General features: G+C 52.2%; 2 protein-coding genes across 4 annotated transcripts in view; both read left to right on the top strand.

The window, feature by feature from the left end:
* CHFR (checkpoint with forkhead and ring finger domains) overlaps positions 1–15408 on the top strand; it is a 20939-nt gene extending 5531 nt beyond the window's left edge. Inside the window, exons 3-16 of one of the 3 annotated variants that reach the window (XM_065889907.1) lie at positions 457–566; positions 1452–1511; positions 1674–1856; positions 2234–2401; positions 4748–4901; positions 5697–6014; positions 8371–8513; positions 9559–9675; positions 10222–10305; positions 10749–10819; positions 11762–11849; positions 13577–13684; positions 14135–14207; positions 15366–15408. In XM_065889907.1, the coding sequence (XP_065745979.1) occupies positions 457–566; positions 1452–1511; positions 1674–1856; positions 2234–2401; positions 4748–4901; positions 5697–6014; positions 8371–8513; positions 9559–9675; positions 10222–10305; positions 10749–10819; positions 11762–11849; positions 13577–13684; positions 14135–14207; positions 15366–15408 (1720 nt within the window). Of the gene's footprint in view, positions 1–456; positions 580–1451; positions 1512–1637; positions 1857–2233; positions 2402–4747; positions 4902–5696; positions 6015–8370; positions 8514–9558; positions 9676–10221; positions 10306–10748; positions 10820–11761; positions 11850–13576; positions 13685–14134; positions 14208–15365 lie in introns of all 3 variants that reach the window. The other 2 variants (XM_065889906.1, XM_065889908.1) reach the window with 2 other exon arrangements.
* Positions 15409–29213: 13805 nt separating this feature from the next.
* Positions 29214–65017, top strand: GOLGA3 (golgin A3). The gene is made up of 23 exons (XM_065889547.1): positions 29214–29346; positions 31463–31585; positions 34388–34500; positions 38752–39410; positions 40074–40185; positions 42032–42338; positions 44559–44761; positions 47301–47438; positions 48945–49106; positions 49376–49744; positions 50506–50583; positions 51333–51596; positions 52570–52664; positions 53337–53553; positions 55991–56134; positions 56787–56984; positions 57863–57979; positions 59865–60004; positions 60756–60888; positions 61111–61233; positions 62578–62742; positions 64123–64286; positions 64801–65017. Exons 1-23 carry the CDS (start codon positions 29214–29216, stop codon positions 65015–65017), a joined length of 4374 nt encoding a protein of 1457 aa, XP_065745619.1.
* The last annotated feature ends 3894 nt before the right edge of the window (positions 65018–68911 follow it).

Genomic DNA, 68911 nt, shown 5'->3' with positions numbered 1-68911 from the left:
GTAGCCCTGCGTCGATTTGCTTTTGCCCAGAGCCCATGTCGTAGGAGGGTCAGTGCTCCTGTGAGGAGTGAACTGAGCTGGGCCGCGGCTGCCGGAGCAGGGGTAGGCCTGTCGACAGAGCGTGGTGCAGAAGAGAGAGAGAAGAAGAGAGAAGCTGGGAATCAGAGCACGTGCTGCTGGTGGGCGTCCAGGGCTCCACCAGGAGGAGAACGTGGGGCTGGCACAGCGGAGGCGTTAAAACACTTGACACACCATTGGGCTGTGAGTGGGGGGCAACAGGCAAGGTTCTTCTCAAGAGAATTGTAAGGTGGCACGAGTATTTACATCATTCCTATGAGTGTTCTGTCATTTGCAAAGTGGTAGTATTGAACTGCTTTCCTACTGGCTGTAGAAAAGGAAAATTTTAACTCCAAGTTGTTTTAAGTAGGATAAATTGGATTTTTCTTGTCCCTACAGCACCAACGGAACAGTAATTAACAAGCTGAAGGTTGTTAAGAAGCAGACTTGCCCTTTACAGACCGGGGACGTCATCTACTTGGTGTACAGGAAGAATGAGCCAGAACACAGTAAGGGAGGGGGGTTCCTGGGCTGGACTCACGGGTGGTGCAGCAGGGGACCCTGCCACAGCGGGGAAGCATTGTGGGAAGAGGCTGTTGAAGCAGGTATTTCCTGAAGGAATGTTAGTACTAGCTGCGTCCCCTTTTTCGTTCATGTACATTCTTGGTGTGGGTAGTGTCTGTTGAAGAATGGGAGTGTTGACCTCGTGGGCTGAGCCCCAGCCATTCTTCACAAATGCCACTGTGGCCATGAGCCACGGTCTCGATATGGTAGCCGGGGAGACGGGTTGCGGGGGGGGCGGTGAGGAGGGCACCTGAGTGAGGAGAATAAGGCCTAGAATGGGGGCTGGAGGCCACGGACAGCTCTGCTTTGGGAGGCTTTACGGGAGACAGCAAAGGTTAGACGGGATATTCCGTGAGGGCTTTTCCAGCTCTGAGCATCTGCGCCTGTGTTGGCGGGAGAAGAATGATGCAGGACAGGGAGAGTTAGGGGAGTCCTTCGAAGGTTACCCCGGAAATAGGAAGAAGAGGGCGGGTATCCCCTAGACTGTCCTCAGCAGTCAAAGCCAGCCCCCGGCCACAGGGAAGGATCTTGTGTCCGGTCCTGGTGGTTTGAAATGACAAGACACAGGCTCACTTCTCCTCATCGCTTTGCTTGCCTTAGTCTGCCTCCTGACAGCGGATGGTTTTCTGAGGCTTATTTTAAGTTTGGTTCAGATGTTTTGGATCACTTGCTTTAAAATCCCTTAAACCGGCGGATGTGGTTACTAGCTGATAAGTCGAACTAGTCAACAAGGGCAAAGTGACCGTGAGGTGATGGGAGGGAGCAGAAGAGAAAGATGAGCTCTCCTGACGTGTGGCAAACGCCACTCCGGTTCGGTTAATTTCCTTCAGACGTGGCATACCTCTACGAATCCTTCCATGAAAAGCAAGGCGTAACGCAAGACTCCTTCGGTAAGTGAGATTTTCGCAAAGGAGCGGGTGCGTGCGTTGACTCTTCATCCGCTGGAATGTATTTCTGACGCAGCAGCTCCCCCTGCGCCCCGACTGTGTTATGCTCCTGCTTCTTTGTGCTTACAGAAGCTAATAAAGAAAACGTGTTCCACGTGACCAAAGATACCTCAGGTGCAGGGCGAGGCGACGACCCCCAGGATCCCCAGGTCCTGCCATCGCCACCCGCCACTCAGGTGTGCTTTGAGGAACCACAGCCATCAACGTCCACATCGGACCTCTTCCCCACGGCCTCTACCTCTTCCATGGAGCCCACCTCTGCAGGGCTAGGGCCTCCCTCCAGCTCCGGTGAGATGGGGATCTCAGGGTGGTAGCTGCGTTGCCCTTTGTTCGCTAATCCTGCCCTGCATTGTTATGGAGACAGACAACCACTGAGGAGTTCAGAGGTGGTGTCAGGCATCAGGCTGTCAGTAGTAAGATTTCTCTAGGAGTAAATGTCTTGTTCCATCCCCAAGAGACAGGCTGAAGGCCAGGGACTACAATACTGTGGTATTCTTCACAGGTTATAATTCATATACTGTAAAAATCGCACAAAGTGAACTCTTCTGTTTGTTTTTTAACATCTTGGATTACCTGCGCCTGGTTTGAATCAGTGACGCTTTGAACTGCTGTCTCTTCTTCTGAGGCAGGTGAATCAGGATGTCTCTTGTTTGTCCCTCTCACAGGCTCGAGAGGTGCAGACGTCTCCCCAAAAGGGTGTGGTCCATCTGTGGCAAGTGATGAAGTCGCCATCTTCCCTTTGGCTCTCCCAGCAAGAGAGGGGGCGTCCTTTTCTCTGTCAGAACCCAAGGACCAGGAGGACTTGGAGCCCGTTAAGAAGAGAGTAAAAGCAGGTCAGAGTCCAGTGGTTGCGTGTAGCCTTGGCGCCCCGGCAGCACCGTCCCATCTGAGCCTGTTGGGGCCCCACCATCTGCAGAAGTCGGAGGACCCTGTCTTCAGCTGACACCTGTGGTACCTCAGCATCTTCCAGATGGCAATCTGGGCCTTTTCTTTCCTGTCTGCACCGTCGGGATTGAACTGTGTTTACTGTCAGGATATGCTCTTGGTCTGGAGACCACAGTCTGGGGTTGCAGCTCTGTCCTGATACAGCAGCCAGTTTTTAAGAGTATATTATCTTTAAGTGATAGTTTGAACCTTCACATTAAAGGTGATTTTGAGAAAAATCTATACTTTAAAAGTAAAAGTTAAAAAGATTGTAAAAACTTCTGGGAATGTTGTTGGGAGGACAGTAGCTGTGAGGCAGGCCTGAGAGCTTCCCCTGGATTGGGGCAGTGTGACAGGAGGGAGGGCCTCGGGAAGAAACTGCATTATCTGATGTATTGAGTGGAAAATTGAGTTGATTGGCCTGGGGAGGTGTGGGATGAGTCAGCAACAGGTACATAAAAATAAGTATGAAAATGGAGCCACTTTTAACTCTATGAGAAATGAAAAATTGTATAAGGAAGAAAATTATACTGTGTGAGCAGTGAATATTTAAGCATAATAATATACTGAACCAATAATTGTGTTAGAATAATATTGGGAAGGAGACCCAGAGGGGCAGAGTCCTTCTCTGCTCTAATGATGTCAGGAGATGATGTCTAAAATCCATCAGCCTAAACGTAGCATGACAATTCAGAGACACAGAGGTCCGGACCAGAAGAAACAGAAGACACGAAAGTTGTTTCCCCAAAGGAGGGAGGGTGAAGCTGAGGACAGGCTGGGGCAGAGGGCTGCTGCTTTGGTTTTCTTTTAAATATTTGACTTTTTAAATTGTAAGTATTTTTTTAATTAAAAATAAATTTAATCTCTGATTATAAAAATAGTAAAACACACTGGCAGAAAAAAAAAAATTAAGCTCCTGGTAACATTTGAGGGTCTGTATTTTCCAGCACTTTCCTGTGTGCATATGGGTCACATTTTTTGTTTGTTTAAACAAAAATGACTTTACACACAAATGCTATTTGACACCTGGCCTTTATCTCTCACCCGTGTATCCTGAGTGTCTTTTTTATGCTGTTAACTATTGTAAAACAAAACTTAAACATACTGGATTATGAGACTTACTTTGAACCTTTGTAAAAATGCCCTTTAAAATATAGTGAGGGAATGGCCATCATCAAAAAATGTACAAACAATAAATGCTCGAGAGGGTGTGGAGAAAAGGGAACCCTCTTGCACTGTTGGTGGGAATGTAAATGGATACAGCCACTATGGAGAACAGTATGGAGGTTCCTTAAAAAACTAAAAATAGAACTACCATACGACCTAGCAATCCTTCTACTGGGCATATACCCTGAGAAAACCGTAATTCAAAAAGAGTCATGTACCACAGTGTTCACTGCGACTCTATTTACAATAGCCAGGGCATGGAAGCAACCTAAGTGTCCATCGACAGATGAATAAAGAAGATGTGGCACATATATACAATGGAATATTTCTCAGCCATAAAAAGAAACAAAATTGAGTTATTTGTAGTGAGGTGGTTGAACCTAGAGTCTGTCATACAGAGTGAAGTAAGTCAGAAAGGGAAAAATGAATACCATATGCTAACATATATATGGAATCTTAAAAAAAAAAAAGTTCTGAAGAACCTAGGGGCAGGACAGGAATAAAGATGCAGACTTAGAGAATGGACTTGAGGACACGGGGAGGGGGAAGGGTAAGCTGGAACGAAGTGAGAGAGTGGCATGGACGTATATACACTACCAAATGTAAAATAGTGGGAAGCAGCCGCATAGCACAGGGAGATCAGCTCGGTGCTTTGTGACCACCTAGAGGGGTGGGATAGGGAGGGTGGGAGGGAGAAGCAGGAGGGAGGAGATACGGGGTTATATGTATACATGTAGCGGATTCACTTTGTTATAAAGCAGAAACTAACACACCGTTGTAAAGCAATTCTACTTCAATACAGATGTTAAAAAAACAAATACAGTGAGGGGACTTCCCTGGTGGTGCAGTGGTTACAACTCCGAGCTTCCATTGCAGGGGGTGCGGGTTCGATCCCTGGTCGGGGAACTAAGATCTCACATGCCCTGCAGCGTGGCCAGTAAATAAATAAGTAAAATTTAAAGATTAAAAAAAAAAATACAGGGAGGACTGGGTCTCCTGTCCTCAGGTTAAGACATCTGTAAAACCAAGAGATGGAGTGCACTTCCTCCATGGTCATGATGTTGAGAACGTGTCCCTTTCCCTTGCAGACGGGGAGCCCGCCCTGAACCTGCCCCTGGTCACAGACCCAGGCGGAGACCCCCACAGTACCCTCGACGTCAGAGCTGTGACCGTGAAGCCAGACAAGATGGAGGAGACTCTCACGTGCATCATCTGCCAGGACCTGCTGCACGACTGTGTGAGGTGCGCGCGCAGGGCCTGCGGGGCCGCAGACGGGGCTGGCCTCTGCGTCAGGCCCGCTGATGTTACCGTAGCCGTTCTCCTTGTGCGGCTGACGAGCTGAAAGCCGGGCCTGGTGACTGACGCTGCATAGGAGCCCGCGAGACGCGTGCAGTGGCTCTGACCTCAGTGGCGCCAGGTCCACATCAGCTAGAGCAGGGGAGCTGTACCGAGTGGCCAGCATCTCGTGGTTAAGGAAACATGGTAGTTAAGGTGGAGCGAAGGTGCCAGAACAAAGATCTCTCCTTGCTTCTCTGTGGGAACTTAAGAATTTGTCTGCAGTTTGGCTTAAATGCGGGTCTTTGCCACCCACACCCAGTGTCTCCGCTCTTCCCGTCCCTGGTGGCCCTGGCCTCCAGTGGTCCCTGGTCCTCCTTGAGCACAGATTGCCGCGTGGCCCTGGTCTCTTGTAGCTGGCAAGCACACAGATGAAGCAGTTGCAGCCGAACGCCGTGTTTTTGCGCAGGGACTGCTTCTCAGGCGGGTCATGGAAGGCAGGCGGCGTGCCCCTGCGTGAGCCGAGGTGCAGCCCCGCCAGCCACAGGCCCCACCACGGCGTGGGTGGAGCGCCCCAGAGCACAGGCCTGAGGCCCTGCGGAGTCGGAAGATCGGGGGGGCGGGAGGCGGGGGGCAGTTGGCCCATTCTTCTGTTTTTACCCGAACCTCAGTCTGAGCAGGGCCACGTCCTCCTTCGGGGAAAGAGGCAGCATGACCCTGGGTCCCTGCTTCTCACACCCAGTGCCCGTCCTGTGCCCTCAGCCTGCAGCCCTGTATGCACACCTTCTGCGCTGCCTGCTACTCGGGCTGGATGGAGCGCTCTGCCCTGTGCCCCACCTGCCGCTGTCCAGTGGAGCGGATCTGTAAAAACCACATCCTCAACAACCTGGTGGAGGCATATCTGCTGCAGCACCCGGACAAGAGGCGCAGCGAGGAGGACGTGCGCAGCATGGCCACCAGGAACAGGATCACGCAGGACATGCTGCAGCCCAAGGTCAGGAGGGCCTTCTCCGACGAGGAGGGGAGCTCCGAGGACCTGCTGGAGCTGTCGGACGTGGACAGTGAGTCCTCGGATGTCAGGTGAGCCTCCTGGGGGCAGGGCGGGTGGGGCGGTTCTGACCGCTCCCCAGGACCTGCTGGTCTGGGCCGCTGCTGAGGTGCGACGCTGTGGCCCAGGTGACTGTGGTGAGGCTTGCTCACGGCCCTGCCTCCTGCAACAGCCCCTTTTTTTTGTATATGTGGAATATTTATTCTATTATTTTGTTGCTTATCTGTATATTTTTTCTAGTTTATTACGATATAACTAACATACCGCACTATGTAAGTTCAGGGTGGACAGCATAATGCTTTGGCTTAATTACTGTGAGAGGATCGCCACAGTAAGTGACACCCTTTTGTTTGCTGAGTCATCATCAAGTGCCTTGATTCACAGGCTGAGACAGACTCTGCAGAAGCGCACTCACTCTCTGTAGCTTGTCTAGTGATCATACGTCCTGCGCCGTAAGTTGCGGTATTTATCAATCTGTTAGGATATTATTGTAGAAAAGCCACAGTCACCTGGCAGAGGGTGCAATCCTAGGAGACATTTTTTTTTTTTTTTTTCGGTACGCAGGCCTCTCACTGTTGTGGCCTCTCCCATTGCGGAGCACAGGCTCCGGACGCACAGGCTCAGCGGCCATGGCTCACGGGCCCAGCCGCTCCGCGGCATGTGGGATCTTCCCGGACCGGGGCACGAACCCGTGTCCCCTGCATCGGCAGGCGGACTCTCAACCGCTGTGCCACCAGGGAAGCCCTAGGAGACCTTATTTTATCTTCTGTAGAATGTTGGGGTTTTTTTCATAAATTTATTTATTTTATTTATATTTTGGCTGCGTTGGGTCTTCGTTGCTGCACCCAGGCATTCTCTAGTTGTGGCGAGCTGGGGCTACTCTTCGTTGCAGTGTGCGGGCATCTCATTGAGGTGGCTTCTCTTGTTGTGGAGCACAGGCTCTAGGCCCACAGGTTCAGTAGTGGCTCACAGGCTCTAGAGCACAGGCTCAGTAGTTGTAGCGCACGGGCTCAGTAGTTGTGGCTTGCGGGCTCTAGAGCGCAGGCTCAGTAGTTGTGGCGCACGGGCTTAGTTGTTCCACGGCATGTGGGATCTTCCCGGACCAGGGCTCGAACCCATGTCCCCTGCATTGGCAGGCGGATTCTTAACCACTGCGCCACCAGGGAAGCCCTCTGCTGTAGAATGTTGATGTTTCCTGACTTGGAAGTCCAGGGTATGAATTTTTGTGTTGAGGCCATAAAATTTAAAAAGACAAAACCGCTCCCCCCTCCTCAGTTTATTATCTTTGTTTCTTTCCCCCAAACTTAGCACATAATGGTCAAGCAAAAAGAAAACCAAAAATCACTTTTGGTTTGTGTGAACATTTTATTACGTATTCATCTGGCCATACATATGTGTAGTCATACATACTTACCTTTTACCGTTTATTCTTTGTAATATTTTGAATTCCAAACAAAGCTGCAGTGCATGGCCTGCATTTACAGTTCAGTGCACATGTCCAGTCCATTCTTGGAGATAAGTACATGGAAGTAGGATGCTCAGGTCAGGAGTCTCACTGAGGGGACGCCTTGCTGGACTTCTGGCATCTGTCATGAAATGCCTGTCAGAGAGTCCTGGTGTTGGTGCCCCACAGGGTATGCAGAGGGACAGCAGTGATCCCTGCGACACTCAGAGTAATGGGACAAACAGGTATCTTATTCCCATTTATATGTTTTTCTTACATATGAGGCTGAATGTCTTCAGTGTTTCTGCATTTTCTAGTCAGGTCTCGCCTGTCCTTCCCATTGGTGGCAGGCTTGGGCAGTCGTCCTCTGACTGAGATGAGGGGAGAGTCTGTGCGTGCCTTTCCTGCAGATTCTGTTTTACCGTCTGCAGATTTGAAAGTTCAGCTGAAGTGCATACAGCTGGGTGAAAGCCCCTGCTGACAGCGGCACCAGCCCTGGCGTGTTCTGCTCAGATTTTAACAAAAGGAAGGGTGTGCACTGGGCGGGCATCAAACCTGTGAGAGCGCATCCTGCCCAGTGTGGGGACAGGGTGGCTTTGCCCCCAGGGATGGCTCAGTGGGGCGAGGGGCAGGGAGAAGACATCTCAGTACCCCAGGAGTGGCCGAGGGCTCTGGGAACGTGCGGGAAGGGGGGCTGGGAGGTGGCGGGGAGGAGAGCCTGCCGACTGCTGCTGTGCAGGATGTGCCCGAGTCATCCTTCCCTTTTGCACACACTGGGTGCAGCAGCTGGTGCAGAGCTGAGGTGCAGGCAGGACAAGGCCGGTGAGCGGGGATCTGGGTCTTGTCCCGTCACCGGGGCTGGGCCGTCGTTGCCACCACCCTTACACACGGCCAGAGCAGGTGTCTCCTCTTTCCTCCAAGCTCCGGGTTTTCTTCCCTTGCAGTCAGCCGTACATCGTGTGCAGACAGTGCCCCGAGTACCGCAGGCAGGCGGGGCGGCCCCTTCCCTGCCCAGGGCCCGGCAGTGAGCCAGGGGCACCACAGGCCCCTGGGGATGCACCATCGACGTCCGCCAGCATCACGACAGGTGAGACAGCCACACCTTCCATGCTGTCCCAACCATTCGGGAAGCGGGTGGCACTTCTGCTGGCTCCTCTCTGCTAGAATGGCTCGTTGCTTCTCATAACCTGTTTGGAGCTAAGAAACCAGATAGTTAACTTCATTTGTGGGCCTCGGCTCCTGGACACACCCGGGGACTCAGTCCCGATTTTAACACTTACCCCCTACCCCGCCCAGCCCACTACCTCAGGGCAGTCGGCATCCCCCGTGGTGCTCACACCAAAGCCAAAAGGACCATCACACACAGGCCCCTCCAGTGAGGGACTGGCCTCTTTCCAGCAACAGGACATGATGTTACCAGAGCCGCCCTGAGCTATCTGTTCGATGCCCGTTTCAGTGGGCAGGTTCCCAGGTGCCATCAAGAAAGGGAAGGTGGACACGTGGACTGTGGTTTGTGGTCCTGCGCTGTAGGGCCTGGCCTCTCTGCCACCGTCAGCCTGAGCCTGTCAAGAGGCCACTGACCTAAGGATTGCGACCCAGAGCCACGTTCTTAACCATCTTCCACGATGCTGTGCCATGGCTCTTGGGGGCTTCCTTGTAGGCCCCTCAGGAAGGGATGGCTGGGGCAGCATGTGGAAGGCCCCACTGGGACCGTACTGCAGTGTGCACAGGCAGAGCCTCGTGCGGTGCGTGAGTGACAGGGGGCCGGGCCACGTGGACACAGCTCCTGGTCCAGGGTCTGCCAGCAGGGACTAGAGAAGTCGCTTTACTATTCTCTGGGCTGCCCTTCCTTTATGGGAAATGGTAAAAAACCTTCATGTGATCTTTGAAATCTTGCTACAACTACTGAACCAGGAGATAACTTCGGTCAGTTTTCAATCTATTTAAACTTCTTAGTTTGAGCGGTAGACCGTCACTTGGCGGTAGGAAAATAGGCCTGAGTTCTGTCCGGGTTTTCTTGTAGGTCTGTGTCCTTGTGCATACCTTACAGCTGCCCCTCTAGGTGCGGTCTGAGCCGCTCTTGCTGCCCGTGTGCTGGTGGCACCAGCCTGAGCGTCCTATCTGTTCCACAGCCCAGGACTACGTGTGTGCCCTGCAAGGAAGCCACGCCATATGCACCTGCTGCTTCCAGCCCATGCCCGACCGGAGGGCGGAGCGCGAGCGGGACCCCCGCATCGCCCCCCAGCAGTGTGAGTGAGGGTGTGGGTGTGCGCCGTCTCCCCGGCGCCCCTCCCCACCTCGGAGCAGCTCCTGTGTGTCCTTCCAGTTCAGGTTTCAAGAGTGTCGTGGACTTCTCTGTGTGGTGTGAAGTAGGGGCGCAGCTGTTTCCACCTGTGTCATCAGGTGTCTCTGCGGGACCACGTTGAATAATCTATCTTTTCCCACCGGTTGATAACCCCGCCCCCGTCATACACTAAGTTTACACACACGGGGTGCTCTCTTTCTGGATCTTGTATCTGACGTGTGTCCCCACAGTAGTTCTCCAATATGTCATTTTATTCTATTCTATTCCATTCTATTCTGTTCACTGTGTGGCTTTCTGGACCTCAGATCCCTGACTAGGGATTGAACCCAGGTCCAAGGTGTCACTTTAAAGTCTAATGGATTAACTATATGGTGCTTTAATTTACAGTCTTTGGATCACTATGAAAATCGAGCTTGTCATTTATTTACCAGTCCCTTGAACCTTCTCCTCGCTGGATGGCGTGACCGGTGCTTGTGCTCTGTGTCCGCAGGTGCCATCTGCCTGCAGCCCTTCTGCCACCTGTACTGGGGCTGTGCCCGGACCGGCTGCCTCGGCTGCCTGGCCCCGTTCTGCGGTAATGCCGGCCCTGCCGTCGATCGCCGCCATCTTCCCCTGTTCTCTTGTGCGCTTGAGGCCAGTGCTGGGCTGGCCGTGTGCCTGAGGAGGGAGAGGCCACGTTGGTCACCATGAGTTGGTCCCTTTGCCTGGTGGTCTGCGTAGGTTTGCGAGCATCAGTGAGGGGGACGCTGAGTCATGCACGAGGACCACCCCCACTAAAAAATCGTATCTGGACTTCACGACCCCAGACCAGGGGCTGCACAGACTGGCTGTTTCTGGGGGGAGTGGAATGGAAGTCCTTTTACTTTTTCTCTGTTTGAAGTTGTATTTTGTCATGGAACTTTTTATTCTTTGTAGACTCCATAATGAAGGAAATTTGGTTATCTTAACTGTTGGGTGAACGGTGCTTTCGTAAAGTGTGTATGAAACGGATAACACTGCTTCCCTCCGTCCTGACAGAACTCAACCTGGGCGACCGGTGTCTGGACGGGGTGCTGAGCAACAACAACTACGAGTCGGACGTCCTGAAGGTACAGGCGCGGCGAGGCCAGCGGGAGGCCTTCCAGGACCCGCCAGTGACCTCATGACTCTGCACTTCTGACTAGTGCTGCCACTGTATCTGCTTATCCCTGTATTCCCCCCAAATAGGTATTCCTTCACACCCGCCACACAGGAAGCCACAGGAATTGTATCCCACAGTTCCAGCTCCTGCTCGGCCTGCGCGGAGTGGGGCAGGGCGCGGCCGGCCCTCGGGGGGAACCAGGACTGCCCCTCGCTCTCTTCCCACATTGCAGGGGGCAGCCGGCTTTTAGAACTTCAGTGCTTAACGTGCACATCAGTCCCTTGCCAGGAGCCTTGCCTTCACCTGGATCATGTGCGGCATCGGCCGCAGGGTGAATGGCAGGCACCTCAGCACGGCGGTACTCAGGCTAGATGTCCACAGGGCGCCTTCTTGTAGGTTTGCACAGAAGGAGCCAAGCAGCTCCACGTGTCTTGAGGGCAGAGCACAGATCCAGACCCTGGCTTCCTTGTCACGTGGTCATGGGCCTTTTCTGCACTGTGGCCACTCCGGCCAAGGTTAGGTGTCTCACTGCTCCTGTGCTGGGAATGTCTTTGCAGAATTTCAGAGAGAGTGTGGTACCTCTTACGCTCGAGGTTGTAAAGCTAGCCTGCCTTTTGAGACTCAGAAGAAGCACCTTGGACAAAAATCTTGTGCAGTAGTGTGTGGATGTGATACCACGTCTGTCCCAGGCCTCCTGGTCCGCGAGGCTCCCTGGGCCGTCCGGGCTGTGGTCCTGGAAGCAGGCCCCCTAACTGCACGCAGTGCTCGCCCTCTGCAAGTGCCCACCACGTTTAGGTGCTTGGCTTTACCCACCCTCCAGGGCCTTTTATGAAATGTCAATCCTTTTTGCCATTTTAGTGTTTCTTTCTCCAAGCTTGTATTTCTTCTCTTGCCCGTTTCCCTGTTACAGAATTATCTGGCCACCAGGGGTTTGACGTGGAAAAACATGTTGACTGAGAGCCTCGGGGCTCTACAGAGGGGAGCGTTCCTGCTGTCTGGTAAGCCTCGTTGTGCCTGCTCTCCCGCACCGACAGTGGTGCTTTCCAGGGCAGCTCTGCCTCTGGTGAACCAGCCACACCCGCCAGGCCACATGCTGGCAGTACTGCTTGTCGGCTTTCCCTCGCTCACACCTGCGACCTCCGCCCACCCTGGCAGACACACACAAAGGTCCTGCTACTCTTGGGTTTCTTTTTTTATGTTGGGTTTGAGTCGACATGACATATTCTGGAATCTTTTCTCGCACAGGGGAGGGAAGGGGCACAGCTGGAGAGGTGTTGGCCCTACCGCTTGTCAGCGTTGACATCCTGGGGCTGGTTGTTCCCAAACCCTTGCGGTCCTTGGTGCCTGTCCCTCAGTGCGTGGGTGACTCAGTGAAGGCTCGCCCCCTCTCCCAGGGACACCCAGTGCATTGTGAAGTGTGAATTTTTGTCACTAAGGGAGGGTGCAGAAAAATCAGCAAGTGATTTTTTTTTCCCTAAGACATGAATTATTATGAAAGACTTGAGAGGTTTGCTGGGAACCCTTCTAAGCTGTTTTTGGACACATTCTAGTGAATGTCTTGGGTTTTCTCTGCTGCGACGGCTCTGTGTGGTTGGGTCTTAAGTCCTTATGCTTTTTAATGGCTATTTTTATAAGAATGACGTGGTTCACAAAGAAAATGTAAGTGGTACAAGGAAGTCTGAAGGATAAAGTGAAAATCATTAGAAACCCACCGCCTAAAAATATACCCAGTGATAATACTTTCACGATCACCCTTCTAAGTACACGTACCCATGTGTGTGTATAATTTGTATGAATGAAATCCTATCAGATATGCTTTTAATAAGCTATTCACTCACCAATATATCTTGGACCCTTCCTATGTCACTAAAGATCTATACCGTGATTGTTAGTTAGCATCCTGATACCATCGTTCATGTAGCCAGTTCGTTAGCAAAGAATATTTCAGTTGTTTCCAGCTTTTCACTGTGTGAAACAATACTGAAGCTGCCAAGCATGCAGTCCTGTAGGTTTAACAGTTGTACCCTTAGGATAATAAACAGGGCTGCTGGAGGCACGGTTGAGGTGTGCCTGGGGCCTGAGGGCCAGCATCCCCTGAGCCCATCAGCTGCGTGTTTGCCTTCGAGGCCTTGTAAATATGAAAGAGGCAAATGGTGAGGTATCATTGTTTTATCTGCCATATTTGATTATTAATGAAATTGAAGATCTTTTTGTTTTACGGGCCATTTGCTTGTCTGTGTCCTTGGTCCATATTTATGTTAGGCTATTTGAACTTGGGAGGTATGGATTTGTGTGATATCTTTGTTAATTAAGGGTACAACACATTGTCATTTGTGCTGAAAATACGTTCTCTGCTATTGCATTAGTATTTCATTTTTGTTGTACGTGTTTCCATTGTGATGTTTAAACTGTAGGCAGTCACATTTACAAATCCTTTCCTCTGTGCCGTTCGGTTTTCATGTTGTAGTTGGAAATAGCTCAAGAGAAGAACATTCATTCCTCTTAGTACTTTTCTAGATTTTTTTGAATATTTGAATTTTTAATCCAGGTGGAATTATTTTGCCGTAAGGAAGTAAGTTGTTATCTAGGTTGGTTTTGTTCTCGTGTTCCAAATGTCCAGCCCTTTGTCTCCGGCCAGTCTGTGGATCATGCACTGGTCCCCAAGCAGTTTGCAAGGCCGCGTCTATTTTGCCGCCGTGCTTGTAAGAGGCTGTGTTCCTTCTAGATTACAGAATCACCGGGAACACCGTGCTGTGCTACTGCTGTGGCCTGCGGAGCTTCCGCGAGCTGACCTACCAGTATCGGCAGAACATCCCTGCTTCTGAGCTGCCGGGTAAGGAGACCCCTGCCCCTACCCCCACCTGGCCCACAGCTCAGTTCTCTTTGCATTGGCTCCTACTCTCCTTTGCAATAGCTAGGTAGCCTGTGTGGGCCTTTGTCTGTGTTCTTAGCGGACGTCTGTGTTGGCCAGGGACACGGGCGGGTCTCAGGGCCGTCCCTGCCTGGTGCCTGCTCAGGCTCTGGGTCTCTGAAGCAGGTTGCTAAAACAAGATGCCCAAAAAACGTCCTATGGGCAACCAGAGTCATCTCATTTCTAACCTGGGTTTTCAGTTGAACCTTTTTTTCCATTCCTGGAGAACAGTGCACGGAAACGAGCTGTGAAGTGTGACGAAGCGCTGTGCGTTTGAGCTGCAGTGTCTCTTTGGCCTTGGCTTAAATTCACTAGGCTGGGTCTGTGAGTGTGGTACGTGTGTCACACGTGTTCACTTTTTTCTCTCCCTAGTGGCCGTAACGTCCCGTCCTGATTGCTACTGGGGCCGCAACTGCCGCACTCAGGTGAAGGCCCACCACGCAATGTGAGTGCGGCACGGGGGCGGGGGCCGGGCCGGGGCTGAAGGAGTCCCCTGCAGAGAGGCAAACCCACGCTTTCCCTACAGGAAGGTGCTCTTCTTTAAGCGTTTTGGCCAAGTTGATATCGCAGCTTTTAGGGATGTGCGTGAACTAGTCAGCTCTCTACTTATAAACTAATTTAGTTGTCATGCTTTTATAAAGTCACATAGTATATATCAATAAAAAATCATCATTTAGACACTCTGCTTTTCTGTTATCTCATTTCATGAAACATTGGCATACAAACGTTCACCTCCCGCTCCACCTCTATGTGTCCAGCGCACAGGCGGCCAACCCCAGCCCGCACGTTCAAGGTTTAGCACTTTCCGAATCCGTGGCTGAGGTCACTGAGAACTCCCACCCTGAGCCACGCCGCCGTGCACCTGGGTCTACCTTTGGTGCCGTGATGGCTCGCAGGCTCTCGCTGGGAGTGTCCCATGGGGTCTTTAGAGGCTGTTCACGTTGATGTGCGCGCTGCCACGCGCGGTGGCCCATGGGAGCAGGCTCGCCTACGCTTTCAAACTGTAAGGGAAGCAATCACATAAATGAGTCCTGAGGATGGATGCTGTGTGGGGCAACTGTAACCCCAAACAGCCCCTTGAGGCTCAAGCGGAAGTACTTGAGAGAGCGCCCCTGGCTTAGAAGTCATCATGAGGGCTCCGGAAAGGCAGCTGCCTCTGAGGGAGCGATTTGGCGGAATAAAAGGCTTGCTTTGTATGCGAGCATTAACTGTGTGGAAGAGACCATTTTATTCTAAGAAAAGAGATTTCAGCAGTAACAGGCTAACCTTTCTCAGTAAACACTTGGGTCAGGGCAGCAAAGATACAGTCGTCTTCTTGGAGAGGAGGTGGCGGCGTCAGCCCCGCCAGGTCACCCGCAGTGCCTTGGGGATGCTTTGAATCTCTGGGAATTACCTAAATGTTCCACTTACATTTTAAAATTTAAAAAAGGAGAAAAGAGGCTGCGTTTGGGACTAGTTTCTTTGATGGTATGAGAGACAAGCCCTTGCAAACCCCCAAGCACAGCGTTGCTTCTCCTGTAGCTCCCCCAGGCGCAATTCAGAATTCCTTTGTTGAACGTGTCTCTGATGCCCTCTTGTGTATTTCACCGTTGTCTCCCTGCAGGAAATTCAATCACATCTGTGAACAGACCAGGTTCAAGAACTAAACATCCAGGGAGGCAGCACAATGGCTTGGGAGTATTGCCGGTCAATGACGGTGTCTCGGAAAATACTGAATACAGACGCTTTAAGAGCATTTCACAGTGCCCCTCAGGGGACGCTGGGGGTCTCTGCTTTGGGCACTCTGGTGCGACCTTTCTCTTGTGGAGTGAGACCCTCTCGGCGAGAACTCCTACCAGTGGCGCCCAGAGCCCTGGGCCAGAGCAGGAGCTGTCGGCCGTCCCCTCCTGTTGAAGACGACCACGAGGTTTGCTCTCTGTACCTCTCGCACAGCCACGGTCAAAGCAGACGTCTCTCTTCAAGAAAAGTGCCCTGGGAGAAGAAGGGGAATTTGTCAGAAATGCTGTGCTGTTTGAGGGAAGGGAACAAAGTTTCCAGCTGGGGCGCACACAGCGGCTGACCTGTGCACTTTCATAGGTTTGGTGCTCATCTCCTAATAAGACTTAAATATCGCAAACTGTAGCACAAATGATATAACTTATAATTTACAAGTTGACTAAAATGGGAGATAGTATGATATTTGAAAGAATAAGCATATGTTTCTGTTTATAAAAGAAAAATCATCAGACGTCCAGGGACCCCAGCTCCAAGGGCATGATTGGGTCACTGCCACGCCGGGCTCCTCAGCACAACTGCAGCCCTGCCAACCTGTCCCGCCTTCTTCACTCCTCCCCTGCGGCTGGGGCCGGGGTGGCCCAGGGACTGGGGTGCAGGTCGTCCCTGGTGGTGCCCCGGCCTGCCAGTAGCAGCTTCTTCCCACCGAGAGCTTCCACAAGTCCTTGCCCTTTCCGCCTGCTGTGGGTTTGCCGTGTCATCTGGAATAATACTTGAAATTTTATTGTTTAAAAAAAAAAAAGTTTTTTATCAGTTGTTGAAATCACCCGTTAACGTTTGTTTGCAAAATTGTACCTTTTTTGCTTCTTCTCAGGAATACGATTTTCAACTTTGTGTTGCTCTTGATATGGACTCTGAGAAGCAGCGCTCCATGGAAGAAGGCCTCCTTCCTGCGTTCTAATAAACAAGCCGTGTCTGTTTCTCTCCCCGGCACGTTCGTTCGTGTGCTGGTTGTGATGTGCTCCCTCCTGTCACGGTGGGACCGGCTGCAGGCGTCACTGGTTACCTGCTGACTAACAAAAGAGTCCACCCGGGGGCTCTACTTGGATTAGCCTCGCAGGCCCTGCAGGCGCGTGTGACCTGGGGTCAGGGCCCGGGTCTGAGCATTTGGGAAAAGGCACGGGTTCCCTTGGATCCGCCAACCCCGACTTGGTCCCAGGTTGAAGGCACGGCTTTGTGTCTAAGCCCCGGCCTGGCTCGTGCGGGCATGAAGCTGCCCTCCAGGCTTAGGACCTTGACTCATCACCCCCCTTCGCTTATGACCCTGACCCCTCCCTCAAACTAAGAACAGAGACGCAGGCCCCGTAGCAGATGTAGCAGCTTTCTTGGCCAAGGCTTAAACACGCAGCCTTCCATGGGCTACGCCGGATCCGTCACCGAAGGGCAGGGCATGCACCGCGTCAGACTGCTGGTCCACAGTGCCGGCCCGACTGCAGTGGAACTTGGATTCCTCACTTCTGACAAGCACACCGGGGTCAGAACGGAGCTTGTCAGCTCTGACCTGAGGCAGGAGCCCGGGCCGGGGTGGTGGTTCTCCAGGCTTGCTGACAAGCTGTTTTACAGGGCGCACTGTGCGGTGTTTCTGCGACTTTTCTCTACTTCCTGTTCCGTGACACACACACCCCCGCCCCCTGCCACATCCAGCCCACAGTGGGTTGGAGCCTGCTCTGTGCTCGTGTCCTGGTGGCTCAGCTCGTGCCCGATGACTCCCGTGTGCTTGTGGCCGGCTCCTTGGGCCCAGCCCGCATCCTCGTACAGCCTTGCTCAGCCCATCCCCAGACCCGTGTCCCTCTTGGGCTCCTGGTGCCCCCGTCAGACGGGCTGGCCCTGCCTGCGCTTCCCATCTGCTGGGCATCCTCCAGGGGCTGCACACTTGCCCTTCCTGGCCTGTGGGTTCAAGCTCCCAGGCAACCACCTGGAGTCCTCTTCGGGCCAGCCTCTGTCAGCGCTCCTGGTGTGACCAAGGACTCAGCAGGTCATCTTAAATACCTCATAGTTAACAGGATTGGAATCACAGGCCCAGATCTGAGAGCCCCAGCATGACATCGGTGGATCTTGCCCCAGGGAAGTGCCCAGAGTGGATTCTGAGCCAGGCCTCTATCAGTGGGGGCCCTGCAGCCAGACCAGTCTTCATACAGCCAGCAGAGAAGACGCCCAGGAAAGCTCAGGTTCTGAATCAGGATTGCTGCTGCAGAGGGCACCAGCAGCCCAGCACCAAGCAGCTGACCTGTGCTCTGGAGGAAGGAAGAGAAAATGGGGGATGGATGGGGTTTGAAAGTCCAGAGTGAGCCTGACTTCCAGCGCGGCTGGATGTGAGACCCTTCTCTTCCTGTGTGTGGTGGCCTCTTCCCAGACCTCAGCTTTCCTCCAAGCTGACACAGGTGAACTGGTGGCCTCCCCACCAGTTCGAACAGAAGCCTGTCCCTGACCCCAAAGCTGATGAGCAGCCAGACCCAAGCCTCTCACCGCCTTCTAGCCGCCAGCACCCCGTAAGCAGGTGGGGCTGGGGGAAGGCAGGCTCCAGTGTCACCAGCAAAAAAGCAGACTGACTGCTGGGCCAGGCAGCCTGCTAGAGCTCAGCCCGTCCCAGGCCTGACGCTGACAGGAACCGTGCTGCTGGGTCTCGGTTACTCCCCCTGGAAGTGCCAGCCTGCAGTGGCATTCGTAGCTCCCTGCAGAATTAAGTCCGAGGCCCTCAGCACACAGGGCTGCCACCCAATTCGGCCTCTGTGGCTCTGTCTCCTCATTCCCACCCCTTCCCGGCCCCTCTGAAATGGAAGCCATGAAGTACGCACCGTGAGGGGTGTTGAGGACCCCCCAGTCGAGCCGTCCAGCGCTCCCTTGGGCGTGCCACGTGCTGGTTCATTTCTCTGTTGCAAATGGACGTCCTTTCCATCCTATCCCTCGGGACACTGGCAAAGCAAATGCAGCAGAGATGAGCTGTGCGCGTTCCTTCCCACTCTCAGCCTCTGCCCTGGGCCCCAGTGGAGCTGGGAAGTTGGAGGGAGGCCCGGCCCCGCGGATCTGCCAGCTGAAAGTCCTGACCTGCAGAAGGACCTCGTGGCCAGCTCCCAGGGTACAACTGTCACCATCTCAGGAATGACTCCCACTCGTAACTGAAACACAGCCCTTCAGAAAATTGTATAAACTTGGAATTCTCAAGTTATGATTAAACAAAGGTAATAAGCACTCAGGACTCATCCCTTCTTGATAAACGTGTGCATCTGGCTGTTCCCTCTGCTCTCGAGGGCGTCTACGACTGTACCTGTAGGTTCTCTGCAGTGCTGCCTTTGATCCGATCTGTGGACCTCACTGTTGGTAGCTTGAAACTGGCCCCACTAGGAGTATTTACACCATGGAAATGGGTAATTGCTGCAAATCAGGGTCATTTTGTTGTTTTCTGAAGAGAAGGTTGTTAAACACCAGCATGCCACTGCCCCCAACCAGTATAATCGTGAGAAGTAATAGTTGTTTGAAGCCAGTGCGGTTTGGGTTGGCTTGTTACATAGGAATGAATGGTGCTACCACGGCCCACAAAGGCCCAGCACTGGGTGGCCCCCTCCCCTCCCTCAGCAAACCTCCCCAGGGTCTTCCGCAGCTAGACCCAAACCTGGGCCCTCACCCGGGCTGCCTGGCGATGTCTCCTCCCCACTCAGGGCTTGGCCCAGACCCGCTCCCTGGAGGGGCCTGCCAACCAGCCATTCTAGCATCATCCTGTCTGGCTTTCTTCCTGGTGCCGACCATTGGAAAGGAAACGTTTCCTTACTGTTTATCTCCCCTTCACAATTCAGAGCAGGACGCTTCCTGTCTTGCTCCGCTGGTGTGAACTTGGCTGAAGCGTCTGCTGACCGCTGGCAGTCGGGTGCTCACAAAGACCCTGCTTTGCACCCCTCTCCTGAGGCTCTTCTCCTCTCTGTTGAGCCTAGTGTGTTCTCTCATTTTGTTTTCTGTGTGTTTCCTTCTGGAGATGGTGATCCTGACCTGTATCCTCATCTCTGGTTCTCCCCCACCCACACGGAGCAGCCTGGCAGGACGAGTGTGGGAAGCCATGTTGAGTGCTGACCCAACCGTACGTGCTGCTGTGGGCGGCGCTGCTCTCAGTAGCAGCTCTGTGTGCTGGTCCCTGGGGCCTGCATAACATGCACCACAGATGGGGAGGCCTAAACAACAGACATTTCCGGTCTCACAGTTCTGGAGATAGGTGTTGCAGGGCTGGTTCCCCCTGAGGCCTCTCTCCTGGGCATGTAGACAGCTGTCTTCTCCCCGTGTCCCCATGTGGTAGTCCCTGTGTGTGTGTGCCCTGATCTCCTCCTCTTATAAGGACACCAGTCACATTGGGTTGGGGGCCCACGCATATGGCCTCATTTTACCTCAGTCACCCACTTAGAGTCCCTATTTCCGCACACAGTCACATTCTGAGGTCCTCAGGGTTAGGGCTTCAACATGTGAATTTAGGGTGGCAGAGGCAGACACAGTTCAGCCCATAACACTTTGTCATCAGACATCAAACACCACAGGGTTTTATAAAGTCAGGTGGGTTTCCTTTAGGCAAACCCCACACCCTATATACTATTAACACCCCGTGGCAGGCTGAATAATGCCCTCTGCCCCTGTCTCCAAAGACATCCATGTCCTGACCCCTGGACCCTGTGAGTGTTACCTTATCTAGCAGAAGGGACTTTGCAAGTTAAGGACCTTAAGGTGAGACAACTCTGGATTGTTCTGTGGGTCCTCAGTGCAATTGCAAGGGAGGCAAGAAGGGCAGGCAAAAAAAGATGTGACAGAACCAGAGGCTGGAGTGACGGTTTGAAGGCAGAGGGAGAGCCGCAAGCCAAGATAGGCCGTGGGGGCTGGAAGAGGCAAAGGAAACAGCTCCTCCCAGAGCATAGGGAAGGAGTAACCCCACGATTCTGGACGTCTGACCTCCAGAAGTGCGAGAGGGTGAGTCCGTGTTGTTTGGTGTGGCTTGTTATAGCGGCCACAGGAAGCTAAGACACACCCTCACCGTCTTCTCCTTTGGTTTTCAGTCTTTAGGAAGGGTCCAGTGTTTTCCGAGGCTTTGCAGGAGGGGCTGGAGAATTCTCTCTCACCTGAGCCCCCAGCGACGCCTCAGCTAGTTGATCCGTTGCGGGACGGGGCTGAGCCTCTGCCCTGGCCAGCAGGGCCACAGTCTCAAGGTGCCCGCAACCCACGTCCACACTGCCTGAGCCACCTCTTCAAACACCAGGCAGATGTCACCCCTGCTTGAAAGGTGCCAATGGCTTCCCACCACTCTGATGGACCCTGTGTGCGGCTTGCTGCCACCCCGCCCCATCTCGGACCCCTCCTGCTCTGGACATGCGATTCCTTCCCTCGTAAAGCGCCGGCACGTGCCAGCCTCCTCGTCACGCAAAGTCAGCTCAAATACGACTTCCTCAAAGAAAACGCTGAAGTTTGGGATTAACATATACACACCAGTATATACAAAATAGGTAAACAACAAGGACCTACTGTACAGCACAGGGAACTGTATTCAATATCTTGTAATAACCTATAAGGGAAAAGAATCTGAAAAAGACTATATATATATATACATATATATATATATATATATAAAACTGAGTCACTTTGCAGTACACCAGAAACTAACACAACATTGCAAATTAACTACACTTCAATTTTTTAAAAAATAAAGTTAAAAAACAGGGCTTCCCTGGTGGCGCAGTGGTTGAGAGTCCGCCTGCCGATGCAGGGGACACGGGTTCGTGCCCCGGTCCGGGAAGATCCCACATGCTCTTCCCACATGCCGCGGAGCGGCTGGGCCCGTGACCCATGGCGGCTGAGCCTGCGCGTCCGAAGCCTGTGCTCTGCAACGGGAGAGGCCACAACAGTGAGAGGCCCGTGTACCGCAAAAAAAAAAAAAAAAAAAACCCAAACCCGTGGCTCTCCTTGCTGTCCCACAATTACCTGCATGATGCCTTTTCTTACTTTCTTCATGAGTGGAAACTTATGTCCACACAGGCTTTTGTGTGGACATAAGTTTCATTTCTCTGAGATAAATACCCAAGAGTGCAGTTGCTGGGTCATATAATTAAGTATATGTTTAATTTTTAGAGAAATTGCCAAGCTCTATTCCAGAGTGGCTGTACCACTGTACATTCCCATCAGCAACATAGGTAAGAGATCTAGTTTCTCCACATCATTGCCAGCATTTGGTATTGCCACTATTTTATTTTGGCTGCTCTGATAGGTGTGAAGTAATATATCAAGGTGATCTTAATTTGCATTTCTGTAATGGCTAGTGATGTTGAACATCTTTCACAAGCAAGCTTATTTGCCATCCATATATCCTTTTTGGTGAAACATGTCTTCATATATTTGCTTATATTCTAATCGTATTTTTTTTAATTTTATGTTTTGAGAGTTCTTACAATATTTTAGGTACCAGTCCTTCATGTAGTTTGTAAATATCTTCTTGCAGTCTGTGGCTTGTCTTTTCATCCTCTTAATAGAGTCTTTCTCAAAACGAAAATGTTTACCTTTGATTAAGGCCAATTTATTGATTTTTTTCTTTTGTGGATTGTGCTTTTGGTGTCATGTCTAAGAACTCTTCACCAAGCTCTCCGTCCTGAAAATTGTCTATTTTTTTTTCTGTAAAAGTTTTATAGTTTCACACATTTTTACACTTAAGTCCATGATCATTTTGAGTTAAAATTTGCATTTGCAGATGACATGATAAGCTATGTAGAAAATTCCAAGGAATTTACAACCAAAAATCTCCTAGAACTAATAAATGAGTTCAGCAAGGTCTCAGGACGCAAGATCAACACACAGAAGTCCATCACATTTCCATATACTGACAGTGAACATGTGGAAACCAAAATTTAAAACACAATATCATTTACAGTCATTCCAAAGAAAATGAAATACTTAGGTATAAACTTTAACAGAACATGTACAGGATCTGTATGCTGAAAATTACAAAATGCTGATGAAAGAAATCAAAGATCTTAATAAATGGAGAGACATACCATGTTCACGGATTGAAAGACTCAACATAGTAAAGATGCCAATTTTCCCCAAATTGATTTATAGTTTTAATGCAATTCCTATCAAAATCCAACAAAGGATATTTGTGGACACAGACAAGTTTATTCTAAAATTTATCTGGAAGGACATGGACCCCAGAATAGTTAGAACAGTCATGAAAAAGAGTAAAGTGGGAGGAATCATCTAACCCGGTATTATGGCTTGCTGTAAAGCTACCGCGGTGAAGACTGTGCTGTTGGCAGAGGGATAGGCATGGTGATCAACGGAACGGTGCAGAGAACCAAGAAACAGCCAACAAGCAGCCAACTGATTTGACAAATGTACAAAAGCAAGTTAATGGAGGAAGAATAGACTTTTCAATAAACAGTGCTGGAACAATTTGATACCAGTAGACGAAAAAGAAAGAAAAATATCTTCATCTAAACCTCATGCCCTATGCCAACAATTTTCTTTCTAAAGATTGAAAAAAAATACATATATATATACACACACATATATAAATAAACATTGCTACGGCTCCAAGGCAGGAGTCACTTTTGCATTTGTACCTGAAAAACAAGGACTAGCGCGGTAGAAGTTTGTGCTCAGGGGCCAAGGCCAGGGGACAGCGCCACCTCCGAGCCACACGGACCCAGCCCCCGCCCCGGGTGCTTACTAGCCACGCCCCCAACACGGTAGGGGCGGGGCCAGGACGCCCATACACTGACAGCTGGGGCGGGGCGGGGGCGGGGACCAGGGCTTAGGCACGTCACTTCCGCCGGAAGCTCAATTGCCCGGCTTCCTGTTGGAGTTGGTCCGGCAAGTCCGGGAGCTGCGTTTCTGACAAGGGAAAGAGCCCCAAACTCACTCTTTCAAATCCGCCTTGGGCCAACTGTGAGTGGGCTCGATCTCGACACTGCAGCTGGAGCAGTCCCGGCCCGAGGGCGGCTGCTGGCTAGCAGAAGAGGACCTTATCTCTTCCGGAACGGAGGCTGCGCGCACTGGCTGTTTCCGGAGGGCCGGACTCCGTCGCCGCGCCGCGCTCCGCCTCGCGCGGGGCCACGTCTCCGCCTGAGCGGCCGGGCGGGGTGTTTGCCGCGGCTTCCTCAGCGCCGGGGTGAGGGTCGCGGGGTGGCTCCTGGGCAGGGGCTCCGGCCGGGGAGGGCGCGGGGAGCTAGGGAATCGCGGCGCGGTCGGAGTGGGGGCTGGGCGAAGGGCGGCGGGACCGGGGCGGAGGCGGAGGGCCGGCTGCGGCTCCGCCTAGAGCGACAACGCCCCGCGCTAGTCCGGCTCCTCACCGTTGGTAGCCTCCGGGCCTGGAAGCCGGCCTGTGTAGCTGTTAGGGAACTGGCTTCATAAATATACATACATTCGAGCCCTTCCGGAGCGCTGTCTACCCGTACCGGGGAGTGATCTGTTCAGAGGTGCCCACAACTGCTGTTGGTCTTGTTCTTTTGCAGAACTTCTGTCAAGATGACATGTGTGACATGGTGTCGGGTGGTTAGTGTGAAGCCTGGTTTAAAGAGCCCATGTGCTCTCAGCCTCTCAGTCCACCTCGATTCCATCTCGATTTTGGGTGCTTAGAGGCGTTTCACTGGTGCAGTGATACCTTCCAGAGGCAGTGGGGTCACGCGTAGTCACAAGTCTGCAGGTGATGCAGGTGAACAACTCGGCCTTCATTCAGCAACTGTTTGTTGAGTGTCGGTCGTGTGAGCGGCACTGTTCATCGTAGGTGCTGGGATCCAGAGCCGAAGTCGTGTCAGGGTCCCTGCCCTCACTGAGCTCACGCTGTCGCGGAGGGATGCGGAGGATAAATGAGGTCATTGCTGAGAGAGTATTGGGCGGTGCTTGGGGGTGGGTCTGTAGGAGACCCCATCGGCGGAGGTGACTTTTGAGCCAAGGCCTCTGTGACAAGAAACTAGCCATGCAAAACTGTGGGATAAGAGTGTTTCGGGCAGAATGAAGAGCAAGTGTGATGACCCTGAGGGAGGAGTACCTTTGGTGTTTTGAGGTAGAGAAGTATGGCAAGTATGTAATGAAAAAGGAAGAAAATGATAGGGAACAAGGATGCAACGTAGGGAGCGGTCAGATGGTATGCAGCGTCCTAGTTCGTGGTGAGAGGCTTAGATTTGATTGTCAGTGTGATTGAAAACCACTGGGACGTTGTAAGCCATTTACAGGTGACTCGTGGATTTTTCTTTTTTTTACATTTTAAATTGTCCCTTAAGTATTGCAAATATAACTTTTTATTGGAGTGATAGCCTTCAGTTCCAGTGGACCTTGAATGGCAAGAAAAGGAAATAAAAGTCATCTGACATTACTCAGATTCAAAAGTAACTTTTTTTTTTTAGCCAGTTGCCTTAAGCAGCAGTATGATTTTTAAATTTAACTGAACTTACAATATTATGTTAGTTTCAGGAGTATAACATAGTAATTTGATGGGTTTTTTTTTTGTTTTTTGGTTTTTTGGCCATGCCGTGCAGCATGCGGGATCCTAATTCCCCAACCAGGGATCGAACCCATGCCCCCTGCGGTGGGAGCACAGAGTCTTAATTACTGGACTGCCAAGGAAGGCCCTGATGTTTTTATAAATTAGACTCCGTACAAAGTTATTATAAAATATTGGTTATATTCTTTGTGCTGTACATTGCATCCTTGTAACTTATTTATTTTATACCTAGTAGTTTGTACCTCTTAATCCCCTTCACCTACTTTGCCCCTCCCCCTTCCCTTCACCTCTCTGGTAACCACTAGTTTGTTCTCTGTATCTGTGAGTCTGTTTCTGTTTTGTTATATTTGTTCATTTGCTTTCTTTTTAGATTCCATAGTGATAACATACAGTATTTATCTTCATCTGTCTGACTTACTTCACTAAGCATAATGCCTTCCCGGTCTATCCATGTTGTCGCAAGTGGCAAAATTTTGTTCTTTTTTTATGACTGAGTAATATTCTGGCGTGTGTGTACCATATCTTCTTTATCAAAGCAGCATACTTTCTTTTTTTTTTCTTTTCTTTTTTTTTTTTTTTGCGGTAAGCGGGCCTCTCACTGCTGTGGCCTCTCCCGTTGCGGAGCACAGGCTCCGGACGCGCAGGCTCAGCAGCCACGGCTCATGGGCCCAGCCGCTCCGAGGCATGTGGGATCTTCCCGGACCGGGGCACGAACCCGTGTTCCCTGCATCGGCAGGTGGACTCTCAACCACTGCGCCACCGGGAAGCCCAGTATACTTTCTTGAATGAGAATATATTCAGTTGGCTTTTACCTATTGATTTTGACAAGCAGCAGTTGAAGGGAAAATAACACTAATAATAATAGCTGCTATTTATTGAGCTCATGGGACGTGTGCAGTTAATCCTGGCACAGATTTTTTATTCTTTTTCTCATCATCTTACTGATGAGGTCGCCAGCTAAGAGTGGTTAAGAAATCTGCCCATGGTCTCACAGGTGAGGGTCGGGGAGTCAGGACCTGCAGCCAAGATGTCTGATACCTGATTCTGTCCTTTACATTACACTGCTGTATGGTGACATTAGGCTTTCCGGGTTTTCACTTTGGCCATGCTCTGTTGTTTTTCTTTTCTTTCTGGCTGCCCCACGTGGCTGGCAGGATCTTAGTTCCCCCACCAGGGGTCGAACCCATGCCATCGGCAGTGCATGTGCTGGTGGTCCCGAGTCCTAACCACTGGACCACCAGGGAATTCCCATGCTCTGTTGTTCCTAATTGCCCGTAGGAATTAAAGAAGATGAGGTAGATGGAGCTGTTAACGTGCATATACCAAATCCATGTAATCTTCTGTCTGGGGGAAGCTGGAAGTCACATAGGTGCCTGAGATGGTAGTTTCTTGATTTGAAGTCTCTTGATGTCAGACAGTGATGGACCTAGGGTTACACGCACTTCGCGAAGTTCTAAGTGACGGTTTGCCTCATCTCTTCCCTCTGGGAAATAGCAGAATGCACGTGGTCAAAAACAGTACTGTGATTAGGCTGATCTCTGCTTTTTAATCACAAAATGGAGTGTGCATGTTACTACTAACAGCTTCCTTGTGATGTGCTCCCAGCTGTCTGACCCTCCTTGCCCTGTTTTTGTCAGCGGTCTGAGATAATGAGGCCCTGGACAACTGAATCATGCTAAGTAAAGTTCACAGGAGGCTGAGGATACACGGAGAATGCCAGGGTATTATGGACAGGGAGAAGTGTCCCTTCACCAGAGGTTGCTTCTGGTGGTCTGTGAATTCCATCTCTTGTCTGGCTTCAGGAAGAGCTGCATGTGAACAGGAGCCACCTTCATAAGTTAGCAGAACAAGTCACAGTCACAGGGCCTCGAACTCTCGGCGGCTGCACCATCCATCTCTGGAGGGGGTAGGGCTCCTTGGGAATCAGAAGGCTTCTTGTTTAGTAAGAAATCCAGATAAAGGGAAGCCAGTGAGCGGAGTGTGCGTTGGCACTGGGCTCAGACGGCCTGATTCATTTGTCTTTGGCCTGCCTTCCTCAGTGGACGTGAACATCTAGGCCAGTGTTCCTCTTTCCCGCACAGTGTCAGGGTCAGGTGTGCTCACCGCTTGCCTCGGTGGAGCATTCTCTGTGGCTCCTTGGCCGCCCCTGTGCCCTCCCTCCTTTGGTTGGCACGTTCCGTCTTCCGTAGGTAAGTCCAGTCCCGCTGGCTGTCGCGCTCTTCCTGGTCACTGTCACTGCGTATCAGCCTGTGACCATTCACGTGCAGCTCTCCCAGTTTATACCTCCCAGGGTATTCTTCGCCCTCACTAGAACTGCGGCTCCCAACTGCGTTTAGTAGAAACAGACTTATTCTGTATTTGACAAGGCATTGTGGATGACCAAGGATGCAAATACTGTCATCGTTTTGTTTTGGAACCACTAGCTTGGCTGTTAAGGGGTAGAACTTGGAGAGGCAGAGATTTAAGTCAGTAGCCGGTGCTGAGCACTGCTCTGTGCAGGGGATGTTCCAGGGGGTAGGGGCAGACTTGGAGTCGTGATTTCTGCATCCAGGATCTTACAGCGTGATGGAAGAGATGGGCACACACACACTGCGGTGTGATATGCTTGCAGGGGGTATCGTGATGGCAGAAGCGAGTGGGCCACGTGCTTTACCTGAGGCCCAGGAGGGACTTGAGAGCAGTGCCTGATGGTAGACATGGAAGGGTCCATGGGGATTTGCCTGGAGTCAAGGAGAGAAGGGCATTGGCAACAGTTACCCATGTTTTCCCACATTTCTATCCGTGGTCCTCTCAAGTACAAACCCTTAGAACTGGCTCTACACTTAATAGTAGACATGGGGAATCCCCTGCTCGTCCAGCGGTTAGGACTGCGCCTTCACTGCCGAGGGCCCAGGAGCTAAGATCCTGCAAGCCGAGAGGCTGGCCACACACACAAAAAATTGGCCATAGCCTTTTTATATTCGTAACAGCACTGTCATTGATCCATGGTATCGCTGGCCTGTCGGGCGCCAGGTTGCAGAGGGGAATGTGTGGATGATTGGAGCTGTGGGCCAAACACCACTGGGTTCCCGTCGCTGGGCCTCACCATGGTGTAGACCAGGTTGTGCCAGCCCCAGGCTGTGTGTTCGTGGGTGACAGGGTGACAGAGGACTGTGGAGAAGCAGGCGCACCTGCCTGTCCAGTGAGAGCCAGCTCCTGCTTAGGCTCTTCAGAAATGTCTATATGGGATTTGTAAGCTGGGGAGGAAAGTCATGTAAATTTTTGTCCTGAAACCCGCGATAGTATCCTCATTACGCTTCAAATGTGATAAGCAGTTGCCAGACTTCGGGCAAAGTTTTGCCACCTTAAACTCAGCCTGGCAGGATGGGCTGAAAGATAGCAGATCCTGCGAGAAATGAAGGATGCGTTGGTTACCTGCTGTGACATGCTGTCTCTGCCCCCATCCCGGGACGGCTACTTCCCTCTGTCCTCGCCCCCTGTGCTTTCCTCCAACAGTGTCCGGTTTACCATGTCCCACGCCATTGCGTCTTCCATGTCGCCCTCTGGATCTGAGCTGTGGCCTGGGCACTGACATGCCAGGTCTCCTGGGGCAGGGGCTTGCCCTTTGATCCCTGGGAGCTCTTGGGCCTGTGTGTCCAGTACAGAAGCCACTGGCCACATGTGGCTATTTACACACAAATTAGTTAAATTTAAATAAATACAGACTCAGCTCGTCAGTCACCCAAGGCCCACCCCCAGCTCCGTGGCCACCTCTGCCGATTCTAGCGCCGACTGTGGAGCTTCTCACCCTGGCGGGACGGTCTTTAGCCGGCGCCAGTGCAGGCACCCTGTAGGGATGGGCCCAGGTGGGGCTGGTTCAGCATTTTATCCTCAAAGCCTAGGATGTTGTAGGTGCTCAAGGATTATTTGTTGAATGAATAAATCTATATTTGTTTATCATACAGATGCAAATTGGGAACCAAATGTTAGTCTTGGAATTGTTACTTCAAGTCTGGCAAACGAAGTTTCATAATACCTTTTTTCTCTTTTTTCTCCTGTCAGGTATCATGATATTACTTGGTTTGATTTCAGGCCATTTGTGAGACTTTAAATCTTCCGAAAATGGCAGCCCTGGTGCGGCCCATCCCAGGAGCTCTTGGCCGTTGCTGATGGCAGAAACCAAGCTCGCTCGCGGTTCACTTGCAGCCCCCGACTGTCAGCCCAGCCCGTGTCACCCTAGCCATGGACGGTGCAGCGGCCGTACAGGAAGGCCTGCTGGAGGACAGACCCGGCAGTGGGATCTCAGCTTGCCCCGAGGCCCCCCCAGAGCCCACTGGCTCCCTGACATCACTGGACCAGTGGGATGAAGCCCAGTGTAAGTCACCAGTTACTCTGTGTGCTGCTGACTTTCTGCCTTCAAACAGGAGAACGTGGGTCAGCGTGCATTTTGGAGGAAGCCTGTGGTGTCTAAGACCGTAATGAACTTTTTAATTCATTCAAAGTGTGTTTTTAGTAATCAGATGAGGGTTTTGTTTTGTTTTGTTTTTTAGTTGATGCCAACCTTGAATCAAGCACCACGCATGTTAAATAGAACGGGAGCTTTGTGGAGCTTTCTGCTCCAGCAGGACAGAGCAGCATGGTTACCGTTAAGGCTTCTGTAGGTCTTCACTGACACATCATTGTGCCCTGCCTAACATTCTACCTTTTTGGTTGGTTGCCAGAATTTTACTAACTGGGATCCAGAAATGGTCCACTAGTGATCTGAGGATTATTGGATCACATTTGCATGTTAGCTAATGTGTTATTCGTGCATCGGAAGTACAGGGTGAATTACCCACTCCATTCCATGGCCCTTCCTGGTCGGTGTGTGCTTGAAAATCGTTACCATGTGTATTTACTGATTTACTAGCAGAAAGTGCATTCCTGTTCTTGTAAAACAGTGCTCAAGCACCTGAAATTGCTGGTTACTAGTCCTTAAACGCCAGGTGAGGCCAGTGTGGCTCGGCCCGAGACCAAGAGCTCTACAGTGGGACGGCTCCTAGGTCTGCCACTAACAGCAAGGAGCCCTCAAGCAAGATCCTTGATTTATCTCAGTCTCACTCTCCTCTTGAGAAAACGGAAAGATGAATGGTACCTGCATCTCGGGATGGTCGTGAGGGCCCATGTGAAATGCAAGCACCTGGGAAGCACCCGGGAAATGGTGCTGGCCGTGTGTGTGTCGTCATCGTTGTTTGTTTATCCATAATTAGGCTTGTGTTTGGAAACAATCAAGTCTTATTATTTATTGGGCCTTCTTTTAGGTTTCTTTTAAAGTGCAATGTGATGCTCAAAAAATGACTTTGTTACGTAAACAGGAAGGTTTAGAGACTCTCCTAGATCCATAAGTAAGCCTGTCAGAAAGCAGAACCGACCCGATTAACTTGGATCTGAGATGCAGGACTCCTCCCCCGACCCCGACCCCAGCAGGAGACTGAAGGGCTGTTTGTGTAAAACAACAGATGGTTGTGTCAGGGTGCTGGTGGGTCTCCCCGCTCTGCTTTGTGTCTGGGGTGCCCCGTTTATATTCTGGTTTTCCTTTCAGAGAGGCATGACAGTAAGTAGCTATGTTAGTTGGGAGTCACATCTCAAGTGACAGAAACCCATTTTAAATTTGCTTGGGCACAGAGGGAACTTCCTGGATGCATACTGGGTGCGTCATGAGAGCCAAGTGATGCTGACCCTGTGCGAGGCCGGGGCATTGCAGTGCTGGGGCCCTGGCACCCGCCTGGAAGCCCCTCCACACGTCTCCCTGGCTCTTTGGCTGCCAACTGGCCGGTCTGTCATGGGGAGAGTGCTTGCTTTCTGGTTTCCTTTTGGCACAGAAATAGGTTTCAGTTAGAGCATAAACAAGTCTACTCGTAACAGTGTTAGTGGAGGAGAGTGAGCTTGGTAGCCGTGTGTAGTCACCACCGGTCAGCTTGGCTTTGTATCCGTCAGGTGTTTGTCAGCCATGAGCACGGACTCTGGGTTCTGTGCTCAGCTTTGCCATACTCATTGTCAGCAGCTATTCTGACTCTGCCTTTGATTTCTCGTTTGGAATCAGCCCGTTGAAAACGTGAGGCTGTGACACGGGTTAGCACTGCTGTTAGCAACGCCTGGTAGAAACATCGTCAACTATGTTTTAAGCATGTGTAGGGTTTTTTTGCTATTTTTTAAAAAACAGACTTTCGTGAGATTTCTTGTTGGTCTTGTTTAAATGAAAAGGAAACATTACTACTTAAATTCCACAGCCGTAGCGCGGAGGGTGAGGAGGGCGTCCTGCGGGTGAGCGTGTCAGGCTCTGCGAGGTCGAGTGACTTGTCCCACCTCACCGCCCACAGGAGGGGACGATCCTGCTGTCCTCTCAGAGTGAACAGATCCATGGCATGTGGAGATTGCTCACGTATCTAGATCCCCTCTTGTCCTGCTTGAGTTGTTAAAACCATGATGGCCCAGCACACCCTCTTTTCCAGGTGCCGGTGTCGAGGTAGACAGAGCTTCAGATGAAGGAGGAAGCCAAGGGGACACCTGTCCGAATGGGCCAGCGCCACAGTTCCCAGACCCTCCGCTGTCAGTGGGTCCTGAAGCCTCTCCAGGTGTGGCTGATTTCCATGACAACCTAAGGAAGTCTCAGGGGACTAGTGCTGAGGGCAGTGTTAGAAAAGAAGCTTTGCAGTCCCTCAGACTCAGTCTTCCTATGCAAGAAACGCAACTGTGTAAGCATCTTCCCACTGGGCTCTTCCCCCCTCTCCCCCCACCCCAGGGCCCTTGTCACCCGCCATCCTTCAGAGGCACAGGCCCTGCACCCCCCTTCCATTTGCTGTTTTATCACTGTGGTGGGTCGTACATTTAACAGTTAGCTCCATTTCAGAGACAAGATACACTTCATCATGGCCTGATGGTGACTTGGGCTTGAGGCCCAAGTTTAAAGGGCCTGTGCATGCGTGTCTTTTGTCACCCTGGGTGGTGAGCAAGCAGCCAGTGGGGTTTTGATCTTGACAGTTACACTTTTTTTTTTTTTTTTTTGCGGTATGCGGGCCTCTCACTGTTGTGGCCTCTCCCGTTGCGCAGCACAGGCTCCGGACGCGCAGGCTCAGTGGTCATGGCTCACGGGCCCAGCCACTCCGCGGCCACGGCATGTGGGATCTTCCCGGACCGGGGCACGAACCTGTGTCCCCTGCATCGGCAGGCGGACTCCCAACCACTGCACCACCAGGGAAGCCCGACAGTTACACTTTGAAGGCTTTCTTTTATGAGTTACTTTAATCAGTGTTCATTTTGTGCAATCCCTGGGGATTCATGGGTGAACAAGTTGCAAACTGGCAGCCTTTGAGCCCTAGAAACCTCCAGGCCTTTTTCTAACATGTAGGTTTGCATTCACAGGCTTGTGTGATTTTACTTAATGGGATCATTTCACGCGCGCTGTTTCTAAGCCTCACCCTCCCTTTAGTACCTCTTCCCCTCCCCTCCCGTCCAGGTCAGCCACATTCTCACATAGTCCTTTACAGGCGTCTGGAAACAGCAAGGTTTGGGGGTCATTGTTTTTTAAAATGGGGTTAATGTCCCTCACATTATTGTGTGCTTTCCTCACCTAGCTTTATCACGTGGATATTGCCCCACATCAGCTGAGCTGATGCAACTCCGTATCTATTCTCTTAAGGCTGGTAGGAGCCCCGCGTGTGGCCGGTAAGAGCCACATGACCAGTACTGCAGTGAGCATCTCCCCATGCATGTTTGCAGCATTGGTGCTTTCGTTTCTATGGGCTCCACCCTAGAAGCAGAATTCATGGTCAGAAGCAACAGCTGTGTTTACCTCCATCATGTGTGGTCACATTGCCAGGGCGCTGACGCCCTGTGAGAGGACACAGAGGCTGTTTCCTCTGAGTCTACCAGTCTGATGGGTGTGCTGTGATGCTGCCTTGATAGTTTCACTTGCAGCTCCCACTTCCCTGGTTACTAGAGGGTTCTTCACAGGCATTATTTTGTTAGGGCCACAGCGTACTTTAAACATCTCTGTAAACTAACTGTTAGCATGTCAGCCAAGATGTTGTGTGAAATCCTGGGTCCTGACCTGAGGGGTATGTTAGCTCTGGCCCGAGGTACCCACCCGGCTCGCCTGCCCCCAGCCCAGCCCCGAGGCCATGTCTCTGGTGCTGCGCTTGCTGATTTCGGTTCCCTGCCTGAGGTCACAGCTCCTAGGTCTCTGCTGTCTGGACCACTCAGCGTTGTGAAAAGTATGAGAGACCTCGAGTGATGAGTGCACAGTTAGTGACAACACAGCTGAATTCCTAGTGAAATTCAGCGGCAGCTCCTTACCTCCTAGAATCCACAGTTGAAGATGCTTCCGCCCATAAAGGGGCTCAGTTACGGCGTTTCTCTGCTCCCGTCAGCCTGCTGTCTGACCCCCCTGGGGAGACCTGGGGCTCTCCTCCCTTTCACTCGCTGTTCGGCCCTTTTCTTACCCGAAGTGAAAGGTTTGGATTTTAGATATTTAAAATTTTGTTATTAGCCAGAAAGTTGTCAGAGTAGTTCCCCTCCTGTCCTTGAGCAGAGACCCTGGACTGGAGTCGCCTCAGGCAGGAAACTGAGGTGAGGGGCCCAGACATAACTGCATGAAGAAGGCGAGTTCAGCGGCTGTCGTCCCGTCAGGATGGCTTCTCACGTTCCTCTGTACCGTCAGGGAGCGGACTTGGAGCTTGGTGAGAACCTCAGAACACTCACACTGGCACCAATTTCAAGTTCAGTTCTTTTGTTACTAAAAGGCACAGGTTGCCCGTGTCCTGTTTTATTTTTTATTTTTTTATTTCAGGCTAAATATATATTAATTTTACTTATTTTTGCTGTGTTGGGTCTTTGTTTCTGTGCGAGGGCTTCCTCTAGCTGTGGCAAGCGGGGGCCACTCTTCATCGCGGTGCACGGGCCTCTCACTATCGCGGCCTCTCTTGTTGCGGAGCACAGGCTCCAGACGCGCAGGCTCAGTAGTTGTGGCTCACGGGCCTAGCTGCTCCGTGGCATATGGGATCCTCCCAGACCAGGGCTCGAACCTTTGTTCCCTGCATTAGCAGGCAGATTCTCAACCACTGCACCACCAGGGAAGCCCCGCCCGTGTCCTGTTTTACCAGCCGGGTGCCCATAGGGGGCGATACACTCGTGGCACGAGCACGGCCCCTGTGCTTGGCCAGTGTGTCTGCCACCAGGTGGGTCCTCTCTGTGGTCAGTGTCCAAGGCTCGCAGTTTTCTCTCCATCTGCAAACACTTCTTTCAAACCAGACAGCCGTGTGTCGTTCAAAGCTAAATCGTATCGGTAATAAAACACAAAACAGCCAGGCTGCCGTTCTGATTGGTCCTCTGTGCCCTGGTGCATTGTGAGTTTCTAAATGGCCATTTCCCCACCTCAGGCTCAACAGAGGCTCCAGTGCCCCTGGAGAAGGAACAGCAGGTCCGACTGCAGGCTCGGAAGCAGCTGGAAGAGCAGCTCAGACAGTACAGGGCGAAGCGCCAGCAGGAAAGAGTGAGTCTCCTTCTCTCGGATGAGCTAGTGGAAAACCTCACGTGTGAAAAACAGCAATTGGTCAGACATAATTCCAGGATCTGCTGTTTATTTCTCTCTCTGGGGGGGTGGGATTCTGTGCTTCTCTGCAAGGATCATTTTTGTCATGTAGTTCCCACCCTTTGGTTCCCACCCCGTCTGGTCCTTCTTCCCTCTAAGGCCGCCTTTAGAAAAGCAGGGGCAACAAATACTTGGGCAGAACTGCTGTCTGTGCTTGAGCGGCCAGTCCTGGGTTTGGCTTGTTTACTGTATACGTGGCACAGTTTCTACTGAACTTTGCTGTACAGTGTTAGAATATGTGCCACGTCCCACACATATGGTAAGTATGTCCATATGCTTTGCTAAAATCAGTTTTGTTCAGGTATGAAACTCTCGTTAGGATACCAATGAAAGCAGTCTTTTTAATCACATCGAGTGACTCTAAGAAAGGGGGGTATGAAGGTTCATTTCACTCTTCATCCAAGTTTTCTGTGGACTTGAAAAATGTCAAATTAAAGGAATTTAAAACTAAACAAACTTAAACGCTTTTGGGGATTGATTTAGTAGTGACAGGTCCTCATCAAGGTTGGCCATTTGTTTTCCCAAGAGAGAACCTTGGCTTTTCGAGCGTCAGGGCTCTGAAGCCAATGTAAACGGACTGGAAGGGACAGCACCAGGCTCTGAACTGACAGAGGCTCCCACCCGGTCAGGGACTTCTAGGGATCTGTCCAGATGGCCTGCCAGAAAACATTACAATGATAGTCAATAGTCAATAGTAATTACGTGTGCTAGGCACTGTGTTAAATTCCCCACGGACTTTATAGTGAGGCTCGGACAGGTAAGGAACTTGCGGTAAAGTAGCAGAGCCAAGATACAGACCAGACAGTGTCTGTGTGCCGAGCTTTTCCACAGCTTACCTCCTAGGGGTTTGCACCGCAAGTCCAAGCTCTGCCTGGGTCATCCAACGTTAGGCAGTTAATGTGTCAGGAGTTCAGTGTGAAGTTTCACATCATTTCCCATCTTTAAAAATTATATGTATGCATATATGTGTATAAAACCTTAGCCTCAGTAAGATAACTTCTGTCCAGCTGCTGGGCTCATCACGCACTGGTCTGAGCAACCTGACAGGGCCACTTGCTTGGTCACCCCGCCTTCCCCGCCCCACGCCGCACTAAGGAAGGCAGGCTGCAAGATGCCGGCTACTTTGGCCCCCACCTGTCCCCTGCTCTGGAGACTCTGGGGCAGGGCTGGCTGAGGAGAGTGCAGCCTGGCAGGGGCCGTCCTCATGCAGATCGGCATCTGGGTGGGCCCTCCCCGTGACCCAGGGGAGCTCAGAGCTGAAGTGACTGCCAGTGCCCCAGGCTGAGCTGGGATTTGAACCTGCCTATCTGAGCACAGAGCTGTGCTCCCCACTGCTGTGCTTGTGACCCGTCAGCATGGCCTGTCGGTTCATGGAGTAGCATAAACCGAGTGAGGTTTTCTTTAAGAGTACAGGTTAGTTCAAAACGGGAGAAACTGTTGATAGAACTCATCATAATGGTCGTTCCATGTGGCAAGACTTAATGACCATCTCAGTAGCTGAAAAGGTATTTGATAAAACTCAGAATTCTCGATTCAAAAAATGCAAAACAGGCAAGCAGAAACAAACTAGGAGTAGAAAGTTACTTATTTAGGAATGTAGTTCAAACCTCATGTTTAAATGGTAGATATGATGGATGAAAGTCCTCCCCTGTTTGAGAGCATCTCCACGCATGTGCCTTCACACAGAGGTGGTGATAATTTTTATGCGGGGGAGCCCCCTCTCTGCACTGCTCTTCACACAACCTTTCTCACTCCCCTGTCCTTAGCTCCTTCTCCATCAACACAGTGGAGGCCCTCCTCATCCTTCGTGACCATGTGTATGTACCAGCATTGCATTAACCAACCCATAGTGATTGACTTTAGGTGGTTTCTAATTTTTTGAAATTGCAAACAGTGTTGCAGGGAATGTTTTGTGTCTTGGTATACTTTTGTGGGTAAATCCTTAACTGTCAAATTATTGGGTAAAAGGCTTTATGTTAGTTGATATATATTGCCCTCCACGTAGGATGGACTGGTTTACATTCCGGTTAGCAGTCTGTAAGATCCTTGGTAGCATTAGAAATAATGAAAATTGAATGTTTGTCCTCTGATAAGTGAAAAAACCCAGTACTTCCTAACAGTCAGCGCCTCTTTGCGTGTTGGCTGTTTGGGTGTCTTTGTCGGTCTTTGTTTTTCTGTTGGTTGTCTTTTTGTTATGTTGGTACTGTATATGAGGAAGTTACCCCTTCTAGTATTTTTGCAAACACTTTTTTCTTAGTTCGCCGTGACTTCTTTTCTGGCATACTTTTTGCTACACATCAGTTTTTTTGTTTGTTTGTTTTTGGCTGTGTCGCGCAGCTTGCAGGATCTTAGTTCCCTGACCAGGGATCGAGCCCGTGCCCACTGCAGTGGAAGCACAGTCTTTTTTTTTTAAATTCAGTTAAAAATATTTATTTATTTGGCTGTGCCAGGTCTTAGTTGCGGCACATGGGGTCTTCATTGCTGAGTGCAGGCTCTTCGTTGTGGCATGCGGGATCTTTAGTTGCCAAACGCGGGCTCTTTAGTTGTGGCATGTGGGCTCTGAGTTGCAGCATGCAGGACCTAGTTCCCTGACCAGGGATTGAACCCGGGCTCCCTGCATTGGGAGTGCGGAGTCTTAACCACTGGACCGCCAGGGAATTCCCTGCACATCAGATTTGAATGTTTACAGTCAGAACTTTCAGTTTTTGCTGTTACTTCTTTTGGGGTTCATGTCATATTTGAGAGGATCTCCCCGTTTGAAGGATATAAGTAAATTCACCTCTGTTTTCTTCTTATGCTAAAAGTAAGAGATAGTATAAAAAGTATTAAAAAGTTGTGGTTTTTTCTGTGTAAATCTAATCCACTTGCAATGTTTTGGATGGAGGCAAGAGGTGGGAGTGAGCCTCTTTGTGGACAGCTGGCCAGTTATCTCAAATTGCTTATTTTGTAGTCTGTCTTTTCCCCACTGGTTGGAATGCTACCTTATTGTGGTGCTTCTTAAATATCTATAGACCCCACCTATGCTTGGACCAGTTCCTGGGCTGTGTTCTGTGTCATCAGCCCACCTACTCTTTTCTCATTCTCAGTGGATCTAATTATGGCAGCTTTATAGTGTGTGTTACCATCTGGGAGGCCCGGCATGTCCAACGCACCATGCCCCTAACTCTTCCTTGCTGCTCTGGCTCATTTATCCTTCCTCTTGTATCCCAGCATCGTTTTGAGATGCTCCTCGCCCACCTTGTCCCTTGCCACTTTGGGATTGCACTAACTTTGTAGAGTAACATAGAATATTAATCGTAAGAGAAAGTCATGTTGATTCAGTGCCAAGGAATGGTGTCTCCCCTCATCTCCAGCCTCATTCAAGGCCACTTGGGAAGTTCTGGCTAACATGATGATATGAGAAAAAGAAGTAAGAGATATAAATATTGAAAAAATAGGAGAAATGTTATTTGCAGGTGTTGGTAACACCTTGGAAAAATGCTGGAGAACCAACTGAAAAATTGCTGTCATTATAAATTTATAAAATTATTAAAATAATTGGGGTTTAGAAATTGTCAGTTTCAAATACAAATATGAAAAATCAAGTTGTCCTAGTATCACCAATTATGAAATTAGTGGGAAAAGATAATATTTATAATATCAACAAAATAACAAAATATCTAAGTATTAAATTTAAATGACAACAAAAATGGTTTAGACTCTAGATAAACACTACATAACTTCCTCTGTCGAAGGTCAGGCAACAGATATAAATAAATGGGGGGAAGTGGCTCATTATCCCCTCAGTAATTATAAATTTAAGGTAGTTCTAATTCAACAGGACTTTTTTCTTAACTTGAAGAAAAATTTCAAGGTTTATGTAAAAGAATTATCATGGGAGAATAGCCAGGAATATTGTGTGAAGCAGGTGTGAGGAGGAAGGACGTGCTCTGGTGGGTGTTTGGAAATGCCGTCGGGTCAGAGTCAGGCATGCGCTTGGCCTTCACCCGAGGCCCCGTGGAGGCAGCAAGTCACAGAGCACGGGAGGCCCGTGCCGTGGCTGCGTGGCAGGGAGCCCTCGTTGCGTAATCGGCATGGCCTTTCTGGATGGCAATTTCTGAATGCTGCTTGTCAATTTTAAACATAATTTTTGTACTTTCTTTTCCTTCTCAGTCAAGTCAACCTGTAACTAAAACGAGACTTTTTAGCACACTTGATCCTGAACTCATGTTGAACCCAGAAACCTTACCGAGGGCCAGTGCCGTGGCTATGACCAAAGAATATTCCTTCCTGCGCACCAGCGTCCCTCGGGGGCCGAAGGTGGGCAGCTTAGGGCTCCTGGCACATCCTAAGGAGAAAAAAAGTTTCAAATCAAGCAAAATTCGGTCTCTGGCTGATTACAGAACTGAAGATTCAGACGCTCGGAATTCTGGTGGAAATGTTCCGGCTCCGGACTCTGCCAGGGCCTCCCTGGAGCAGAACCGAGGCAGTGGGACGTCAGTGGTGTCTGAGCTCAGCTTGTGTCCCGAGGCCGACGACCGCCTGGAGGATGCGTCCCTGACGGGGGACAATGTGTCCGAGGCTGACGGGACCGAGAGTGACAGCTCCTCCTATAGCAGCGTCTCTGCCCGAGGGACGGCCGGCCTTCCAGTGAACACGGGGGGCGTGCGCCAGGCCCCCTGTGGGGTCAGCAGCCAGGAGATCGCCGCCAGCGCCCTGGGCCAGCTCCCCTCCATCTCGGATGTCCTCCAGGCCGCAGCCGCCGAGCGCCAAGAGCAGAGGCAGAAGGTCAACGGGGAGACGCGGCGCCGGGCCGACAGCATCTGCAGCAGGTGGGTGACGCCGGGCCTGCGAGGCACTGCCTTCCTCTCCGAGTCCCCCCTTGGTCTTTAATGCTTCATTTATATGCACTCTGTCTCTTTGTAAGAAGTGGAATTGGGTCGAATGAGTGATCACCTGCAGTGTTAAGATATTCTGCCTTCCAGGATCTGTGTAGACCTGTCTCTAAAACTGCACAGATGTGATGGGGGCTCATGTCTCCATGAGGACGTTCTGGCCATGTGGTGGCTGAAAAGGCCGTGCTGTGGGCTAGAGTGTATCGGTAGCATTCCTAAGAGCTTTGGCTCGCTACCTAAATCTTTTTTTTTTTTTTTTTTTTGCGGTACGTGGGCCTCTCACTGCTGTGGCCTCCCCCGTTGCGGAGCACAGGCTCCGGACGCACAGGCTCAGCAGCCATGGCTCACGGACCCAGCCGCTCCGTGGCATGTGGGATCTTCCCGGACCGGGGCACGAACCCGTGTCCCCTGCATCGACAGGCAGACTCTCAACCACTGCGCCACCAGGGAAGCCCCTAAATCTTTTTTACTTACTAATTTTTTTTAAATTGGGGGAGAGGAGCAGAGGGGTGTGGAATTTGGAGAGTATGGATGGTGTAAAGGAAAGACAATGATCGGTCATCTTCCCACCGCCTGATCCTTTGTGCCTTTATCCTCCAGCGTGTCCATGGAAAGCTCTGTTGCTGAAACTCATGATGAAATGTTGCAGGTTCTTAAAGAAAAAATGAGACTCGAAGGACAGCTGGAAGCTTTATCATTAGAGGCCAGTCAGGTAATGGAGATTTGATGGATGTATCGACGTGCCATGTCTTTGAGAAGAATGTGCAGCCCCTGTCCGTGCATACAGTTTTACACGTGTCTTTAGGAATGAGCTTCAGCAGCAGCGCAGCAGCCTCGTCTTCTGTAGCTGTACGTGTTTGTCCGCTTGATTTGTCAGCCGCAGAAAGAGGTGTGCTGGTTTTCCGCTCCGTGTGGTTTCTCCTTGTATCTCTGTGAGGATCTGCCTGGGAGGCTTCCTAGCTCTGCTGTCAGAGACCTAACAGTCCATGACAATTAAATCTTTGGGGTGGATTTCACCTTCTTCTGGCCTGGTGAAATTGTCATCTTTGCCCCTTAGTACTTCTTTACTTTTTCTGATACGAATTTTGCTTTGTCTGGTTAGCATATGCCTAAAGAATCATTTTCCATCCCTTAATTTTCAGCTTTCCGATCAACAATTAGAGTAACTCAGTTCAGCTGCCTTTGATCCTCTGCGCTTGGCACGGAGACGGGGGAGAGCACACAGCACTGGGGGGTGTGAGGTCGAGGCAGGGGGCTCTCCCTTCCCCTCAGGAGCCTGCGCTGTGCGGGCGGGGGAGCCGTGCACACGAGAGTGCTTGCTCTGCTGCATGTGCTTCTCACGTCTGATGACTCTTTTGTTCACACGGTCCTGGGACACAGACTCTGTACATAAAACTCTAAACCGAAGAGGTGATTACCGAGGTGTCGGGGTTGATTTTAGTTGCACACAATTTTCACTTTGTCCTCCTGTAGAACGTGACCTCAGCAAGTGCGTGTCCACCTCCCCTGACTTTGACGCCCTGAACAATCGAAGCACCTTAGCTGGCTTTTACTTTACCTCCTTATCCTCCTGGGATTTGATTTGCTCTTCAGCTGTGTCCAAGCCAGATCTTTGTGGATTGTTACGGGTGCAAAACTTTTTGGTATTTCTGTGAATATGCTGATTATACTTATTACAAAATCTTACTGCGTTTGCTCAGTTAACTCACTTTTTTTGGGTATTCTTCTGTTGAATTTATTGTTTGTCTTCACGACATTGGTCTTTTGCTATTGCGTGTTGACGTGCAGCTGTCTGCTCTTCTTTGCATTTTGAAATTGCTATACACACCCTGATAGGCTGACTTCAGGGTGGGTGGGAGGTGCTGATGGGTGGGTAGGGGTCGTGCCCTTTGCTCAGTGTCTGTTCTCAGCTGCCCCTGGGGCCTAGGGCTTCTCGAGGCCCCACCTCTCCTCTCCCTGCTGGGTGCCGCGGACAGTGGTCCCCGCGGCCCTGCCACGTAGCACAGACTGTGCCTCGGGCTGCTCCGTGCCCGGCAGCCCTGGCCGCAGCCCCTCCGAGCCTCTCCTATGTAACGGCACCCTTTCCCCACAGACGTGTTCTGTGGATTTTGTTTTCCCCAGGTGTGACTCTGGCTGCTCTTCATCTTTTAGAGATCCCTCAGCACTCCGGGTGTTCTTACACTGTGTGTTTGTGCGTGCTTGTGCGCTTGTTTGTTTTTTGGACAAATAGGTTTTCCAGCGTCCTTGTGGGTGAGTGGGTGCTTGCAGAGCTTTTCCCACGTGCTGTCCTGCCCAGGTGCCACTGTGCGGAAAACAGGCAGACTCTGTATTCACCCCTCCTACCTCTTGTGCCTGTTTGGAGAAACCCCTTCTTTTTGGATAACTGTAATGCTAGAGGTGACTGAATGTTTTGGAGAACATGGTGCTTTCCTGTAAAGTTCACCTGTTGGACACGTTTCTCTGTCTCATTGGCTGTGTTTTGGCAGCCCTCTTAATACGCAGGGTGGAAGCGACTTATTTTCCTGAATGTCAGCGTGGCTGTGTGTGGGTCTTTCCAGGCACTTAAAGAAAAGGCCGAGCTGCAAGCGCAGCTGGCCACCCTGCACACGAAGCTGCGGGCACAGCTGGAGCACAGCCACAGCAGCCAGCAGAGGCAGGACTCGCTCAGTTCGGAGGTGGACACCTTAAAGCAGTCTTGCTGGGACCTCGAGCAGGCAATGAGCGCTCTGCAGAACATGCTGGAAGCCAAGAATGCTAGCCTGGCCTCCTCCAACAGCGACCTGCGGCTGGCAGAGGGGCAGTACCAGAGACTCATGGCCAAAGTGGAGGAGATGCAGAGGGGCATCCTCAGCAAGGACAACACAGGTGAGCATCCCGCGCCTGCATGTCTGTCCCTTCGTCGCGCGCAGGCTCCCAGGGGCTGTGCCCCCGGCAGGGGTTGTCTCGTCTGCTCTGAGGACTGACCTTTGTCACATCAGTGTGCGGGGGGTTATCTTCCCTTCTGATTTATACATGAAGTGTCCACTTGCCTAAAGTAGTGTTGTTTTTGGTTCAGCTTGAGGAACTCTGCACGTTTTTGCATGCACATCAGGGGGGCGGCTTAGGTCTTAGAAATGGACTGTGGACCCCTGACTGTCAGAAGTAATCGTTTCCACTCTTCTGCCTTCTCAGTCCATTGGTGTTTGGGGGCTAGATCTGCCTGCTTATTCCAGAATTGCAGGCGCCATTTAAAATATTTAAAAGGATCACTTGAGTAGTAGATCTTTATTTTCCCTTCCATAATTTCAGGTTTTGGGTCTAGCTGGATCCCCGTGGGAACCCCCTCTGGAACGATAGACAGATGGAACAGTGGAGTCAGGGAACATTGCTGGTGGGCCAGGCACGGCGGACCTGTGTGTCCTTCCCTCTGATGCTTTCTGCTCATCCTGGGGGCGCATACTCCATTCCCAGAGCCCACGCTCCACACACGGCCGGCGCCAAGAAGTGTGGTCTGTGGGCTCACGACATCTCACTGTGCTGACAGGAGGAGGGGGAGAGGGGGTGGGAGAATGGCGCTCAGAGCCCAGGGCGTGTCAGCCCAGACCCTGGTCCTCCAGTGCAGGCTGCAGAGATGACGTTCTTGTCCCCAAGGTCTGGGCGTCTGAGCGGTGTGAGCGGGGTGCGGCGGGGCTTCTGTGAAGGACCACGGTGTCTGCCGACGTGGAGTCTTGGCCGTAAGACTTGTGAGACGAGGTTTCAGATCTGATGAAATAAAGGAAAAGTGACAAACCGCTGTGGCAAAAACTTTATCCGGATCCTGGGGGGGGAAAGCACCAGCTGAGAAATAAAACAGCCAACTGACTTTAGTCTCTGAGCATTTTATGGTACCCAATCCCTTAAGAAAATTATAAAATCCAAGAAGTTCTGTATTGCTCTGGGTTGCAAGGTGTGGCCAGACCAGAGCTCGGCAGGCAGCAGACTGACCCGCACCCAGCGCAGTGCCAGCCTCCCCACGCCTTGCTGTCGGTGTGTCTGCTGTCTGGGGGATTTGGGGATGCGGGGGAGATGCTCCTGTTGCCATCCTAAAGCCGCACTGCTCTGAACTCAGAGGCACATCTGTCCCCAAGGGTTTCACATCAGGGGTCATGGATCCTATCGTGTTTTTTGGTTCTGTTTTAAATTTTTGGAAACTATCATTAGAATCATAAGTGTTTTCTTAAAATACTTGGTGTAATTTATTTTTTAAATAATTGACTGGTTTTGTTTGTACTATGATTTGGGTTTCTGCTGTGATTTCCTGTCTGCTCCCCTTCCTGCCCTGCCCTCAACAGTGTTGACCAGATCAGCAGACCAGCAGGGTTTAGTGTGTATACCGTTCCTGAGCTTGTTGATGACTCACAGACGTCAGCATGCCGAAGTCTTGAGCCAGAAAGCTCCCATGGCAACGTTGTGGACACACAGTCGATCTCATTGTTTGTAGATTTGCTAATTGTGAATTCTCCGATTCACTAAATGTATTTGTACCCCCACCGGTACTCACAGCTCTTTCTGGTCATTTGCAGATAGGTGCAGAGCAGAGAAGGGTTGCGGTCACCTGATGTGCAAAAAGGCTCAGCCTTCTCGGTTCAGCCCTTGTACCACAAGTGTCCTTTAATGGTCGATTTAGTGCCACGTTTTTTGCATTTTTGTGCTTTTTGGGGTGGTTTTGCTCTTTACGATTAACCGCAAACACTGTGTGGTGTTCCTAAGTGCAGGAAGGCCGTGATGTGCTTTGTGGAGAAAGCACGGGTGACAGACAGGCTTTGCACAGGCACGAGGTGCAGCGCTGTTGACTGTCAGTTCAGCGTTAATGAATCCAAAGAATGTGAAGCAAGGTGTCTTTCAGTAGAAGCACACGTAAAGCAAGGCTGTGTGTTGATCAGTTGATGAGCAGTGACCAGACCCTAACCGGGATGCCCGGGACCTGTGGCTCGGCGCTTGAGGTTGCATATAAGGCGTCGTGCCGAGGACGAGGGAACCCAGCGTGCGCCGCTGTCTGCGGAGCCGGCTTGACGGGACCTTTGGCGCGGCCAGGCTCCCCTGAGCGTCTCTGCTTGCTTGTTTCAGTGCATGACCTGCGGCAGCAGATGACAGCCTTGCAGAGCCAACTGCAGCAGGTGCAGCTGGAGCGCACTACGCTGACCAGCAAGCTGAAGGCGTCCCAGGCCGAGATTGCGTCCCTGCAGAGTGTCCGGCAGTGGTACCAGCAGCAGCTTGCTCTGGCCCAGGAGGCCCGGGTCCGGCTGCAGGGCGAGATGGCCCACATCCAGGTACAGCCCCTGCCGTGGCCAGCGGCTCATGCTGCACATCTGGTGTGGAACACTTGCTTTTTCCCTAAATTGAAGCGACTTTTCTGAGTTTAGACTTCACCCACAGGTTGTTTGAAAATCTGCTGAGTACCCGTCTGGCCCACACCCCACCACATGGGCAGGGAGGCCCTGCGGGGAGGGGTCACCGCCTTCTGTGACCTTCTGACACAGGGAGTTTCACAGCTTCTGCTTGAGCATTTTAAATACTAAAATCCCCCTCTTTGGGACGTCCTGTGTTCCTCGCTCTGAGTCGTACATCCCGTCCCCTCTCTGGGGTCGCCTTTTGTCGTTGGAACCCAGCTGTCAAATCCACACCTGCGGGGGTCTCGGGCCGCTTGCTCCCCGGCTCTCCTGCGCCGTCACCGCCTCCTGTGGTGCGTTTCTTACGTGCACAGAGCACGGCACACGCCACCTCCTGGCAGAGCTCTCCAGCTGCCTGGTCACCAGATCCTCCCAGAGAACACTCATTTCCCATATCCTCGCTTTCTTCCTGTGTTGTTAGGGTACCAGAGTGTCAGCCTCTAATTCTGCGTGAGTGGGAACACTTGTGAGTCCAGGTCTGCAGGGTGACTGGGGCCGAGGCGTGCTCTTGGGAGCAGTAGGCAAGATGCTGAAATGCACTTTGCTCCAAATCTCAGTGTTTGGACTAATTGGTCCGATTGTGAGGGTGCTGATGGTGCCTTGGTCAGCCTGTCTTCTTTTTGAATTTTGCTGTGGGTTTTATTTTATCTCCCCACTTTTTTTTTTATCCAAGTAAAATATTGTACCTTTTTTGTTACAATATTCAAAACATCGAAACTTTACTTCTCAAGTAGAGGATGTAAAGTACTAACTCCACCAAATGCTCCTTTTTAAAAAAATCTAAAGTCTACAAATATACAAAATAGAATTTTAGGGCTTCTCTGGTGACGCAGTGGTTGAGAGTCCACCTGCCGATGCAGGGGACACCGGTCTGGGAAGATCCCACATGCCGCGGAGCAGCTAGGCCCATAAGCCATGGCCGCTGAGCCAGCACGTCCGGAGCCTGTGCTCCGCAACGAGAGAGGCCACGACAGTGAGAGGCCCGCATAACGCAAAAAAAAAAAAAAAAAGAATTTTAAAAAATTTGTTGTATCTATTTTTAAAATAAATTTATTTATTTTTGGCTACGTTGGGTCTTCGTTGCTGCATGCAGGCTTTCTCTAGTTGCGGTGATCTGGGGCTACTGTTTGTTGCGGTGCATGGGCTTCTCATTGCGGTGGCTTCTCTTGTTGCGGAGCACGAGCTCTAGGCACGCAGGCTTCAGTAGTTGTGGCTCATGGGCTCCCGAGCGCAGGCTCAGTAGTTGTGGCGCACGGACCTAGTTGCCCCACGGCGTGTGGGATCTTCCCGGACCAGGGCTCGAACCCATGTCCCCTGCATTGGCAGGCGGATTCTTAAGCACTGCGCCACCAGGGAAGTCCTTATGTTGTGTATTTTTCAAGCCAGAGGACCTGGCTTAAATACGTCCTTAGCATAAATAAGCGTTTGTTCTACTTACCATGTGCTTGGAAATAATTGCAAGTCAATGCAATTTTGAAGCTGTCGTGCATTTATTTGAGGCATGAAATATATAAAGAATCCAGATTTATATCCTGAGCTAAGTCAGAAATGGCATTTGGAAGACAGAAGTGGAGAAAGAGTCCAAGGGAATGGCAGTTTGAGAACCATAACTGCTTTTTTCAAATTCCTGTGACACCCAGGTCAGCGTTCCTTAATTACCGCTTGTGGTACATTTTCACCCTCTTTCTCCAGTAACATGGAAGCGTCCCAGGAATGTTCAGGTTGGAGAAGAACGCAGGGTAGTCTTTATTCTTTTGTTGCCTTGAGATGAAGTCCCGGCGAATGACGCCTTTCCTTGCTCTGGGCAGCTTCCATCTTAGACCCTGAAGCTCACAGCTTCTGGTCGCATTGGGCACCTGTAGGTCTAGGAGCGTTCGCGTCGGCTCTGGAAGGGACGTGCTCGCAGGTCTGCATGGCCTGGGTCAGACCGGGGCGGATGCCAGTGCCACTTCCTGGGAGTGGCCAGGGTCAGCCTGGTGCGTGATCAGGACAGTCGGGGACTGAGAGGGCAGGGCCTAAGGTGTGTCTGGCCGTGGGTCAGTTTATCTGATGGGCAGATTCCTGGCTGTCCCTGCCGCCCAGATGAGGCCCCTCACCTCCGGACTCAGGGATGCCCCTTCAGTGGGAACTGTCACGTAGGTCTTACAACAAACCGCACCGTCGTGGGGGTGATGAGCGCTGACTTCTGGGCTGCTGGCTGGCTCCTCTTAAGTACACAGAACACAGATGGCCTGAGTGTCATGGTGGCTGCCAGGAGGGTGGGCAGGGAGGCCCTGCGGCGGTGGTGGTCCTGGGGAGCGGCCCTCCCAGGGGCCAGCGCTGTACAGAGACCCTCACCCTGGTGGCCTCAGGGACTGGCTGGGCTGTGCTTGTGCTTGGAATCTAGCAACCTTCGACTTGTGGTGTTTTTTTTTTGAAGATTGGACAGATGAGCCAGGCGGGCCTCCTGGAGCACCTGAAGCTTGAGAATGTGTCCCTGTCCCACCAGCTGACGGAGACCCAGCAGAGGTCGATCAAGGAGAAGGAGCGCATTGCCGCCCAGCTCCAGGGCATCGAGGTGGGGCCGTGCTTCTGGGGCTGCGGGGTGTCAGTGTTGTCTTGGGGTTTGGGGGTTTTGGTTTTTTTTTTTTGACATTGATCAAGGTTAGGGAAATATATCAATACATACACCTATACGTAAACATTAGTACTACATATGTGTGTACGTATGCATATCTTTTAAAATACTCCTTTGAACCATGTGCAGTGATTTAAGGTTTCGGGATTCTGTTCCTCGTGTTCCCTGTATGCTTATCCCCTCCCTCATCTCTGCACTCTCAGAGGTAACCTGGGCCTTCCTCTGAACTGCCTAGTTCCGGCCTCAGCCTGTGTTACCATTTCACGCTCCAACAGCCACGTGGACTGGTTAGGACCATGTCCAGCCGCCTCTGTGGATTATCCCAGGGCAGGGAGATGCAGTGGCTTTGACCTGTGCTCTCTGTCAGCGGTGAGACCCTGGACTTAATATCTTAACTCTCTGGGCTTTGTTCCCTTTTCATTAAATATGGATAATAATACCTACTTAATAGGCTTGTTGGGAAAAGTAAAGAAGAAAAGGGGTACACGGCATCCTGGCATTGTGTACCGAGAACCTCACGGTCACACAGAAGGTTGGTGTTCTGTGACTGGTCTCCCATATCCCCGCTTATCTGCACGTGCTCCTTTGTCCTCACGGATGACGTGGGTGATGAAAGACAGTCGTGTTGTGTCAAACACATGCTTCAAGGGCTCAGTGTCAAAGAACTAAAAAAATTCTAAGTTATAAGCTAATGTTTTTTCCCTAAGAAAACTCCTAGATGTTGCGTCTTATCTACATAGTCAGGACGTAGGGAATGCCATATTTGCCCCACGGCCCCTGGTCTCTAGTCTTACCAAGTGGCATCCGGAAGTAATCTTGTGGGACTTCCCTGGTGGTCCAGTGGTAAAGAATCCGCCTTCCAGTGCAGAGGACCCGGGTTCTATCCCTGGTGACGGAACTAAGATCCCACATGCCGTGGGGCAACTAAGCCTGCGCACCACAGCTACTGAGCTCGCACGCCTCAACTAGAGGGCCTGCGTGTCACAACGAAAGATCCTGCATGCCACGACTAAGACCCGATGCAGCCAAAAATAAATAAATAATCTTTAAAAAAAAAAAAAAGGAAGTAATCTTGTGAAAGAGAATGTGCCGTGTATCACACCCCGAACAGCCTGTCTTCACACAGGTGGCGGCGGTGGCGGCTGTGGCAGTTTCATTCACCACTTTATCCCAGTTCTTAAAACTGGGTTGTCTGCTTGCTTCTCTCTTCAGCCAGGCCCGAGGGTCAGCAGGGGAGCCATGGGTGGAGGAATCGGCTGGTGTCCTGTCTTGGCTGTGGGAGGGCACCAGCTTTCTGCCCCCGTCCCCTCGGGCCCTCTCTCTGTGGGTCATGGACAGGATGGTGACGGGGACGATGGCTTCTCTCCAGGGTGGTGGGCTTGCCCGCCGAGGCTATAGCTACAGGTTATCCTGCTTTTTAAAAAATGCTCTGTCTTCTGGGCCCAGGCTGACATGTTGGACCAGGAAGCTGCCTTTCTGCAGATTCAGGAGGCGAAGACGATGGTGGAGGAGGACCTGCAGAGGAGGCTGGAGGAGTTCGAAGATGAGAAGCAGCAGCTGCAGACGACAGTGGCCTCGGCGGCGGCCCTGGAGCAGCAGCTGGAGCAGGCAAGCCCCTCGGGCGCTCTTGTCGCTGCCCTGGGGCTGCGGCCAGCCTCACGGGGCTCGTTGGCGCTGGTCTGTCCGTCACGTCGTCAGACCCGGCGGGGGTTCACTTCAGCTCGTAGTCTCCTGTGCCGCAGCTTTACGCAGAAGGCTGCCTCCAGAGCATCGTCCAGACTGTTTAAAACCCAAGCACGGAAGAAGTACAAACTCTTGGGACACGCGGTGTTTTCGTTCAAGCGCGGTTACATTGACTATGGTTCCTTTTTTCCTAGGTGAAGCTGACTTTGCATCAGCGAGACCAGCAGCTTGAGGCTTTGCAGCAGGAGCACCTGGACCTGTTGAAGCAGTTCACCTCGACGCAGGAGACTTTGCAGAGCAGGGAGCAGGCCCTCGGGGACCTGCAGCTACACTACGACGAGCTGCAGGCCAGGCTGGATGAGCTGCAGGGGGAGGCCGCTGCAAGGGATGATGCCATCCGTTTCCTGCAGAACGAGAAGATCGTCTTGGAGGTGGCTGTGCAGGCAGCCCAGAGCGGCAGGGAGGAGTTTGATAGAGAGGCAAAATGCCTGGAAGAGGGTGCCCAGGGCACGTCAGAGACTTTAGAGCAATTGACACAGGAATTAGCCATCAAGTCCAGCCAGGTAATGCAGTTTGCTGTCACTTTGTTACAAGTGGAAATCACATATACAAGAAGTAACGCTGATTGTTTGGTCCTTTGTTTTGTTCTTTATTTGAAACATGGAAGAACGCTTCCAGGGGAGGGCCCAGGGCTCAGCTGGTGAGGGGGCCCACAGCAGCTGATGGGGTACTTCCGGTCCTAGGTTAGTGGCTGGGTGTGTAGATACCTGGCTGGGAACTGGGAACCGAGTTGTTTGGGGCTTTGAAAGTAATCTGCCAAGAAACACCAGCTTCAGTGCACCTGTGAGGAGGAGCTCAGACCTGGGAGAAGCAGCGTGGGGCTTTGGTTCTTTCCTTCCTGACTGCCTGACCCAGTGCAACGCCCTGGATGTGTCGGCAGGACGGTGGGTGAGGGTGGGAGACGGCCGAGGGTCCGGGTGTGTGCACACGTGACCTAGCACACCACACCCGGGAGCTGCCATGCTATGATGTGGGTGAACAGTAAACAAATACAGACGGAATGAGAAAGCTGCAGGGTGTGGAGGAAGTAGAGTTAGTGTCGGGAGTGGTTTTGTCTTCGAATCCAGCTCCATGAGCGTCGAGGACAAGAGGAAGTCGGCACGTTTTCCCTCCAGGAAGTAGGTGCGATTTCTCTGCAGGTGCTGACCCATCTGTAACCTTCTAGGACAGGAGGCACGGAGGCAGGTCTGTGCACGCGTGTCCCCCTGAGGCACAGGGCCCTCCCGGAGCCATCGTGTAATGTCTGCACACGTGTCCCTCACAGGTGGAGCACCTGCAGCAAGAAGCTGCCTCCCTGAAAAAGCAGGCACAGAAGACAAAGGAGCAGTTTCTTCAACAGAAGGTGAGAACGTGGGGTTAGTTTGCCTTCTCTGAAACAAATGCATGAAGAAAATCCTGTACGTGTAATCTCTTCACTGGAAGAAAACAATTCAAGAAGAAGGTAACAACTAGCCTCCAGCTTTTGTAAGGCACTTCACTGATTCTGAGATACACTCCTCACCCCTCTCGTTTCTATGCTTCTGAAGTCAGGTGCGTTTTCAGGGTGGGGTTGGCTTCCGCATCATGCGGACATGCCCTGCCGGCACATCAGAGTGCATGCGTGCTGCTTCCACAGCGGCCGGGGCTCCTGCGTAGCGTTGCTTTCAAAAATGTCGCACCACGATCCAGCACTGAAATAAGGCACTTCACGTTCGTGAAGCCAGTTCTGCTGTCTGAGGAATGAGTGCAGAGCACCGCCAAGGGTCTGAGGAAGGGGCAACCGAGGGCGTCGTAAGCGGTGGTGGGTTTTATCACTTGAGATGCGAGCGGAGTGCCTGTCAGAAGCCAGGCAGGGCAAGTGGAGTGGGAAGGAGTTGCCGCATTCCCCCGAGGAAGTGAAGCAGTCAGGCCCCCAGCGGCTGGCATGGCTCCCCTGCCCATTACCCAGTCCTGTTTAGGTGTGTGTCTCAGTGAGTGGTATCACGGATTTGGTGAAATATATATCTTCAGCCCCAGAAAGTTATATAGATAAGTGGTGAGCATTTTTGTTTAAACGGCTTGACCCCTTGGAAGACCCGCCCCACGGGCTGCAGCTTCCGGCCTGTTGGGCAGGTGATGGTGGAGGCCTACCGCCGGGACGCCACCTCCAAAGACCAGCTCATCGGCGAGCTGAAGGCCGCAAAGAGGAGGCTGGACTCGGAGGTGAAGGAGCAGCGGCAGGAGGCCGTCAGACTTCAGGGGGAGAAGAGGGCCGCGGAGGTGCAGCGCTTGCACCTGCAGAGGGAGGCGTCACAGGCCCGTCAGCAGGTGGTGGATCTTGAAGGTCATCTCCAGTCCACGCAGAGGGAGCGCGACGAGATGGAGACGCACTTACAGGTCTGGGGATGCCTTTGACTTGTGAAGGTTCAGCCGAACGGGCCTGGGGCTGTACGGTGGGTGGGGCGGGGCCTGTGGAGCTCAGATCCAGACAGAGGAGAGCTGTGGGGGGGGGGGCGGTTCCTGAGATGGTCTGAGCGGGCGTTTGAGTGGGCGCTGGAGAGAGGCAGCAGGGGGCACGGGGACGTGGGCCGGGCCGCCTGCAGCAGCTGCTTTGGGCTCTGGGCTTTAAGGGCGGTGGGGCCGGATTTGCTGTGCACACACCAGGGCCCCCACGGCCGGTGGAGTCTGTGAGAGACAGTGGTGGCTGTGCCGCTGAGGGTGTCTGGCACGGGGCCGGGGAGAGGGAGACCTCAGGCCGGATGCCTGCAGCTGAGGAGTGTTTCTGAGGCAGGCGGTAGACCTGGGGAGAGCGATGGCAGGGTGTCAGACTGAGGGCTGCATCTTAACGTGTGACGTGTCAGAAGTCCCACGGAGGGCCGGGCAGGGTCCAGGGAGGCAGGTAGGCTGGAGGCCGCAGCTAAGAGCCGTGAGAGTGCAGGCAGGACAAGAGGGCCTGGAGGCTGTGGGGAGCCAGGGGCTGGTGGGACCCCTGCAGCTGTGGGACGCAGGGCTCGCGGCTGCGAGGGCCGAGCCGGTCCTGGGGGGACGGTGCTCATTGCACAGGGGGAGACGGGGCAGCGGGCAAGTCCAGGAGGGGGCGTGAGGCTACCCCGAGGTGCTGGGAGGAGCTGGGGAGGGGACCGGGTGGGAGCCGTCGCCTGAGGCGTTCTCGTTGGCAGCTCTTCCCGCCTGTCCCACCAGCAGCCTTGACACGGGCGGTGCAGGACCCTCGGCCTCCGTGCAATGGCCGCTTATCGTGGGGTCCTCCGTGCCCTGCAAGGCGGCCTTGAGAGGAAGCCAGTCCCACATTTGGGCTTCAGGTGGAAGGCTTGGCACTCCTCATTTTGTCTTGTCCTCCCTTTATTTGAAGTCTTTGCGGTTCGATAAAGAGCAGGTGGCTGCTCTCACGGAGGCCAACGAGGTGCTCAAGAAACAAATAGAAGAGCTGCAGCAAGAAGCCACGAGGTACGCGGGCGCGGGGCGTGTGCTGGCGGGGCGCCGGGCGCTGGCTGTGAGCCGTGCGGGCCCCCCCAGCACTGTCTGTCCAGCCCTTGCTGGTCTACAACAGGTGGCCTAGGAAGTCAGAGTCCAAGTTTAAAGCTGGAAAAGTGATTCTGTCGTGATGTGACGGTTACACGTGGATGTGCTAACACATCCTTTCACAAACACTCCCCATTTGTTTTTGTTTTCATTTTCATTTGACTTTTCGTGTCAAGCGCCTGTGGCAGCGCCCTTCGCACCCCCAGTGCACTGCCCAGGGTGGACACCTGTGCCCGTCCTCACCCGGCCCGCGCCAGGCCTTTCACCCCCATTGCATGTCCCGCACCGCTCTGCTCTGTCAGCCGCTGATGTACTGTGAGCCTGAGTGTTGGGTTCCTTGCTGCTGGTCAGGAAGAGCGCTGGAAGCTTCCATCTGGTAGGAGAGGAGTCTTCTCTGTCTCCACAAGGTGGTTTAAGCAGCTCCGAGAGGGGAGCAGGACAGAAGAGAGCACGGTGCTGGGCTCTGTAGGGGATACCCACCGACCGCATCCTGGGGAGCTGGGTTCTGGGCAGCGCGGTGCTGGAGAGGGCGGAGCTGGGGTGTGGCAAGTGGGTGGGGGCGAGCTGAGGCTTCCCTCTGTGTCTGCCGCGCCCCAGGGCCATCACTGAGCAGAAGCGGAAGATGAAGCAGCTGGGCTCAGACCTGAGCAGCGCACGGAAGGAGATGAAGACCAAGCACAAGGCCTACGAGAACGCCGTGGGCATCCTCAGCCGCCGCCTGCAGGAGGCCCTCGCGGCCAAGGAGGCGGCCGAGGCCGAGCTGAGCCAGCTGAGAGCCCGGGTGGCCAGTGGCGGCAGCGACCACACCCTGCACGTGGGTAACCCGCTTACTCCGCCGGTTGCCGAGAATCGGTGCAGGGGGCTGCGGGGGCATGACGTGTACAGGCACCTCCGAAACCCTCTCAGGAGGGTCTAGAAAGGAGGTGTGTGGGCAGCGTTTCTTCAGAATACCTCGCGGTAGCAATGTGACCGGGGGCTCTGACGCTGCGTTTGACCCCTGCGAACGCGTGCGGGGCGCTCGCCCTGCTGGCCCCGGCCCTCCTCATGTCTGGGGAGGAGGTTCTGTGAGCGCCATGCGTGGGGTGTGAGAAGGCTTGGGGTGAGGGTCGAGAGGTCCAGGACAGCCTTTTGGACAGGTGGCGTCTGAAATGGTCTTGCGTGACGGCGGGCATCTCAGCAGAGCGCTGCTCCTGTGTGCTGGGTCTGGGGGGCACGGGGCCAAGTAGGGGTCTGGCTGGAGGGGCTGGGAGCCGGGGTCGGGGGGTTTGGAGTGGAGCTTCCGTGTGACAGAGAGCGAGCTGAGACCTGGCCACCATCCTGTCGGGAGGACCCAAGGCCAGGAGAGGCTGTGACGGTAGCTGAGGTGATGGGAGCCAAGTGCAGAAGGCGGTGGGAGGCGTCTCGGAGGCCAGCACCAAGGGGGGGCAGGTTGCTGATGGCTCTGCGACAGACGGCCCTTGAGGTGGACAGCATGTGCGACGTAGTGGAGGGAAGTGCCTGTGAAAGGCTCGGGTCCAGGAGGAAGAGGGACCTGCACACGGTGAGGGCTGAGAGCCGTGGGAACTGCTCTTCCCCCCATGGCGTCCTGAGGCGAGAGAGAGCCTTTTGCTTTGGGTTATTGTTTAGGGTGGGGGACCGGCAGCAGGGTGGGCACGCTTGTGTGTGTGTGTGTGTGTGTGTGTGTGTGTGTGGAGGGGGTGTATGCACGTGGTGGAGGCTCTCAGGTCTCCTCTGGGCATCACACTGTCACTCTGTCAGTCACGAGTGTCCTGGTCCCCAGATCCCTGCAGTCTGGATCTGACCACCTCCTTTTCCTTTGGCTAGTGGGTATAAAATTCTGTGTTTTGTTTATCACCCACCGATTTGAGTCATTTCCCTTATGCTTAGTAATCGTATTTTTTTCTCATCTTGGTTCCTCTCTCCTCTCAGTTTAAGAATTCGTAAGTTGGAGGACACTGTAGCATAGCGTGGTCTCTTGTAAAATACATTAATTCCATATTCCCTGTCACATGCTTACTTTTTACACTGGGAGGGGGAGAACTTACTCAGTTGCAATTTCCTTTTTACTTTAAAATCTCTGTCTGCTTAATTCTTTCACTCACATGGTACCAGCAGTGGGTGTCACCGCCATGCAGTCTGTCAGCCCTTGCTGCACAGCCGGAGGCAGCTGGGCAGAAGCACAGCCTGGGAGCCAAAATCCTGGTTCAGCCTGTGCTTCGGCCCTGGTGAGGTGGGGTCTCAGGCAGCTCACTCACCTTGCTGATCCTCAGTAAAATGGAGGCCGAGGAGGACCAACAAGGGCCTACCGTGCAGTGCAGGGAAGTCTGCTCAATATTCCGTAACAGCCTAAGTGGGAAAAGAGTTTGAAAAAGGGTAGATACAGGTATATGTGACTGAATCACTTTGCTGTATACCTGAAACTAACACAACGTTGTTGATCGACTCTACTCCAGTATAAACTAAAAAGCGAAAAAAAAAAATGAGGCCGATGGGGCTTCCTTGGTGGCGCAGTGCTTGAGAATCCACCTGCCAGTGCAGGGGACACGGGTTCGAGCCCTGGTCCGGGAAGATCCCACGTGCCGCGGAGCAGCTGAGCTTGTGTGCCACAACTACTGAGCCTGCGCTCTAGAGCCTGTGAGCCACAACTGCTGAGCCCACGTGCCACAACTACTGAGCCCACGTGCCCAGAGCCCGTGCTCCTCAACAAGGAAAGCCAACGCAATGAGAAGCCTGCTCGCCGCAACTAGAGAAAGCCCGTGCACAGCAACGAAGACCCAACTTGGCCAAAAATAAATAAATAAATAAATTTATTAAAAAAAAAAAGTGAGGCCGAAATGAGGTAAACGGTAGAGCCTCCCTCATTAGGACGGCTCTGTGGAGAGACACCTGTGAGGTGCTCAGATCAGCGCCTGCCCCACAGCAGCAGCAGGAAGAGTGTGTGTGTGTGTGCGTGAGCACGTGTGTGTGCACGCGTGTGGCATTGGTTACATCGTGCCTGGTGCAGCTTACTTGCCACAGACGGTAATTGGTAGCTCTTATCTTTCTGTGTTTTCAAAGCATTAAGTGAGAAAGTGAGTTTGTGAGTCATTACTGTGCGGCTGCCCGGTAGCTGACTGCGTCCTGTGAGGGAGAGGGAAGGCTGCAGAGAGCCGATCACCTGTCGCGGGTGGTTGCAGCCTTGCGAGGTCGGTGCCGAGCCGGGCTATGTGTTGGGATCCGTGACCAAACCCACCCTCCGTCCCGGCCCTCAGGAGCGGGTCCAGGCCCTGGAGGCGGAGCTGCAGGCTGTGGGCCACAGCAAGAGGATGCTGGAGGGGGAGCTGCAGGAGGTCATCGCGCTGACCAGCCAGCAGCTGGAGGAGCAGCGGGAGAGGGTGCTGGAGCTGGAGGACGAGGTAGGCGGGCGCCGCGCGGCCCCACGTGCAGGGCGGTACCGCTGGCCGGGGCGCTCGGCCTCCGCCCTGCGTTTCCGGGGCCGTCGGCCGCTTGCCCGGGTCTCTGAGCACCCGCCCTGCCGGAGCCGCGCTTGCACGCACTGCAGCGGGGCCCGCTGCGCCCTCTGCCTCTCCGGTGTGGCAGACGAGACACCCGGCTCAAAGGGGCTCGACCCTTTAGAGGAATTCCACGTAACTCTCAGTCCCAGACGGTCATGGCTTCGGGTGTTGCCACACGAGCAGCATGGTGGTGTCACCTAGGGCTCTGCACAGGGTCCCAAGGTGGCTGTCGGGAGCTGCGGGGGTGCGTGCACAGTTGACAGTTGTCTCTCACTCTCAGTCCGGGCCCGCCTGGGCTCCGACCCTGGGTGTGCTTCTCCGCAAGCCCACGGTCCCCGGGGGGGAGGGCTGGGCTGTCGGCTGTGGGTCCACGAGAGAAGGGGCGTGGCCGCGGCTACCTTCCCAGCTGTGAGGCGAGGGCCCTCGTGTCCGGGGCAGTGCTCGCCTGTGCGTTCTTGCGGGTGGTGTTAGCTGTTCAGTTCCTGGTGTGCGAGCGCTCCATGAGCCAGAATGGGCAACTCCCTGATGTCACGGTGACTTTGGTTTGTTTCAGCTGCAAGAGTCCAGAGGCTTCAGGAGGAAGATAAAGTGCCTTGAGGAGTCGAATAAGAAGTTGGCTCTGGACTTAGAGCATGAGAGAGGGAAGCTTATGGGCCTTGGACAGTCCAGCGCGGCCCTGAGGGAACACAACGGCATCTTAGAGACAGCTTTAGCCAAGAGGGAAGCAGACCTGGTCCAGCTAAACCTGCAGGTATGGAAACTCCTTTGCAGCAGGAGACTTGCTGCAGGCGGGGCAGCCCTCCGAGGGCTTCGGCTGTGTGGTCTGCACTTGGTCATCACAGCCACCTACCTGCAGGGTAAAGGCCAGAGAATCTGCTGGAGTCGCAGCCCCTCTGCCAGCCCTGAGGCGGGGGTGGATCCGGGGAGCCTGTGTCTCCCCGCAGCTGAGCTGTGGAGGGACTAGGCTCAGCCCATGAGGTTCCTTGTGGGTGGGTGACTCCCGGAGGGTAGAGGGGACCTTTCCCAGCTCAAGGCAGTCATGCTGTGCGTAAGGGACTCTGACCCGAGGGCCTCCTGTGATTCAGCACTGGGGTTCAAATCCCAGCGGGGCTCTCCCTGCAGACCCCGTTGTTAGCTCCTCCGCTCTGCAGCCCCTCTGGGCGTTTCAGGGAAGTCTTCAAATGGTGTTCAACAGCCCATCCCAGCCTATGCCTTGAATTCACCAGATTTTAGAGCGCCTCCTTAGTTCCCACCACTCCTGCCCCTGGCAGCCTTGCTACGGAGGCGATTGCGTTGATAACCCTGGGTTTATATGCATCTTTTGGGTTCCTAACGAGATGCTTGAATATGATCATACGGTTGATGATACTCCTGTGATCTGAGATCTCGGTTTTGCACACGGCGTTCTCCACAGGTGGGATTCTCACTCCTTTCCTGGCTTGTACCCTTGTTGGCAACATGTCGTGATATCTTGAGCCCCCGTGACGCTAGACTCCCCGGGCGCCACCACCCCCTCCATCTCCATCTCCAGTGGCACTGATCAGGGTGGCCCCTGCTTGTTCCCAGGGCTCTTCAGGCTTTGGAAGTTTGAAGTCCTTCCTTCCTTACCACTCTTGGAATGTGCTGTAGGTGCAGGCAGTTTTGCAGCGCAAAGAGGAGGAGGACCGCCAGATGAAGCAGCTCGTCCAGGCCTTGCAGGCCGCGCTACAGAAGGAAAGGGTGATGGTGCACAGCCTCAAGGAGCAGGTGTGTGTCTTCCAACCGGCTCCAGATTGCAGCCTCATAGAGCCTCCGGAATGTAATTTTTAAATGTCTGAAAACTGAGTATTAGTACCCTTGACAAGAGTTCCCTTCCAGGAACTTAGCGTGTGAATACCTTTACTGACGTGTCCAAGGACAGGGTATCATCATGGGGTTGGCGACAGCGAGGCTGGAGAGGGCCCCCTCCCTGTGCTCATCAGTGAAAGAGTGTGTGCCGTCGTGTGGCTCTAAGATATGTGCACAGAGCTCCGTAGCTACGTATTTTGCTGGGGAAAGATGCCCTGCACGTAGTGTGGGGTTAAGAAGCAAACTGCAGAGTAGTATACGTTTATTTGTGTTAAAAATGCAACCAAGATAGGTGGTTCTGGAGACCCATGGCCATGTTCTGCATTTGGAGCAGTCTTCCTGGCTCAGGTGTTCACCAGGGCATCAGGTGGCTCATCCTGCAGAGGGCCCTGCCCTGGCCACCCTGCGAGCTAGAGTGGGCCTCAGGCCGTGCACTTTAAAATTTTTACTGTCATGATGCCTCGTCTGTGGTTTCTGTAAAGCTCTTTCCCTGTTAGACTGTCAGCTTCCTGGGACGAGGTCTGCGGCTTGTTTACCCTCATGTCCCCAGTGCCTGCACAGAGCAGATGCTCAGAACATGTTTGTCATTGGCGCATTCATGCGTGTGTAGGTGCATGTGACCTGGGCTTTGCCACATTCTTTAAAAATTTCTCCAGGAAAGTACACTAGAGATAGAAGGAGATACTTCTTTATTTCCTGAGTGAGACAGTAAGACATTCTTTTAAAGTAGGACTAGTTTTAAGATACGTTAAGAATATTTTAACGTGAACGATTATTGGCTTGTTCTTGACTCACGTTTGCCTCGCCTGCAGCTGACGTTTTATCCTTGCGTGGAGTTGCTGCACGTCTTGTGGTTCCAAACTGAGTCAGCAACACTCCCTACTTTTCTATCCCCACCTTCCTATCTTTTGCTCTGTACTCAGGTATCACTTAATAGTTTTATTCTGACCTTAAAGACGTAACTAGGAGATTTTTAACTAAAGGTGCTGGAGGGATAATGTATATTTCACTTTGATTTCTTTTTTTAAGGGCAGTAATTGTAAATGATGCTTACTTATTCCTCTAAGTGCGTTTGGTCTGATTGTCTTGATCGTAAAAATAGTACATGTAGTAAAAATTTTTAGTGTGCACGGAGATTAAAGTACAGATCATCTTGAATCTCTACCTAGTGACAACCACGGCTAATGTCTTCTATTGGAGTTTTTTTTCCATTCATGTATGAGTTCTTTCTATATTCATCTGTAATACACTATAAATATTTTTACTAAACTTCTTTGAAATGAAGTGCTTGCTAGTGCAATCAGGCAAGAAAACTAAACTGTTGGAAAGGAAAATGGAAAATTTCATTACATTCTGATAATTTGCTTGTTTTCTCAGAAACCTTGAGATAAACTGTTGTTAACTATGCAGAAAGCTAGTTGCGTCCTAATGGATGACGAGCAATAGCTTTCTTACAGTTATTAGATGGTATGTGATAGAGAGGCGGGTTCTTCCCAGATACGTGAATTGTGAATGCATGTAACGAGAAACATGCAGATATACTTGAGGAAGACTGTAACCACTGCTCAGACCAAGAAAGTTGGGCACATTTGCTGGCTCAGCAGGTTCTGCTACCACGTTGCATGCTTGAGGGCCAAGCGTGTGTTCAGTACTTTCATCCTTGACGGGGACCTTGGGAGGCTTTGGAAGGAAGGCCTGCAAGAGCAGCTAGGATGCAAGGGGTTGGGTGGCGGCCTCCACGAACCCGGGCACGTCCTGTGAGGCTGCGCCTCTGTCCTCGGTGACGCAGTGTTCTTCTTCCCAGGTTGCTGCCGCCCAGGGGGAAGCGGGGCACAACCGCCGCCATTTTAAGGCCGCCACCTTAGAGCTGAGCGAGGTGAAGAAGGAGCTGCAGGCCAAGGAGCGGGAGGTGCAGAGGCTGCAGGCGGAGGCAGATGGGCTCCAGTGAGTGCGAGAGGGCGGGGCCGGGCGCCACCACCCCCTCCATCTCCAGTTAGTGCCTTCAGCGCACCAGGGCCCCCGTGTCCTGGCAGATCGCTGAGTACTCTGCAGGCAGATCCGAGAAGGAGAGAGAGATCCGATTGCTGTCTCAGGATGCCGCAGCTTCCGTCTGAAGCTTTGGCCTTGATGCCGTGTGCTCCCACTCTGTGCCCTGCTGGTTCTTCTCTGAGAAGAGAGAGCCCTCTTCTCAGAGAAGACCCAGTGCAGACAAAAATAAATTTAAAAAAATAAGCAATGAATAAATTTATTAAAAAAAGGCACACAGTTAGCTCTCCCACTCGGAGGCTGACGCCTCCGCCCCTTCCCTGAGGGTCCCCGCCGTCACACGTGGTCTTCGAGACGCCTCCCCAGCTCCCCTCGGGCTTCCCTTCGTTGTGGTGCGCAGCTCCCATTGGGGTGGCCTTGGTTCGCACCCGTGCGGGCACATGTGTTGGGCACTGCACGTGCATCGGTCCCTCCCATCCTAATCCGTGAACTGGCTCACAAAGCATCCCTCCCCGGGGGTTGTGAGGATTCGTTGGGCTAGTGCATTGCAGAGCTCCTAGAACAGTCCCTGCCCAGGGTGAGCAGTATGGGAGTTTTTGTCATGATGCGTGTCCACCCAGGACATGTAACGTTCAACTGACAACATTTTTGAGTGGGAAGGTAATTGGAAGAACGCTGTAATTTCACTCTTCCTTGTTTTTTATGCTAGGATTCAGGAGGGGAAACATTTCCAGGAAATAGCACAGTTCCAGGCAGAGCTGGCAGAGGCCCGGACCCAGCTCCAGCTCCTACAGAAGCAGCTGGATGAGCAGCTGAGCAAAGAGCCCATAGGAAACCAAGAGGTGACCCGCCGGGGCGGCTTTACATCTCCAGTTAACAGGACTTACAGAGCTAGACTCTGCTGGTTGACACATTCACTTCATTCTCTGCCTTCTTGGAAAGGGATATTTATTTTTTCTAAGTATGATATTAAATGATACGCAGAGATATAGTTAGAGCAATGTTATAATGCAAGAAAGCCATTTTAAAATTCTTTTGGTTGTGTGACTTTTTCCCTTCTCTAGATGGAAAATCTCAAATGGGAGGTGGATCAGAAAGAGAGAGAAATCCAGTCCTTGAAGCAGCAGCTGGATGTGACTGAGCGGCAGAGTAAACAGGAGTTGGATGGGATACAGCAGTCAATGCAGGTACGGGGCGTGTACGGGGCGTGTACGTGCCCTGGCAGCACTGCAGCAGCTCCTCCCTGGACTGTGCCAGGCAGCGTGCTAGGTGCGCAGCAGCAGTTCTCAGTGGCTTGAATGCTCCCAGCAAACCGTTCTGCAGACATTATCCCATTTCAGAGAGAAGCCCAGGTCAGGCAGCTGAGGGACGCTGAGCAGAGACCAGAGCCCCAGGGCCCCACCCTGGGCCGAGCTGTGCGGTGTGTCCCAGAAACGGGATCTCATTAAGTCCAAAAAATGAGACAGTTCCATTCGCCAATCTGTGATAAGCTTCTCTACGAAGAAATCTAGGCACAGTCTTGACTGCGCGAGGAAAGGGTCGGGAACGTGACTCTGACTGGGATTCCTGCTTGTAGGTGGACAGCTTGAGATAACCAGAACTGACTTGTATTCTGTCTTAGGAACAGTTAGGCTTATTCTAGTAGCTGATCTTGGAGTTTAAACAAGGGTTGGGTTCATTGTCAGATGTGGACGTGGGAATGTTACCGGCCCCTCGGCAGAGGCTCTGAAGTGTGGATGGGAACGTTGAGGACAGGACTGTAACCAGATTCTCCGCAGTGTAGACCCGTGGAGAGGAGTGGCAGGGGGAGGGGAGCGACTCATGAAGGCTGAGAGTTCCAGCCCCTTGGAATTGTGACGTACAAACTAAGATTTGTGCAGTGTGTTTAAGACCTTTCAGTTGTTTTTTTTTAACTAATGTGAGTTATACATTTACCACTTTTTAAAAAAAAATTATTTAGTTTTTTTATTTTTGGCTGCGTTGGGTCTTTGTTGCTGTGCGCGGGCTTTCTCTAGTTGTGGCGAGGTGGGGCTACTCTTTTTTTTTTTTTTTTTTTTGCGGTACGCGGGCCTCCCACTGCTGTGGCCTCTCCCGTTGCGGAGCACAGGCTCCGGACGCGCAGGCTCAGCGGCCATGGCTCACGGGCCCAGCCGCTCCGCGGCATGTGGGATCTTCCCAGACTGGGGCACGAACCCGCGTCCCCTGCATCGGCAGGCGGACTCTCAACCACTGCGCCACCGGGGAAGCCCGGGGCTACTCTTCATTGCGGTGCGCGGGCTTCTCACTGTGGTGGGTTGCAGAACACAGGCTCTAGGCACGCAGGCTCAGTAGTTGTGGCTCGCGGGCTCCCGAGCGCAGGCTCAGTAGTTGTGGCGCACTGGCTTAGTTGCTCCGCGGCACGTGGGATCCTCCCGGACCGGGGCACGAACCCGCGTCCCCTGCATCGGCAGGCGGACTCCCAGCCACTGCGCCACTGGGGAAGCCCCAGACCTTTCAGTTTTAAAAAGCTATGACTTTCTCTCTTTCTTTAGAATATTAAATCTGAGCTGGAGGTGGTGCGGGAAGACCTGTCCCTGACCCAGAAAGACAAATTCATGCTTCAAGCTAAAGTGTCGGAACTGAGGAGCAACATGAAGACGCTGCTCCAGCAAAACCAGCAGCTCAAGCTGGACCTGCGGCGGGGAGCAGCCAAGGTGGTGCTGGGCCACCGGGCGGCTGGTGGGGCTCCGGGGACGTGCTGGCGGGAGGCTGGCAGGCTTTCCAGCCGGTCAGCCAGTCACAGAGTTACGTTAACCAACACTGAGTGACGGTTGTGTGAAGATAGATGACGATGGGGTGTTCTCCTCGGACCACAGGCCAAATCTTTTTAATTTAGAGCTTTTTCCAACAGAGTGTTTGCCTCTTTCTATGAATTTAGATGCCATTTTATTGTACTGTGCTTTATAAAGCAAATGGGGGCATGGTTTGCTTGTGTTAACAGGAGCCCCTGGGCCTCTAGGCGAGCCCAGCTGGGACACAGCAGCTGCCAGAACAGGCTCAGGGGCCCGGGGAGCCCAAAGCAGCCATCATGAGCTCTGTTCAGGTTATCTGTTTACCCACCGTCTGCTTTTCTGCTCAGTCTATGTAAATATTTTGCAGGTGCAAAGAAGTCGCGTAGATTCGGAGGTTTATTTAGCACGGTTTGTTTATCTGTGGAAAAAGTTTGAAGTCCTAGGAAGGGGAGTCTTATGAGTTGGAAAATTGACTTAATTTCTTAGGGAAACTCAGAGTCAAGGCCATGGTCTCTCTGGAAAGCTCCCACCGTGAGCTCTCATTTAGGGAGCTCTCGGCAGCTCCGGCCTCCTGAGGAGCCAGGATTGTAGTGTTGCTTCATTCATTAGGAAGAAGGTTTTCTATTCAGCCAACATTTCTTGAACCCCCGTGGCTGCCAGCTCTGCTGATTTAGAACGAGTGGGAAGTGCTTCCCCAGAGGCCCAAGGGGAGCTGGGGAGGCGCCTTGAAGACCGCGTGTGATGGCGGGGACCCTCGGGGAAGGGGCAGGGACGTCAGCCTCCGAGTGGGAGAGCTAACTGTGTGCCTTTTTTCTTTTTTAATAAATTTATTCATTTTTTATTTTATGTATTTATTTTGGCCATGTTGGGTCTTCGTTGCTGCACGGGCTTTCTCTAGTTTCCGGTGAGCTGGGGCTACTCTTCGTTGCAGCGTGCGGGCTTCTCATTGCGGTGGTTTCTCTTGTTGCGGAGCACGGGCTCTAGGTGTGCTGGCTTCAGTAGTTGTGGCACGCGGCCTCAGTAGTTGTGGCTCACAGACTCTAGAGTGCAGGCTCAATAGTTGTGGCGTGCAGGCTCAGTAGATGTGGCTCATGGACTTCAGTAGTTGTGGTACATGGGCTCAGTAGTTGTGGCTTGCGGGCTCTAGAGCGCAGGCTCAGTAGTTGTAGTGCACAGGCTTAGTTGCTCCGTGGCATGTGGGATCTTCCCGGACCAGGGCTCGAACCCATGTCCCCTGCATTGGCAGGCGGATTCTTAACCACTGTGCCACCGGGGAAGCACCTAACCGTGTGCTTTTAAAAACAGAGAAAGGAGCCGAAGGGAGAAGCCAGCTCTTCCAGCCCCGTGACGCCGGTGAAGATCCCTGACTGCCCCGTGCCGGCCTCGCTTTTGGAGGAGCTGCTGCGGCCCCCGCCTGCCGTGAGCAAGGAGCCCCTCAAGAACCTCAACAGCTGCCTCCAGCAACTCAAGTATGACTCTGCTCTGGGCTCCGTCTCGTAGTCTTTACAAATAAGTTGCAGGTCTCAGTTGGAAGAATCTTCCCTGTTGCCAGCACCGCACCGTGGTGTTTCTTGGCGAGCGGCTCCGTGGTGTTTCTTGGCGGTGGGCTGGTCCCATGCCTCTCCCTCCATCTCCAAGGTGGGAGCTGCCCGGGGATAAATGACCCTGCATGCCAGGCAGTGGGAGGCCCGTGTCTGAGGCAAGGGCAGGTGTGGCTCTGGCCCTGTGAGCGGACGCCCTGCAGGACAGACCCTCGGCTCTGTGTTTCCCACGTTCTCCCCAGTTGGCCTGTCGGCCTCTGTGTGGTACACAGGAAAATGCTCAGAGTCTCTTTCGTGCTGTTCCAGGAGAGAGGCTCGACGGGCCCCCGAGGGTGTGCGTGAGCGACCTGCCGTCAGGGCCGGGTCCGAGGTGGCCAGCTGTCTCTGGGGGGGACAGCGCCCCCGGCTGTCGTCTGACCGCGCGCCTCCCCTGTCTCCCCAGGCAGGAGATGGACAGCCTGCAGCGCCAGATGGAGGCTCATGCAGTCACTGTGCACCAGTCGTTGTCCTCGTGGACTCAGGGGGACCCCGCCAGCCCCTCCCGCCTGGGCGATCACGCCAACCCCAGAGGAGACACGGAGCAACACGGGCAGAGCGGGGCCACGAGAGAGCACTTTGGAGCGGTGACCGCCGAGCATCCCCACCCCGAGTGTTTGTAGCTGACCGCAGGAATGCTCTCTCCTCCGTGTTATTTATTTGACTGTGTGCTCTATTGTCTTTCTAAGAGATGAAAGTTAAGTTTTGCATTGGCCGTTACAAGGAGTAAAATAACAAGTCGAGAGCCGAGAAGTGATGACAGTCATTTGCAGGTCGCAGCCAGCTTTTCCCACGAAGTGACCAAATCTTAAAAACCTAATCTAGGGCTCAGCGAGACATTTTGCATGTGTCTGAAGGGTTATCTGCGGAAGGAGGCATCTTAGGCCTGACCGTAGACGCTGCTCTCGGACAGCCGCTGGTGGAGGCGTTGCGTGGCTGCGTCCGGCTTCTCACTTTCCTGTCTGATTCAGAAAGAGCTTTCCTCCCTGCAGGAGTGAGACCTCGTTTGCACCTTTGGTTTTTATTTTATTTTGTTTTGTTTTCAATAGCCATCTCTCCGTAGAACGTATATATAAATACCGGAAATCATAATCTAATCTTTAAAAAGTATATGCTCGTATTATTTAAGAATGACCCGAATTGTCTTTTTATTGATTGCCTTTTGAAAATCTGCAGTTAGGAAGTAACGTATGTGTAGGATTTAGGAATGTCAGAAAATTATGTTTTAAGAAATGTAATTATTTTATTTACCTTCTAAAGCCAAATATTCTTAGGCAGAAGTGCTTTGTTATTTTAGTTTCACTTAATTTTGAGGGTCTTTCCTTGCCATGAGTGCACAACGCCCACCTGTTTGACCCCTGGCCCTGCGTGGCCTCGCTCACCTTGGCCAACCCCCGGGCAGGCCTGATGGCCACCAGGACGCCCACATAGACACCACGGTCAGCACACGCTGACCTGATGCGTGAGGCATGGGGAGAGGCCTCAAGAGGTGGGGGGGGGGAGCAAGGAGGAGGGGCAGGGCCAGGGCTCCCGCGGGCTCCAGACCAGGGAGCACTTTGCCCTGTGTGGCAACGTCCACCAACGCCTGTGTGGTCGTCAAGAGATATGCTGGCTTCTGTGTGGTGACAGCCTTCAGAAGGGGGAGAAGGCCCTTGACCCTCTCATCTGGAGAGCAGCGAAAGGGGCAGGTCAGCATGAGAGGGTCTCCCGAGGTTTACCTGAAATCAGACACCCCAAGTGTGCGAGGTCCCGCCTAGAGTGACTGTGAGACTCGAGGTTTGTAAGCTTGCCCCTAGTTTGCTAAGATGATCTAAAATAATGTTCATTGTTCCAAGTTAGAGAAGAGAAGGGTCTGTGTGGCCCCCTGTGCAGGTCGGCTGGTCTGAAGATGAAGTGTGTGGTGTTACTGATCAGGCCAGACATGCTCGTGTCACTGCATCACCTGGTTCTCTCTTGTGGAGAAGACAGCGTGGTGTTTTTAATCTGCTTGTGTTCTCTCACAGTATGCTGTTAGAAGGTTAATTGATAATATTAAAGTAGCATTAATCACAAAGATGTTTAGTGTTTAAAAAAATTCCCCAGCAAGTATTGGAACGTCTAAAATATGTATATCATTTGTACAGGGTTAATCTTGTTAATTATACTTGAAAACTTTATTCTACTCTTCATTTTAAGTTGGAAATCGTTTTTGACAAAATTGTTTTTGTACCATTGGAAAAGAAAAATGGTAATTTATGTTCTTATTTATTTTGGCTGTGATATCTTTTGTTTTAATTCTAGAGCCAAGAAATCACACTTAGCCTCATTTTGTAGCTGCTTTCTCTCTCCTTGCTGAGGTCTTCCAGAAAATCAGTGTATCTTCCTTAGGAAAGGATAAAGGAATCCTGAGTATATCCATCAAGAGAAAGCCAGTCTCTGTTCCCCACGCCTTTTTCCTTTGTCGAGTCACCTCCGTGTGTGTACGTGCGTGCGCGCGTGTGTGCGTGTGCATGTGTATGTGCGCGTGTACGCGTGTGCGCGCCCTTAGCAGCAGTGCCTCGTCTGGGCTCCTGCTGTCATCTTGTGCCAGCTTCATCCTCTAGTTCCGTGCGCGCCCGGCCTGCCTCTGGCCTGAGTGCTCAGGCTGCTCCCCTCCCGTGTCCTGTGTGCGCCCCTCGTGCTGCCACGTCTGGCCTGTAGGTCCCGACCAGGGGCCCTTGTGTCCGGGCTTCCTTAACAGATCACCCTGAAGGGGGACGTTGGACTGAATCACCTGCTCTTCGTTTGCTGCCGGTTTTTTCTCTGAGGGGCTTTACTGGTGCTCCTGTCTCCCAGAGCTTGATTCTTTAGGGAACAGCGTCGGAAATATTCTTCCGCTGTGGGCAGAAGTGGGAATTAGGAACTTCCTCATGGAAAACAGCAGTCCACTCTGGAGCACGTGTAGAAACACGTTTGCTGTTGCGCTGTATTTGTGTATGTTGTTCATCCTCGTGTCCTCACTGGAGAGCATGTCAGCTTGGACACTTCGTGATGTTATGACTTGATTTTCTTATGCTCCTAAAATAACTTACTGTGCGTGGTTATTGTTGATTTTTCCACGGTACACATCAGATAGATGCCACGGATCTTTTAGATTTACATGCCTTTGTTCTACTATTTGGAAGCTGTAACAGGCAGTGTCTTTGATGAGACGTGAAACTGGCTCACACTCTGGCCTGGGGTCCAGGTGCCAGGGTGGGCCTCGAGGAAGACAGCCTGTGGAATGCTGCATTAGGAAAATTCTCACTCAACTCCTCCTCGGTTTAAAGACTTTCCTTGGTATAGGGATACTGCAAAAGCCATGGGCCTGCAAGGGCACCGTGACATATATTCCTACTTTTCTGAGTATTTTTTTAACAAAAATTAAATGTCGCGTGTAAAGATTGCTAGTAGTGAAAGGGACCAGCGGATCTGAAGGAGAAATGTCCTGGAGCATCCCCAAGGGCCGTGATGTGCACAGGGCGGGGCTTGTGAGAGTCTTCTCGGAGCCTCACTCAAGTTCACTCACTCCCCGCAGGGCGCCTCTCAGTGTATGGTGGTCTCAGGTTATAATAGGATCCTTGACAGGAATGCTTCAGAGGATCTAGAAAACTCGGTGGTTTTAAGTTATTCATGTTTAATAAAAATTTCCTCATTAAAAGGGAGTCCTCAGGTTGGGGCTATTCAGGGGAAAAGTGTCACCGTGCAGAATGAATTGTAACTTAAAAAGCATGTTGATTTTTTATAAATTTAAGTGTGCTTGGGGATTCCTTGAATTTTGTGCAATAAACTATTTTTTCTTAAAGATTTTTATATTTCCTTGGGGTGCTTTCATTTTCATGTATATATTTTGTCATAACTGGGAGTAACTTTTATCTCATGTTGTTACCAACTCTGTTCAGATAACTGAAGAGAATTTTCTTCTGCCAGAGTTTCAGATGGCCGCGAAATCTAACTCCTTGTGGCTGCTGTTGACCACAGCAGGAGCCAGGCGTCTCGCCGTGTTGCTTCCTCCTTCACCCGCACTTCACTTGTTACCACACGCCAGTAAGTACGGAGGTGGGAAGCGTTCACAGGAGGACCGCTCATTCACGGGGAACCGCTCCTGAGGCTGCGGACGCACTGCACGCGTGCTTCCGGTGTCGTCCAGCCCCCAGCCTCCACTGACTGTCCCTCACCTGCAGCAGTGGGACTGTGACTCCGAGTCGCAACCTTGTGGCTCCCCAGTCTCACCTGCCTTCTTCATCCATACTTCATTTTTGATCAGCGAGAGCAGACCGGATGTAGATTCTTCAGTTAAATGTTATCACTTAACCAGCATGGTAAAAAACGTACAGAAAAGGAGCAGTAAACCAGTGGTCACAGAATTCAATTTTGTGGTGGGTTGGACACATGTTTTCTTGTGTCTCCACCTCGTGAGCTTCTATAACCAAGGGTCAGGTATTACGTGTACCACCCAGACCTAAATGAAGATGCTCTGACCGCCTCCTGTTGTGGCCTTAACTTCCTGAAGTACTGAG

The sequence above is a fragment of the Phocoena phocoena genome, chromosome 13 (genome assembly GCF_963924675.1).
Source record: "Phocoena phocoena chromosome 13, mPhoPho1.1, whole genome shotgun sequence".
In the NCBI taxonomy this organism is placed as follows: domain Eukaryota; kingdom Metazoa; phylum Chordata; class Mammalia; order Artiodactyla; family Phocoenidae; genus Phocoena; species Phocoena phocoena.
The sequence above is the reverse complement of the archived record's forward strand: the minus strand, read 5'-3'. Positions and strand labels throughout refer to the sequence as shown.

What these genes read in the sequence shown, in the direction of transcription:
- GOLGA3 (XM_065889547.1), top strand. Translation starts at nt 29,214, where the DNA reads ATGGACGGTGCAGCGGCCGTACAGGAAGGCCTGCTGGAGGACAGACCC. An exon ending in CCAGTGGGATGAAGCCCAGT is followed by an intron (nt 29,347 to 31,462) that starts GTAAGTCACCAG and finishes CCTCTTTTCCAG; the next exon opens with GTGCCGGTGTCGAGGTAGAC. An exon ending in GGATACAGCAGTCAATGCAG is followed by an intron (nt 61,234 to 62,577) that starts GTACGGGGCGTG and finishes CTCTTTCTTTAG; the next exon opens with AATATTAAATCTGAGCTGGA.